Source organism: Nicotiana tabacum, chromosome 24 (genome assembly GCF_000715075.1).
Source record: "Nicotiana tabacum cultivar K326 chromosome 24, ASM71507v2, whole genome shotgun sequence".
NCBI lineage: Eukaryota > Viridiplantae > Streptophyta > Magnoliopsida > Solanales > Solanaceae > Nicotiana > Nicotiana tabacum.
Window position 1 is genome coordinate 83,993,313 of NC_134103.1, and position 72,089 is coordinate 84,065,401.

A 72,089-nucleotide genomic window follows, 5' to 3' on the forward strand; every position below is an offset into this window, starting at 1 on the left:
AGACTTCAGATGTCCAAGGAGACCGGAAGTGAGATTTCTTTTCAGGCGGCTGTTAATGTTGCAAGGAGGATCGAGATGGTTCTTGCACAGGAAAGAGGGCAGAGGTCCGATAAGAGGATTCGTCAGTTCGGTGGGTACAGTGGTGTCTCGTCTAGAGGCAGGGGTAATTTTGGTAGGGGTCATCCTCCCAGACCGTTTCATTCAGCACTTCATGTATCTCCCGGTGCTTCAGGAGTCACGGTCCTATTATGCCTTACTCTGGGCAGCCAGTATTCAGTACACATTCAGCTCCTATCAGTGCACCACCACTCCAGAGTTACTACAGTGGTTATCCGGCCCATCTAGGTCAGCTTCAACAGCCACGACATCAGGATGGGTGTTATGAGTGTGGGAACATTGGCCACATCAGGAGGTATTGCCCTAGATTGGCGAGTAGCAGATCTCGGCAAGATTCTCGTGCCATCATACCGGCACTGGTTGCTTCACCACCTGCTCAGCCAGCTAGAGGTAGAGGTCAGGCAGGTAGAGGTGGAGGTCAGGCCATTAGAGGTGGAGGTCAGGCCATTAGAGGTGGAGGTCAGACCGTTAGAGGTAGAGGCCAGCCAGTTAGAGGCCGTCCCAGAGACGCAGTTCAGAGTGATGGGGCCCAGCCCCGGTTTTATGCTTTTCCAGCTAGGCCTGAGGCCGAATCATCTGATGTTGTGATCACAGGTATTATTCCAGTTTGCCATAGAGATGCTTCGGTTCTATTTGATACATGATCTACTTATTCCTATGTGTCCTCCTATTTTGCTTCATATTTGGTTGTGCCTTGTGATTCTCTGAGTGCTTCTGTGTGTGTATCGACATCGGTGGGAGACTCTGTGGTAGTAGATCATGTCCACCGTTCGTGTGTGGTTACTATTGGTAATCTTGAAACTAGTGTAGATCTTCTACTTCTTGATATGGTAGATTTTGATGTCATCTTGGGTATGGATTGGCTGTCTCCTTATCATGCTATATTGGACTGTCATGCCAAGATAGTGACCCTAGCTATGCCGGGGTTACCTCGATTAGAGTAGAAAGGAACTCCTGGCCATTCTGCCAGCAGGGTTATTTCTTATATGAGAGCTCGGCGTATGGTAGAGAAAGGATGTCTAGCCTATTTGGCTTATATTCGCGATCCCGGTATGGATGTCCCTTCTATGGACTCAGTACCAGTTGTTCATGAATTTTCAGAAGTATTTCCTGCAGATCTGTCGAGGATGCCACCCGACAGAGATATTGACTTCTGTATTGATTTGGCTCCGGGCACTCAGCCCATTTTTATTCCACCATACCATATGGCCCCGCCAGAGTTGAAAGAATTGAAAGAACAGTTACAAGACTTGCTTGATCAGGGATTCATTAGACCCAGTGTCTCGCCCTGGGGTGCACCAGTATTATTTGTAAAGAAGAAAGATGGTTCGATGCGGATGTGTATAGACTATCAGCAAGGCCACTATCAAAAACAAATATCCGCTGCCAAAAATTGATGACTTATTTGATCAGCTTTAGGGTGCCAAGGTATTTTCGAAAATTGATTTGAGATATGGTTACCATCAGTTGAAGATTAGGGCATCTGATGTCCCTAAGATAGCTTTTTGGGCTCGGTATGGGCATTACGAGTTCCTAGTGATGTCATTTGGGTTGACAAATGTCCGGCATCATTTATGGATTTGATGAATCAGGTGTTCAAGCCTTATTTGGATTCTTTTGTGGTATTCATTGATGATATCTTGATTTACTCCAGCTGTCGAGAAGAGCATGAGCAGCATCTTCGAAGTGTGCTTCACACCTTGAAGAATAATCAGTTATATGCCAAATTTTCAAAATGTGAGTTATGGTTAGACTCAGTTGCCTTTTTGGGACATGTTGTATCGGGAGAAGGCATAAAGGTGGATCCTAAGAAGATTGAGGCTGTTCAGAATTGGCCTAGACCTACTTCGGTTATAGAGATCCGGAGTTTCCTGGGTTTGGCAGGTTATTATCGTCGGTTCGTGGAAGGGTTTTCATCTATATCAAGCATATTGACCAGACTAACCCAGAAGGATGTTCCATTTAGATGGTCAGACGAGTGTGAGTTGAGCTTTTAGAAGCTCAAGACCGCTTTGACTACGGCGCCAGTATTGGTATTACCCACAGGCTCAGGATCGTATACGGTATATTGTGACGCATCTCACATTGGGCTTGGTGCAGTATTAATGCAAGATGGCAAGGTAATTGCATATGCGTCACGACAGTTGAAAGTTCACGAGAAGAATTATCATGTTCATGACTTAGAATTGGCAGCCATTGTTCATGCGCTGAAGATTTGGAGGCATTACCTCTACGGTGTCTCGTGTGAGGTATTTACTGATCATCGTAGCCTTCAATATTTGTTCAAACAAAAAGAACTTAATTTGAGGCAGAGAAGATGGTTGGAGTTATTGAAAGACTATGATATCATCATTTTGTATCACCCCGGAAAGGCCAATGTGGTGGCTGATGCTTTGAGTAGAAAGGCTGTGAGTATGGGCAGTCTTGCGTATATTCCGGTTGGTTAGAGGCCATTAGCTGCAGACGTTCAAACTTTGGCTAATCAGTTCGTGAGGCTAGATGTTTCAGAACCCAGTCGGGTTCTAGCTTGTACAGTCGCTCGGTCTTCTTTATATGAGCGCATCAGAGAGAGGCAGTATGATGATCCTCATTTACTTGTCCTTAAGGACACGGTGCGGCACGGTGATGCCAAACAGGTTGCTATGGGGGAAGATGGGGTACTGCAAATATAGGGCCGTATTTGTGTGCCTAATGTGGATGGGCTTCGTGAATTAATTCTTGAAGAGGCATACAGTTCCAGGTATTCTATTCATCCAGGTACCGCTAAAATGTATCAAGATTTGCAGCAACATTATTGGTGGAGGAGAATAAAAAAGGATATAGTTGCACATGTAGCTCGGTGTCTGAATTGTCAGCAAGTTAAGTACGAGCATCAGAGACCTGGTGGTTTGCTTCAGAAGTTAGAAATTCCTGAGTGGAAGTGGGAGCGTATCACTATAGATTTTATTGTTGGGCTCCCACGGACTCAGAGAAAATTTGACGCAGTTTGGGTCATTGTGGATAGGTTGACTAAGTCAACCCATTTCATTCCAGTGGCAGTTACCTATTCTTCAGAGAGGTTAGCTGAAATTTACATTCGTGAGATTGTCCGCCTTCACGGTGTGCCCGTGTCTATTATTTTAGATCGAGGTTCGCAGTTTACCTCATATTTCTGGAGGGCTGTACAGCGTGAGTTAGGCACGCGGGTGAAGTTGAGTACAACATTTCATCCACAGACAGACTGATAGTCAGAGAGCACTATTCAGATATTGGAAGATATGCTTCGCGCTTGTGTTATAGATTTTGGAGGTTCTTGGGATTATTTCTTACCACTTGCGGAGTTTGCTTATAATAATAGCTACCAGTCGAGCATTCATATGGCTCCATATGAGGAATTATACGGAAGGCGATGCCGATCCCCAGTTGGTTGGTTTGAACCGGGAGAGGCTCGGTTGTTGGGTACTGATTTGGTACAGGATGCCTTGGATAAGGTCAAGATTATTTAGGATCGACTTCGCACAGCTCAGTCTAAGCAAAAGAGTTATGCCGACCGTAAAGTTTGTGATATTGCATTCATGGTTGGAGAACAAATATTGCTCCGGGTTTCACCTATGAAAGGTGTAATGAGGTTCAGAAAGAAGGGCAAGTTGAGCCCTAGGTATATCGGACCCTTTGAAATTTTTGAAAGGGTGGGTGAAGTAGCCTACAGGCTTGCATTACCACCTAGTTTATCAGCGGTTCATCCGGTGTTCCATGTTTCTATGCTCCGGAAATATCATTGTGATCCGTCCCATTTGTTAAATTTCAGCTCAGTCCAATTGGACAAAGATTTGACTTACGAGGAGGGGTCGGTGGCTATTCTAGCCCGGCAGGTCCGACAGTTGAGGTCTAAGAGTTATCCTTCAGTTCGGGCGCAATGGAGAGGTCATCCGGTAGAGGCATCAACCTGGGAGTCCGAGTCAGACATGCGGAGTAAATATCCACACCTTTTCTCCAGCTCAGGTACTTTTTCTAACTCCGTTCGAGGACGAACGTTTGTCTTAGAGGTGAAGAATGTGATGACCCAAAATGTCATCTTTAAATTTAATAAGTAATTCTTTGTTCTAAGACCTTGCAAAGCACCATTTATCATTCCTCGACTTGTGTGCGCACTCCGTACAATTTTCCGGAAAGTGTTTATGTGAAAAATGGATTAAAATGGGAAATAGAGCTTTAAAACTCAACTACATTGACTTTGGTCAATATTTTGAGCAAATGGACCCGGATCAGCGTTTTAAAAATTTTGGTAGGTCCGTATCGTGATTTGGGACTTGGGCGTATGTCCGGAATCGAATTCCGAGGTCCCTAGCTCGAGTTATGAAATTTTGATGAAAAATTAAAAGTTTGAAAGCTTAATGATTTCTAAGAAATTACTGATGTTGGATTTATTGACCTCGGGTCCGTATTTTGGTTTTGGAGCCTGGTATAGGTCCACTATAATATTTATGACTTGTCTGCCGAATTTGGTGAGAATCGGAGTTGATTTGACGTGATTCGGACGTCTGGTTGTAAAAATATAAGTTTTAAAGTTTTCTTGAAAACTTCCTTTGATTTGGTGTCTGATTCGTAGTTCTAGGTGTTATTTTGGCGATTCGATCACGCGAGCAAGTTCGTATGATGTTTTAGAACTTGTGTGCATGTTTGGTTTGGAGCCCCAAGGGCTCGGGTGAATTTCGAATAGGCTATGGGATGTTTTGGACTTTAAAAATCTGGTATTTTGTTGCAGCAGGTGTTCTGGGATGTTCTTCTTCGCGTTCTCGTAGGTACTCTCGCGAACGCGAAGAGTAAACTGGGCAGATGGATTTTTCTTGGTCGCGAACGCAAAACGAATGGGGCATTACCCTTCGCGAACACGACCATCTCCTTGCGAACGCGTAGTGTTAGGCACACCTGGGGGAGGGTCGATCATTCCTTCAACGCGAACGCTAGCTATGCCTCGCGAACGCGAAGGCCAGGGGGGGAAACCTTCGCGAACGCAAAGGAGGACTCGCGAACGCTAAAGCCACGGGCTGCTACTCATCGCGAACGCAACAGGCCCTTCGCGAACGGGAAGAAGGCCTGACCCCTGTGACTTAAAACAGAACCAAAAACGGGATTTTTCTCATTTTTCACAAACCCTCAATTATAACTCGGCTTAGGGGCGATTTCAAAGGAATTTTTCACGATTTCGGACTGGGTAAGTATTCTTTATCATATAGTGATTGTATTTCACAAATCCATGTCTATATTTATCATTTATTTCGGATTTAGATGGAAGAAATTGAATTTTTTGTAAAACTTTCCAAAAATAACAAATTAAGATTTGTAGGGCCATTTGATATCGGAATTGAATAAATTTGGTATGGTTGAACTCATATCGGAACGGGTGTTCGAATTTTGCGAGTTTTTTCGGGATTTGAGACGTGGGTCCCACTGCCGAATATTTTAATGAATTTTGGATTTTTATCCGAAAAATTTATAAATTCATATGAAATTAATTCCTATGATTAGTATTGAATATATTAAATTGTTTGTGAATAGATTTGAAGTTTTCGGAGGTAAATTTAAAAGGAAACGTTGTGGTTGAATAATTGATTGGAATTTGCAAAGCGAGGTAAGTGTCGGGGTTAACCTTTACTTGAGGGAATAGAACCCTTAAATTGTTTGTTATGTGAATTACATGTAAACGACGTATAGGTGAGGTGACGAGTGTCTATACGTCGTCAAATTAATTGTTTGCCTGCTTACTTGAAAAATCTTAAATTATTTTTAATCATAAATTAATTATTATAATAATTGTTTCTCTCTTATTCTTTGCAAATATAAATTCTTGAATTCCTGCATTAATTGTTACATGCTAATTGAATTATGTGCCTTAATTGTTATTTGACATTTAGCATAATAAATATTAAACTGCCTATTTGCTCCTTGATTTCCATAATAATTTGCTATTTATCATTGTTTGCTTCATAATTAAACCATAATTATTGTATGCTTGTTGTCTTGTAATTGTTTATTAATTGTTACATTTATTGGAAAAATTTCTTCTATAAGAATTGGTAAATAAAAATGTTGGAGGAGCAAGTTGCACGCCGCAACATGATTGATTATAATGAATATATTGGAGGATCGGGTTGCCCGCCGCAACAGACTTATTAAAAGTCTATATTGGAGGATCGGGTTGCACACCGCAACAGACATATTAAAAGTCAATATTGGAGGATCGGAAAGTCAATATTGGAGGATCGGGTTGCACGCCACAACAGACTTGTTAAAAAGTTAATATTGTAGGATCGGGTTGCACGCCGCAACAGACTTGATTAAAATGAATATGTTAGAGGAGCTGGTTGCACGCCGCAACAGAACTGAATGTGGATATATTGTGAGAGCGAGTTGCACGCTGTAACAAAAATAATGGAAATGATAATTGGTTATGACTGCTGAGTTGCCTTCAGTTATTATAAATGAATTACCTGATTTATTCCTATTATTGTTGTTGTTTCTAATATTGCGTACAGGTTAATGTAAGTGAACCGCCTTAGCCTCGTCACTACTTCGTCGAGGTTAGGCTCAGCACTTACCAGTACATGGGGTCGGTTGTACTGATACTACACTCTGCACTTCTTGTGCAGATTTTGGAGTTGGTCCCAACGGCGTACCATAGACTTGCTCGGATTTTAGCTATCAGAGGAGACTTGAGGTATAACTGCATGGCGTTCGCAGTTCTGAAGTCCTCGTCTATTGTACTTTAGCTGTGTGCTTATTTTCAGACAGCTTTATTTTATTCAGACCTTTATTTGTATTTATTCTAGAAGTTCGTGCACTTGTGACACCAATTCTGGGATGGTATTTAGACACCTTTATTATTATGGATTATTTCAAAATTGCTTCCGCATTTACTTCCTTGTTATTAATAAATTTAAAAATTATTTTAAAATGGATAATGTTATTATAACGTTGGCTTGCCTAGAAAATGAAATATTAGGCGTCATCACGGTCCGGAGGTAAAAATTTCGGATCGTAACAAAAGGGGGGTCCAAAAATAAAGACCATACATTTTCAAGTTCATTGGATGTAATTTCTTGTAATGCAAGACGCTAGAGCAGATGATTGTTGAAAGTATCTAAAAGCCTACCACAAGATGAGTGCTCTCTTATTTTGATTTTTTCAGAGCATCCAATAGCATAACTGAGACAGCAGTGGATTCTCTGCCTGTACCAAATATATCAAGATATTTAGTGTGATGCGTAAATTTATATATAAAAATATACTAAAAATATAATAAATAATATATATATATATATATATATATCAAAAATATAATAATTCAATACTAATAACTTCAAATCCTGGACCCATATATCTCAAATTCGGGATCGCCTTTGCACCGCTACCAGAGAAGTGGAAGGTGAAGGAGCTCACCGAGTGAGTCGGCTTAATTATTATAACCCTACGTAGGACTAACTTTGTAGTGGTTCGCGTTTGTTTCAGAAAAAAAGTATTTTAACTTTGAATGGAAATTTTTAAGAATAAAAATCTTTTTCAAGCCATGCATACACTATTAGTTGATTTTTTTTTAACTTTTTCAGTTTTTCGGGAAACTAATTAAAACTACCTTTAATAGCATTTAGTTAGGAAAAAAATCTGAAAAGGCAGACGGTCATAATTTAATTGGAACTGAAGCATAACAATTATCATTGTTGTTATTGTTATTTATTTTAGTTTTGTAAAAATTAAAAAAAAACTCGTACAAAAGGAAATTTATCTTTTGTCATGTTGAGAATTGGGCATAGCCATTTTTCTCCAAAGTGCAAAATGGATCATTCAATTTATTGGAGTAAAAATGGCTCTGGCTTGCCACTTTTTCATCATTTACCATTGTTTAGTGGCTATTAACTTTTTATAGCTGTCATATACATAATTACTTCTTATAGCTACCTTTTAGTTGTTATGATAATGTATTTGATGTATTCGCTTTGCTGTATTCATGAATACAGTAGCAAAAATCAGCTAAAAAATAGGACAGTCCAGCTGTATGTCACTGTATTCACATATATTCGCGCCATGTATTCATGAATACAGTAACGACAATCAACGTAAAAATAGGTCTCTCCAGCTATTTAATAACTGAAAGCGGATCAATAAACGTGATACACTCCTAATATAACTCAACAAAATCAATTATAACACGCAACATTATCAATCCAATTAATGAGAAGATTTATCAGACGCTAAATACCAAATATAGTTCGAGATTTTTTTTTCCTGATATAGTTTGAGGTTCTGCTCGGAATTAATACAAGTATCTACAAAAATATTTTGAAATTCGATTTTCTAGATGGCAAGTTTAACAGTGCTAATTCGTCATTCTAGCAAGTGGAACACGTCAAATTATTATGTCGATTATTTGATTGATGGGATATTGATAAAAGGAGTATGCGTCGTACAATGATTTGGTTGCTTCAATTTCGAAGCAACTTGGCATAGATTTGAGCTTCATTGTGTATAACTACATTGGATAAAGAAATTATAGATGGAGGAAGTTTAATTCAAAGAGACCTAATGCAACTTGACGCAACCGATGGGGTGAATAAATTTAATACAGCTGATACACTTACACTTGCACTTGCGTCTTTAAACTCAGGTGAACCAATTGAGGTTTTCGAACCGGAAAGGGATTTGAATAACTGCAAGCTCACTAGCGGTTGGTTGAATGTTGTTGTATTTCATCTGAAAATAGAAATACACTCGATGTAAATCACATTTGCCGTATGATTACTAATGTACTCTTTTTTATGTATATGGACAATTATGTATATACATATATTCACTTGTATTGTATAAAATATTTATAAAATTGACTTAAATGTGTAGCTGTAAAACTGTATTATGTATTATGTTGTATTCATGTTATTTATGAAAACATGGACATAGATGTATGATATATTCAATTGTATTTAGCATTGAATTTTAACACTGTTTTTAATAACAGAAACATATGTTGAATAAAATACAAGTCAATTAAATAATAATAAATTATCACGTTTCCCTGGTCGTTGAACATGTTGTTCATCAAGTAAGCTTAAGTTGGCTGGTTATCAGTGGATTTCCATTTGAGTATTCTGGGAATTCGGTTATCAACTCAGAGTACAATTTTGGGGTCGACCTTTGAACAACACTCGTACAACTATACTGGCAGAGCAAGAGGCATCCCAGCTATCCTATAATACTTTTTCTGGGAATCCATCTTCTTGCTAATATATTTGAGAAGGCATTGAATGCCTCCTTACCCCATGGGTAATTACAATATCTCCCGCTCTCGACCAAGTTAAAATGTAATCTTGGGATGATTGTGCAATTCTTCTCAATGGATAATATGAGTGTATGTATGAAATACAACACGGCTATTTTAATGGCATCTCCATCGTTGTCAAAACCCCAATTCTTGTCATCAAAGCATTTCAACAAATCTTTCTTCTTGACATTCTTTGCACCGCCAAAGTATGTATCCACAATCCTGTTAGACATCTTTGTGTTAAACTCAAAATTGCCAGCGTCACTAACACAATTGAGACCAGTAACTACCGCAAACTCCTATCACATCACTTGTTTCCTTAACCCTCTTTAAAATAGATAAAAGTGATTTTTAAGCTCAAAAGGATTTTCAAATCATGAAAGTGACAAAAGTTGTTGTTTCAAAGGGATTTTTCAGAGCCGCCACTTGACATATAATCCGGTGTACCAAATCACCATTTAAAAATTAATTTACCCTTAAAAACATATTTGAGTCTAAACCAGTTTGCATCAGATATTCTAAGTAAGGGGGTTCATTTGACTCGGGAAGAAGGTGTTAGGCATTCCCCAAGTGCCGTGAAAGTCACGATTGAATACATGATCTAGTTGGCTTTAAAGAATACTCATATTGAGGTAGAAACACACAAAAGCGAAAATAAACACAAAAGAGGCTCGAGGTCGCCCCCACCTAATAAATAAAATAAAATAAAAGAAAAGAACAAAAAATAAATCTAATTATCCTACTACGCCTCCTTGATGATGTTGCTTCGGCCTCCTTTTACATTCAATTTGGGGCATTCCCCTCATAAAAATATTTACAAAGTTTACGGGGGTATTCCCCTGGATATAAACTAAAGGGAACGACCTCTCACCACAAATAAATTAAAAGAAAAGACCTAAAGCTTGCCTAATCAAGTGTGGACGGCCTAAGCATACTCCTAACGGTCAAAATAAAAATATAAATTTAAAGTATAAATCAATTGAATAAAGTGATATGGTAAAAATAATAATCCGAAACTTAAACGACAAGCCACATCCGTGTAAAGCCAATAATGGCAGTCTAACATTTACTGTGATTTCAATTTTAGCCCAAACCACTATTTTTCTTGGAAATTTTACCTCCTATAGCAAAATTTTACACCTTATTTATTATAAATAAATATTCTTTTAAAATATTATTTTCTATAGCTACCTTTTAGGTTTTATAGCAAAATATGTATTTATGGTCACTTCCTACTGTTTAGCCATTAAATACGCTAAGTAATATTTTATCTCTCCTACTTTCTGTATACAACTTAACCACGATATCTCTCCACCATCTCTCTCTCTCAATGCCAGTCTCTTCTCCATGAATACAACCATGATTCTCCACTGATTCATCTCCATTGTCTCGCAAAATTTTCAATTTCTTTTGCTCCAAAAAGTTGTGGTAAGTGTTAAAGTTGATAGATTTTTGTTGGTATCGAAATTGACTGGAAAATACAAGACAAAACGAAACAGAAAAAGATAAAGGAGAAACAAAGATCTAGAGAAATACAAGTGAAAATCTTAAAATTTTCAAAGCAGAAATGAGAGATTCACTACCTGGTAAACCCAGAGGGCGCCTGTACCGGTGGCGACACCTCACATGGCGGTGGCCTGGATATCGGTGGATTGGGGACGGAGTTTGTGGTTGAGGAACTTGAAGAGTCCGTTACCTTTATTTTCATTGTATTCAATGTATCTCGCTGTATTTCATGTATTTCATTGTATTCACGAATTTAGTTTTTTTTACTTTTTCAATATATTCACTGTATTTAACTGTATTCAAGTTAATTATATAATTTCAAAGCTTCACTTTGTTTCACTGTTTTGTCCAGCAATATATATTCAGCAATATGTATTCAATGTATTGTAGAATGTATTCATATATTTTTTTAATTAATATAATTTATGTATTCATATGTATATATGTATACAAATGTATCTGCAGTATATATTCATATATTTTTGCACTATAGATAATCTGCTATAGTTCATGTATTCAATGTATTGTATGTATTTAACTGTATTCAATGTAATTATATAATTTCAATATATAAATCTATTTGTAAAAGATACACTAAAAAATATTTTAGTAAAGATACCACTAAAAAAAAAAAGAAATGATGGATTGAATCTCTGAAGATTGATCTGTTTTTAGGGTGCTTTTCGATTGAGAATCTTTTCTATAACTGAAAATACAAATTTTGCGTGCTATAATTGAGTTTGTTGAGTTATATTAGGAGTCTATTGCGTTAATTGATTCACTTACCGTTTTTAAACAGCTGAAGACCTTTTTTTCGCAGATTTCCATTACTGTATTCACGAATACAACTCGCGAATATATATGAGTACAGTTTATGTTTAGCTGGACTTCCTTGTTTTCCGTCGAATTTTGCTATTGTATTCATGAATACAGTAGCTTGAATACATCGAATACACTCTATAACAAGTGAAAACATAGTTATAGGAAGTAATTAAGTAAATGATAGCTATAGCAAGTTAATAGCCACTAAACAATAGTCATTTCTGAAAATTTTTCATTTTTCTTTAGTCCAATCCCGAAGATCAATTCCCCAAAATAACTCGTAAACCACAATTCCTTTTAGGCAGCCTATATCTCCATTCTAAACTTATCACATTAATATACTAATTTCAAATAACAACATTATAAGCACGAACATGAAAAATTAATCCAAAAATAATGACAAACTCATCAAGAACGCAAATTCATTAGAACCAAAAGCACTAAGGTAGAACACCAAAAACTTCTTGAATTAATTAAAGAAAAGAGATATAAATGGACCTTTGCATACGGACGAAATCGGGTTCGTACATTGTATGACCAGTCGAGACCGAAATATGACGGGTCGGGTTTTTAATGACCCGATCGGTCGTTTTGAACATTTGCACTTCGCTCGGTTGTTTGAGGGCATGCGTATCTCCGTATGATGTACTTTTATTTATGTGAATCGTTGGTTTCGAGTCGCAGGTATTTCAGAATCGAATTGGAAGAAGGAATTTCATTATTGAAGCTTTAAATTGGGAGAGTTGACCAAAATTTGACTCTTTAGCATTTGACCTCGGATTGGAATTTTGATGGTTCCGTTAGCTCTGATAGGTAATTTGGGACTTAGGAGTGCATCCGGAATGTGATTTGGAGGTCCGTGGTAGAATTAGGCTTGAATTGGCGAAATTGGAAATTTGGCGATTTCGATCGGCAGTGAAAAATTTGATATCAGGGTCGGAATAGAATTCTGAAAGTTGGAGTAGGTTCGTAGTGTCATTTGTGACGTGTGTGCAAAATTTGAGGTCATTCGGGCGTGGTTTGGTTGGTTTCGGCATCGGTTGCCGAATTTGGAAATTTAAAAGTTCTTAGGCTTGAATCCAAGGGTAATTTGGTGTTTGGATGTTGTTTTGAGGTGATTTGAGGATTCGCCTAAGTTCGTATGATGTTTTAGGACTTGTTGGTATATTTGGTTGGGGTCCCGAGGGCCTCGGATGAGTTTCGGATGGTTAACGGATCAAAAACTGAACTACAACAGTTGCTGCAATTTCCTTATGTTGGACATTTTTTCTGCGAGATTCGAGCCCAGAAATCGAGCCCAGAAGTGAGCCTAGATCGAGCACAGGGTCGAGGGCCACGATCAAAGCCATGATCGAGCCCAGAATCGAGGGCCACGATCGAAGGCATGATCGAGCCCAGGGTCGAGGGTCACGGTCGAAGGCCAGGTCGAAGTCAGAATCGAGGGCCAGGATCGAGGGCCAGGTTCGAGGGCCAGAATCGAGGACCAGGATCGAGAACCAGGATCGAGGTCCAGGATCAAGAACTAAGATCGAGGGCCAGGATCGAGGACCAGGATCGAGGACCTTGATCGAAGGTCAAGATCGAAGGCCAAGATCGAGGCAGAACCGAGGATGTCTGGGCAGAATTATAAAAATAGGGACTTCGTCCCATTTGCCATTTTTGACAAATTGGAGCTTGAGGAGAGGCAATTTTTGATATATTTTTCAAGGAAAACTTGAGGTAAGTCCCTTGTGATCATTTCTACTCCATAATATTGAATTATCATCGAATAATCCGACTAGATTACATGATTTTGAGGTGTAAATCGGAGATTGGAACTTAAAAATTTGAAAATAAGATTTGTAGATTTGAGGGTCGGGTTGAGGTCGAATTTTGGTAAAATTGGTATGGGTAGACTCGTGGTTGAATGGGATTTCGGATTTTGTAACTTTTGTAGGGTTCCGAGACGTAGGCCCCACAAGAGAATTTGAGCCAATTTCGGATTTGGTCTAATTTTGTAGTTTTTCTTGTGGAATTCATCCCATTAGCGCGTATTGATGGTATTATACTGATTGTCAATAGATTCGGAACATTTGGAGGCCGAGTCCAGAGGCAAGATCATTGTGGGTTAGAGATTTGACCGGTTTAAGGTAAGTAACGATTGTAAATCTAGTCTTGAGGGTATGAAACCCCGGATTTCATATCATTCTACTATTTTGAAGTGACGCACATGCTAGGTGACGGGCGTGTAGGCGTGCACTGTTGGGAATTTATGACTTGGTCCGTCCCGTAGCAACTGTAAAGTTCCATACTTTGTTGAAACCATTTGATACTTATATGTGTTAGAAAGAATTTCTATAAATTGGGCTAAATTCCATGTTTGGGCCTTGCGCCAATGCTATTTGGACCCTTAGGGCTGTTTCTTACCATCATCTCACTGTTTTCGATTGAAAATCAATACTCAGTCATGTTTATACTTATTTACCGCATAAATCAGTTTTATGACTCCATTTTGATGCATATAAATATTTTGGGCCGAATGCCTTGTTTTACTGAAATGCCCGAAGGCCTGATTTGTGAGGATGAGTGTGGATCGGGGCTGCCCGCCTGCAACATACTTTATTGCTGAGTGAGGCCGAGGGCCTGATTTGTGAGGATGAGTATGGATCGGGGTTGCCCGCCTGTAGCATACTTTATTATTATCGCACGTGAGTTGTCCGTGCAGATTATAGCGCTTGGGCTGAAGGAGCCCCTCCGGAGTCTGTACACACCCCCAGTGAGCGCAGGTACCTACTGAGTGCGAGTGTCGAGTGTCGAGTGCTGAGTGACGGGGAGGCATGAGTGATTGTGAGGTCTGCCCGAGTGGCAAGAGTGATTGTGAGGTATGCCCGAGTAGCACGAGTGACTGTGATGTTTGCCCGAGGGGCTGTATATGAGTGATGTTTTGCCCGAGGGGTTGTTTATGATTTCATCATCTTTTTTTGCGCACCTTTGCATTGAGCCTTTGTTTGAAAAAAAATGTTGGAAAATGTCTTTAAATGATTTTTACTGGAACTGGGTTTAAACGAGATGTTTGATTCAAATCATGAGTTTTAAGAGCATGTGGTATATTACTGAGATTTCCTGATATGAACGTTATATGCTTTATTTCTCGTCACTACTGCTCAGTATTTATTTATTGTTGTTACTTACTGAGTTGGCGTACTCACGTTACTCCCTGCACCTTGTGTGCCGATTCAGGTGTAGCTGGTCACGGTAGCGGTTATTGAGTGTTCTAGTTGCAGTTTTGTTTTCTTGGAGATAGCAAGGTAGTTGTTTGGCGATCGCAGCCCCTGCTCTTCTCCCTTTTATCTTCCTCTAGTTGTATTTAGCTATTTTCTGGGCTGAGTTAGCCTTGATATTGTTAGACAGATTGTAGTATATGCTCATGACTAGTGACACCCCGATGTCGAGTTTTGTTTTTCTTTTTTTTTCCGCACTTCTGTTTTTATTTGATTTGAACTCTTTAAATGGAGGTATTATGTTAAATAACCTTGGAATTATCTTTGAAATGAAAATATCAGTTTGTTTTGGAAATGAGTCGACTTGCCTAGTTCCACGATAGGCGCCATCACGACAGAGGTTAGTTTGGGTCGTGACAGATTGGTATCAGAGCCTAGGTTACATAGGTCTCACGAGTAATGAGCGGGTTTAGTTGAGTCTTGTGGATCGGTACGGAAATGTCTGTACTTATCTTCAAGAGGCTGCAGAACCCTTAGAAAAATTTCACTTTCTTGTATTCTATCGTGCAAAAATGATTCAGCTAGTGACATAACTCTTTAAATTCCTTCCACACATCTCGTATGCGCACATGAGCGATCGGTATCTGTTGTGCATCGCCGGTTTGTGATTCTATGAACGAGGTTCGAGATGTGTATTATGTGTTTTGGTGATGGGCTAGTCTGGAGGACTTGAGGCCAGGTTTAAACCGTAGTTTTGGCTCTGTAGCTTCAGTTGTAACCTATGCATTTGGACTCATATGTCTGATAATGTCCCTACGAGTTGAATTGTGGCTCGATGAGCAGTGGAATGGCTTTGTGTTGAGTATGACGCAATTACGGGAAGTGCTAAGACTATGTGAACGTGACGAGAAGTGTTTTCTTTAAATATAAAGAAAGGCCATTGGGTACTTGATTTTCGTTTTGATGCGACGTACCATCTCGAGTGTGAATGTTTTGAAGGATCTTTCACGTTGTTAAATTTTGGACAAATTAAATTCTCATGTCTGTCAATGAGTTTGAACTCAAGAAGAGTAAGTGGTTGTGTAGTAATGATGGTTGTGAATGGGTATTTTGATGTTGATGGCTCGGGAAAGATAATCTTTGAAGAGACTTAGAGTCGGTAATATTTTATTAGTTCAGGTGCGACAGAAATACATTTCGATTTGATGCAGCAGTTGGGTAGCAAAGTATGAGGGAAGACATGACGGGAAGTGTTTTGCGGTGGTTGAAGTACTAGCAGGTCAAGTAGAAAAAGTAGAGGTTGAGAAGTTTCTTAAAGGAGATGATTTAACCGAAGTAAGAGTGGCAGATTAGCATATGAATTCACTAGTAGGGTAGTCGTGCGCCTTGAGGAAGTGTAGAATGGTTTGGAATCGTGTTAATATGTGAATCAGCCTGCATACTCTATTTGGAGTGATGGTTAGTGTACAACAAAAAAGGGCAGAAAGGAGTGTGTTTGAAATGAATAGAGACGTGAAGATCTGATTATTGTGTCAGGTGCAATATGACTTGAGTTCGGAAGGTATTGTTGACGTACAGTTGATGTCAATAGGGAAAGTGCAGACTTATATAAATGGTGGGCGAGCATGAACTCAGAAGAATTTACGAATTTCGTGGTCGATGCACTCAGTGTAATGTCATTGGGAGATGTCGGTAAGGAATTCCACATATGGGTTATCTCCTGTGTGCAGCTAGCGGTGGCGTGATGTTGATGAAGCTTTTGTGAGGAATATTACTAGCTATTCGGTGGGAGGTCGCGTGTGTAATTTTGGCTGGAAATTCAGAATGTTCATGAAAGGATTAATAAAAGACTTCGAGAAGTCTGGCAGGTTAACGGTGCGAGACCTTGGTAATTGAGAAGGAGAAATCCTTATGGGTTCTAATTTTATATAATTGCAGCTTAAGGCTAAGTGGGGGAGTCTGCTATCGACGAGTTGATTGCACGGTTATGGGTCGTATTAGTTTTGGTTTGGGGTATACCCGTGAATCAGTTATGACTTGCAGAGGTCGAGATCGAGGATGACTCGGGTAAAGAAATTTCTGGACACAAGTTATATTACACCCTATGGTTATGGGAGGACCATAAAAATAATTGAGTGTTTATTCACAGAGAATGTAGTGTACATGGAGCGGGAATTTGCTCGGTTGCGTAGAAGTGAGGGCTACTCTTTATTCCCTTGGGTGTTGATGTGCTAATGGGGCACATGTCGTTTCGGTCCATTTGGTCGGTTAATTCGAGAATGGTTACAATGGATTCAAGATTTATAAATATGGCTAGAAAACTGGGAGTTACATTGAACCGTGTTGAGGCTCGTTGCATCTCATATCATTGTGAATTATGCATTTCAGTATCAAGAAGGTGAAGGAAACAGTTTTAGGTTCCTATAAAATCTCTTCAGAGTAAGCATGTTTGTTTGTGGAACCTTTGGAATACATAAAAAGGGTATTCGGCGGCTTATAAGCCTTAGGGCAGTGTGATTCTATGCTAGAGTTTGTGGGGCCAGTTTTAGTTAATGATAGAAGTGTTCTAATAAGGAAATAAAATAGCAATTTGAAGGCAATTTGGAAAGAACTTGGTGAAATAGGACAGTTTGGGAGTAGGTTGGGGTAGCACAGTAATGGGTATGATCGGTTATTTATGTACTTATGACGTGGCTAGTATCTACAGGTGCTTCGTGGCAATGCTCCCGGATTTGGCAACCTGTGTGGCTTGGTGAAGTTAGAGGAATTCGGTTCAGATAGCTTGATTATGTGCAAATGGATTTCAAAGTGTTCATGATGGGTTCTACCATGGTTTAAATCGGATAATTTCTACCGATGTACGGAGCGTGTTGTGTGTTATGATTTTCTCCTAGAAAGAAGCAAGAAAGAGGTTTCTGAATAATAAGGTATGTAATTTGCTAGTGACTCAGAGTTGATAATGGAATTCTATGTTTGTCACATGATGGCATAATAGATGTGGTGTGTTGTGCGGGAATAGGATTTATATGTACCAGGTCACAATTCAGTTTTGAAGGAGAGGACATAAATTCTTAGGCAGCATGAACGGTTTCCGATGACTAGGTAAATGATATTACTTTCTGGTATAGCTTGATGAGAGTGTACATTTCAGAAGGGGCAGTGTGTTTTGATTTATGGGTACTTCGCTAGGTATTGCGGCACTCTCCTAGTTGATCGACTGTTGATATTCAATTTTTTGCCAGGTGGCACGGAAGAAGTTTCAAAGTATTTCTCGTGGGAGGATTGAGTATGAGAGAGGTGTTAGGCATTCGGGCGGTGGAGGTGGAATCAAATAGGGTGATTCATGTGTTCTATGGAATTGAAGATTGGGAGTTCTCATGAGCAGATTGTTTCATGGGTGTGGACTATGAAGTTGTGTCCGGAGCTAGCCAGATGATAGAAGGTGTTATGATTCCGTCATTGTGGACTTTCGGAGGTTGTCTATCTATTGGTGGCTGACCATAGTTGATTCGGGGGCCATTGGTAGGCCCAATTAGGATGTGTATTCTACACCGAGCCAGATTGATTGGCTCCATACTTCTATTGTTGAAGGATGTGCCATTCGGTTGATGTGAAGCTTATTCGTGTTCTGGAATGATCTGTGAGTTACTCTTCTATGCTACGAAGAGTTGTGATTCATTGGTTATATGCACATATGGTGCGGTTCTATTATGGCCTTATAGCGGAATTTGAGCGAGAATAGTATTGAATATTGCTTGGTTGATGACGTATTGGTCATGTTCTTTCGGATTTTATGTGGCATGGTGTCGTTTGCTTCTCTGTGATTATAGTAATGCACTTTGGGTACTTGATGTCGAATTGCGCATGGTTATTGATTTTAGCAGGGTGGCTTGAGGTGTTTCATATGGACCAGTATTTGGATAGGGTCGCGTATTGCAGCAGAGTTATGTGGAAATATGATCCCTTGTGTAAGATTCGTATGTTATGGTTCTGCGGTGTGTGATGGGTTCTTAGCATTGCGTCGGGGTGGTACTCGTCAAGCTTGCGGAACGGTTCTCCTGTTTGGGTCATTATTACGATTGGGTACATTTGGAATGTTGCTATCTGGTGCACGGATTGCACGGGTTGTTGCTTTAAATTGTATTGATGTGTCATGTCACTAGAGTGGTCGTGTTGGAGGAGACGAGGTCATTGGGCCTAGAATGGATCCTATCAGATTTGATTGTGGTATAATTAGGAGGATAATATCGGAAGTCGGCTTTGAAATTGGCTATAGTTCTTGTAGAAGGAACGAGAGCTCCATGACCTGTTGGTCTAATGAATGGCTATGAATTTGGTATGTTTTTTTCATCATCGGCAGTGTACGAAGGTTTTGAAAATGAGGTTTTGTCTGATATGAGTTTATTACTGGCACTGGATTGATTTGAGTCGATATTGTGATTTGAAATCATTGCTTCGAGCATTCGAGATATGCGGTATTTGAATTTGAGTATTTTAGTTATGGTTACGGCTTTTGGTATAGATTGTTCAGATATATACGGTATGTAGATGCAAACTTCTCATCTTATAGGAAACTTCGGATGTTGGAAATTTGATTCGAAGGCTTGTGGGCTAGGTTGAATTGAGAAATTTCAGTTATGCTGTGCTATCGGACCTGTATGGGATAGGGTGATATGGGATCACCCCCGGGTATGTGCATGTGAAAGCTACACATCGATTTGATGGCTTTTGGAATAACTCTGGGCACGTTCGAGGACGAACGTATGTTTAAGTGGGGGAGGATGTAACGACCCGACCGGTCGTTTTGAATATTTACACTTCGCTCGGTTGTTTGAGGGCATGAGTAGCTCCGTATGATGTACTTTGACTTGTGTGAATCATTGGTTTCGGGTCGCAGGTATTTCAGAATCGAATTGGAAGAAGGAATATCATTGTTGAAGCTTTAAATTGGGAGAGTTGACCAAAATTTGACTCTTTAGCATTTGACCTCGGATTGTAATTTTGATGGTTCCGTTAGCTCCGATAGGTGATTTTGGACTTAGGAGTGCGTCCGGAATGTGATTTGGAGGTCCGTGATAGAATTAGGCTTGAATTGGCGAAATTGGAAATTTTGCGATTTCGATCGGCAGTCAAAAATTTGATATCGGGGTCGGAATGGAATTCCAGAAGTTGGAGTAGGTTCATAGTGTCATTTTTGACGTGTGTGCAAAATTTGAGGTCATTCGGACGTGGTTTGGTTGGTTTCGGCATCGGTTGCCGAATTTGGAAATTTAAAAGTTCTTAGACCTGAATCCGAGGGTAATTTGGTGTTTGGATGTTGTTTTGAGGTGATTTGAGGATTCGACTAAGTTCGTATGATGTTTTAGGACTTGTTGGTATATTTTGTTGGGGTCCCGAGGGCCTCCGGTGAGTTTCGGATGGTTAACGGATCAAAAATTGAACTACAACAGCTGCTGCAATTTCCTTATGTTGGAAATTTTTTCTGCCAGATTCGAGCCCAGATTGAGCCCAGTGTCGAGGGACACGATCGAATCCATGATCGAGCCCAGAGTCGAGGGCCATGATCGAAGGGATGATCGAGCCCAGGGTCGAGGGTCACTGTCGAAGGCCGGGTCGAAGTCATAATCGAGGGTCAGGATCGAGGGCCAGGATCGAGGGCCAGGATCGAGAACCAGGATCGAGGGCCAGGATCAAGAACTAGGATCGAGGGTCAGGATCGAGGACTAGGATCGAGGACCTTGATCGAGGACCTTGATCGAAGGCCAAGATCGAGGCAGAACCGAGGATGTCTGGGCAGAATTATAAAAACAGGGACTTCGTCCCATTTGCCATTTTTGACAAATTGGAGCTTGAGGAGAGGCGATTTTTGATATATTTTTCAAGGAAAACTTGAGGTAAGTCCCTTGTGATCATTTCTACTCCATAATATTGAATTATCATCAAATAATCCGACTAGATTACATGATTTTGAGGTGTAAATCGGAGATTGGAACTTAGAAATTTGGAAATAAGATTTGTAGATTTGAGGGTCGAGTTAAGGTCGGATTTTGGTAAAATTGGTATGTGAGACTCGTGGTTGAATGGGATTTCGGATTTTGTAACTTTTGTCGGGTTCCGAGACGTGGGCCCCGCAGGCGATTTTGAGCCAATTTCGGGTTTGGTCTAATTTTGTAGTTTTTTTATGTGGAATTCATTCCATTAGCGCGTATTGATAGTATTGTACTGATTGTGAATAGATTCGGAGCATTTGGAGGTCGAGTCCAGAGGCAAGATCATTACGGGTTAGAGATTTGACCGGTTTGAGGTAAGTAACGATTGTAAATCTAGTCTTGAGGGTATGAAACTCCGGATTTCATATCATTCTACTATTTTGAAGTGACGCACATGCTAGGTGACGGGCGTGTGGGCGTGTACTGTTGGGGATTTGTGACTTGGTCCGTCCCGTAGCAACTGTAAATTGCATACTTTGTTGAAACCATTTGATACTTATATGTTTTAGAAATAATTTCTATAAATTGGGCTGAATGCCATGTTTGGGCCTTGCGCCAATGCTGTTTGGACCCTTAAGGGCTGTTTCTTACCATCCTCTCAGTGTTTTCCATTGAAAATCAATACTCAGTCATGTTTATACTTATTTACCGTATAACTCAGTTTTATGACTCCATTTTGATGCATATAAAGGTTTTGGGCCGAATGCCCTATTTTACTCAAATGCCCGAGGGCCTGATTTGTGAGGATGAGTGTGGAACGGGGCTGCCCGCCTGCATCATACTTTATGACTGAGTGAGGCCGAGGGCCTGATTTGTGAGGATGAGTGTGGATCGGGGCTGCCCGCCTACAGCATACTTTATTATTATCGCACGTGAGTTGTCCGTGCAGATTATAGCACTTGGGCTGAAGGAGCCCCTCCGGAGTCTGTACACACCCCCAGTGAGCGCAGGTACCTACTGAGTGCGAGTACCGAGTGTCGAATGCCGAGTGCCGAGTGCTGAGTGACTATGAGGCATGAGTGATTGTGAGGTATGCTCGAGTGGAAAGAGTGATTGTGAGGTATGCCCGAGTGGCACGAGTGACTGTGATATTTGCCCGAGGGGCTGTATATAAGTGATGTTTTGCCCGAGGGGCTATTTATGATTTCATCATATATTTTTTTTGCTCACTTTTGCGTTGAACCTTTGTTTGAAAAAAACTGTTGGAAAAATGTCTTTAAATGATTTTTAATGGAACTGGGTTTAAACGAGATGTTTGATTCAAATCCTGATTTTTAAGAGCATGTGGTATTTTACTGAGATTTCCTGATATGAACGTTATATGCTTTATTGCTCGTCACTACTGCTCAGTCTTTATTTATTATTGTTACTTAATGAGTTGGCATAGTCACGTTACTCCCTGCACCTTGTGTGTAGATTCAGGTGTGGCTGGTCACGGTAGCGGTTATTGAGTGTTCTAGTTACAGGTTTGTTTTCTTGGAGATAGCAAGGTAGTTGTTTGGCGATCGTAGCCCCTGCTCTTCTCCCTCTTATCTTCCTCTAGTTGTATTTAGCTATTTTCCGGGCTGAGTTAGCCTTGATATTATTAGACAGATTGTAGTATATGCTCATAACTAGTGACACCCCGATGTCGGGCTTTTTCTTTCTTTTTTCCGCACTTCTGTTTTTCTTTGATTTGAACTCTTTAAATGGAGGTTTTATGTTAAATAACCTTGGAATTATCTTTGAAATGAAAATATCGGTTTGTTTTGAAAATGAGTCGGCTTGCCTAGTTCCACGATAGGTGCCATCACGACAGAGGTTAGTTTGGGTCATGACAGGGGTTCGACCCCGAATTATATCGAACCCAGGCGCGAAGTTGAATCGTTGAGCTCGTGACTCAGGGACCAAAGAAGATCGAGGGAACTTTGTCGAGCCAAATAACGGAAGACCGAAATATCCGCGATCAGTTGGAGATCAAGGAGAAAATCTCGGCACGTATCAAGGAGAGGCCGATTAATTAGCAAATCACAAAATTTTTACCTTTTATAGAATTATATCAAGAGTAGTGCTCCCCTAATATAAAAAGGGAGGTCTGATCATTTGTAAAGGACATTGTAACACGCATCAAAGAAGCAATATATTGATCATTTCAATTTCTTGTTATCTTCGTAACTTGTTCTGTTGTTGATTGAGGCATTTCCAAACTCGAGGGTGACCAATCTTCAAGGCTAAGACTGTTCAATTTCTGTGGTTTGTATTTATTTTCTCGTGATTAATTTCATTATTGATCTATTTTCTCAATTTGTATCAAGTTATATCACATATCCTTAAAACCGTGTATAAATTCAATTGTTATCCGATTTTAGAGTAAACAGTTTAGCGCCCACCGTGGGGCAGAGGATAATAGTGATTATTTGATACAAATCTCGATAGCACACACTGCTTTACACTTGCTCTTTGAAGTGTCTTTGATTCCAAGCTAAAATACAAAATGTAAAATTCCCTATCAGCACATTTGCACGTTGACAACGAGTCCGGTCACCAAGATGAAAATAATAACATAGCACCCGGTAACAAGATACCACCTGCTAATCCCTCTGGAATTTCGATCATAGATCCGATTGATGCTAATTAACATGTGGCTATCGATGCAAACTTGCCTACTGATCCCGAAAATAGCATTCGTGGTGGAGCCCGATCGGCAACTCGAAACACAGGAAATATGGGGACTTGGGTGAAGGGGACGAGGAGAGTACCATAAAAAATTATTTTTCTAAAAAATATTTTCTACTCTCTAACAAAACACTAAAAATTATTTTCCGGAAAAAGTCTTTCATTTACCAACCAAACAAGGAAAAATAAGTGATAAAACCATTCATTTTCCATGAAAATATTTTCTAGGAAAACGAACACACCCCTCCTATCGCTTCTTTTTACACGTGAGTCAATGCAATTTGCCTATATATTGTAAACAAATGCATAATTTAAAAGCATCGTTTTCATATAATATCCTTGGCTGAAAATTATTAAGGAACCAGAAAACTTCTTTATATCATATATATCAAGTGCAAGTTAATATGCAGTGTCTAGCATTAATCACCTCAAAACTACTGTATATCATTCATATAAAGCCGCTTTATTATTTGATATAAACATGGAACTCAAGTCTCAACGGCCATAATATGAAAATAAGTGCTTAATATTTTAGTTTTGTTTTTCCTACTTTAAGGGTTGTTCATAAACTTTGAATTTGTCCGACCTGACTCTCTCTCTCTCTCTCTCTCTCTCTCAGTGTTGGATAACATTTGGGATCGGGGTAGAAGGTGTCTAGCAATAATCATCCCAAATATGTGTGTGTGGGGTTTTGAAAAGTTTGTCGAAGAAAGCAAACTTAATTGTGATTGGATTATAGGAGATGTGTGATGGTCTGATGGAGAGTGGACAGTGTTGGATAACATTTGGGATCGGGGTAGAAGGTGTCTAGCAAAAATCATCCCAAATATGTGTGTGTGGGGTTTTGAAAAGTTTGTCGAAGAAAGCAAACTTAATTGTGATTGGATTATAGGAGATGTGTGATGGTCTGATGGAGAGTGGACAGTGTTGGATAACATTTGGGATCGGGGTAGAAGGTGTCTAGCAAAAATCATCCCAAATATGTGTGTGTGGGGTTTTGAAAAGTTTGTCGAAGAAAGCAAACTTAATTGTGATTGGATTATAGGAGATGTGTGATGGTCTGATGGAGAGTGGACAGTGTTGGATAACATTTGGGATCGGGGTAGAAGGTGTCTAGCAAAAATCATCCCAAATATGTGTGTGTGGGGTTTTGAAAAGTTTGTCGAAGAAAGCAAACTTAATTGTGATTGGATTATAGGAGATGTGTGATGGTCTGATGGAGAGTGGACAGTGTTGGATAACATTTGGGATCGGGGTAGAAGGTGTCTAGCAATAATCATCCCAAATATGTGTGTGTGGGGTTTTGAAAAGTTTGTCGAAGAAAGCAAACTTAATTGTGATTGGATTATAGGAGATGTGTGATGGTCTGATGGAGAGTGGACAGTGTTGGATAATATTTGGGATCGGGGTAGAAGGTGTCTAGCAATAATCATCCCAAAACTATACTGTATATTAAATTATGCTACTTTATTTCACGAAGACGTTGATCTCAAGTCTCGATTAGGGATGTTCGTCGCTCGGTACGGTACAATATTTAGATATTTCAGTTTAATATTTTTGATATTTGGTTTCTTAAAATGCTATACAAATACCGTACCTAATAAAATTCTGTATGGTTCAATTTATTTTCTTTCGATTTCAATTTATTCGGTTCGGTAATTTCGGTTTATTCGGTTTGAATACTAACTAGTGCATTGTAACGACGCGACTTGTCATTTTAAGAATTAACGCCACGTTCAGTGATTTAAGGTCTCGAGAAGTTTCGCAATATGTATTATGACCCGCGGGTGTGGTCGAGTTGAATTACTGAAGATTCGGAATTAAATTAAAAGAACAATCCTTATTTAGAAGCTTAAATGTAAAGAGTGGACCGGAGAGTTGACTTTTGAGCAAACTGCTCCGGATTGGAATTTTGATGATGTCAATAGCTCCGTATGGCGATTATGGACTTAGGAGCGTGTCCGAAAAATTATTTGAAGGTCTGTAGTGGAGTTAGGCTTGAAATGGCGAAAGATGAATTTTTGGAAAGTTTGACCGGGGGGTTGACTTTTTGATAACGGGGTCGGAATCCGATTCTGAAAATTGGAATAGCTTCGTTGTTCCATTTCTGACTTGTGTGCAAAATTTGAGGTTATTCGGAGGTAGTTTGGGAGGTTTCGACGTCATTTGTGGAATTCAGAAATTTCTAAGTTCATTAGGCTTGAATCCATGTGTAATTCGTATTTTTTGTGTTGCTGAATGTGATTTGAAGGTTCGACTAAGTTCGTATGATGTTATGGGACGCTTTGGTATGTTTGGTTGAGGTCCCAATGACCTCGGGTGTGTTTTGGATGAGTTTCGGATCATTTTGGGCTACTTTGGATGCTGATTTGCTGGTATCTGGTGTTGTTTTACGCGTTCGCGAGGAGCCTCTCGCGTTCGCGAATAAAGATTTGACTTCTGGGATTTTGTTCTTCGCGTTCGCGAAGAGACTCTCGCGTTTCCGAAGAAGGAAATCTCGGTTGCAATAGTCTAACTTTGGAGGCTCATATCTCGTAATCTATAAGGAATTTGGAGATGATCCAAATATGAAAGTTGTAGCTCTTTGTGTCTAGTTTGCAGAAAGGTAAACCAATAGTCATTTGGAGTTGTGTACCAAAAGTTATGGTAGTTACACTACAGGCTATCTGGGAAGAGTTTGAAAATCTCTGTTGCACACGGCTGAGTTAGGAAGCTTATATCTCGCAATATATGAGGAATGAGGAAATGTGAAACACATCAAAGTTATAGTCCTTTTAGTCTAGTTTCCAGAAAGTTAAACCATTTATAATTTTGAGGTGTGTACAAAATGTTATGACCATTACACTAGAGGCTGTCTGAGAAGAGTTTGAAAATGGTTGTTGGAGAATTTGTTCATCACGAATGCTCGGGAAGGGTCGCGAACGCGAAGAACAAATCCCTGGGCAGCAGAATAAAGTTCAAATTCGTCTCATTCTTCCATTTTTGGACCAAGGAAGCTCGGGTGAGGCGATTTTTCGAGAGTTTTTCAAGGAAAACATTGAGGTAAGAATTCCTAACTTGATTTTGGTTAAATTTGTTGTTTTTATCACTAAATTAGTGAATTGGGTTGAAAATGGTAGAAATCCTCTATACTTTAATTTAAGATTTGAAGGGCGATCCGTCATCGGAATTTGATAATTTTGGTATGGTTGAACTCGTACCGGAATAGGTGTTCGGATTTCGTAAAAGTTTTGTCGGGTTCCTAGGGGCGGGCCCTACGCTGACTTTTTAGAATAAAATTTTAAGTTGGTATTTTATTATCCGGAATTATTTCCGATAAATTTTAATAAAGTGGTACAATTAATTTGGATAGATTTGAGCTGTCTGGAGGACAATTCAAGCAAGAAGGCGATTTTGGAATATCGACATAACTTCAATAAGGTAAGTATCTTGCCTAACCTCGAGTGAGGGAATTACCCCTTAGGCATTGAGTCTTATGTGGAAATTGTGTGATTTGAAAGCCGTGTACGCGAGGTGACGAGTACGTACTAGGGCTTATATGTGCAAATTTTTTTGGTTTAAAGTTTTAAGCATTCTTATGTATTAAATTAGATAATTGTTGGCATTAGTAAATCCTTGAATTATCATGCCTCATTCCTTATTTGTCAAGTTTGTATTTTATATAATAACTTGGTGTTATTGTCATTTGAATTTTATGTGAATTACGTGTGTTTGTTGATTTGATATTTTTCTTGGAATTAAATTCATGATGGAATCCTTATTTGCAAATATTTATTAAATAAGTTTAAATTTAGGAGTTAATATAATTATCAAAAATTTGGATTGATGAAGGTGTTACCCTATACTGAGTATTTTTCACCTCTGTTGATTGTTTTGAGGTTTTATATACGTTTTGTGGAGCCTTGAGCTATTTGTTGAAGAATTTATTGATTCTGCTACATATTTGGAGTTTGGTTTTGGTCAGTGGCAAATTGTGATATGAATTGTTGTATTATGTTGTAATTTAAACACTCTCCTTGATATTATTTATGCTTCCTACCTTGCTTGTTAATGATATACATGTGCTTGGTAAAGAAGAGTGTAATGCACGAAGGGTGATGTCGTGCCATTTGAGAGTGTAAAGCACGAAGGGTGATGTCGTGCCATTTGAGAGTGTAAAGCACGAAGGGTGATGCTGTGCCATTTGAGAGTGTAAAGCGAAGGGTGATGCCGTGCCATTTGAGAGTGTAAAGCACGATGGGTGATGCCGTGCCATTTGAGAGTATAAAGCACGAAGGTTGATGCCGTGCTATTTCATTTATATTATCAGGTGAGGATGAGAGTAAAAGCACGAAAGGTGATGCCGTGCAATTATTTTTATATTATCATATATTCATGGCACGAAGGGTCTTTCCGTGCAGGCGAGGACGAGAGACATACATTATATTCTGATATCGTTTTGTTGTATATACATTCATGCCTTTATCTTGAGATGTTATTGTACACCTTTATTTTCTATGTGACTTGTAGTCGTTGTTGCTTCATGTGTGCCTCCACTTTATTTTTTTTATTGTTATTGGCATTTCTCCCACCTAGTTGGTACTGTTATATGTATGCACGGTGAGAAAGATATAAATGCACGAAGGGTGTTACCGTGCCAATTGATTTGATCTACATATATGTATTGGGTGAGAATGAGACAAGTGCACGAAGGTATTACCGTGCCATTTGATATGATACGTTGAATATATTTCTCACGCCAGGAAAGTTAAATGAGGTGTCACAAGGTGACTTTTATTTGAAAGAATTATATTTGAAGGATATTTACTTGAAAGAATTATATTTGAAGGATATTTATTTGAAAGAATTATATTTGAAGGATATTTACTTGAAAGAATTATATTTGAAGGATATTTATTTGAAAGAATTATATTTGAAGGATATTTACTTGAAAGAATTATATTTGAAGGATATTTACTTGATTGAAAGATATTTACTTGAAAGAATTATATTGGAAGGATATTTACTTGAACGAATTATATTCGAAAGATATTTATTTGAAAGAATTATAATGGAAGGATATTTATTTGAAGGAAGTATATTCGAAATATATTTATTGAAAAGGATTATATTCTAGAGACTTTTATTGAAAAACTTATAGATAAAAGATGTATATTGAAAGGACTTGATTAATTGGTTGTACCTATGTTTATTATTCGTTTGAGTAATATTTTACGATATTCTTGTTGCCTTGCTATTTAAATCACTAGTTGATTTGTGTTGCTATCACTGCTATTTGTTTTCTATTATTTTGTATATCATATTGCACAGGTTATTAGATTAGTGAGTGTCTTGACTGTACCTCATCTCTACTCCACTGAGGTGATACTTACTGGGTACCGACCGTAGTTTACTCATACTATACTTCTGTACATTTGTGTGCAGAGCCAGGTATTGGAGATATCAGACTCGAACAGAGTTAGAGTGGGATCGCAAGGATTCAAAGTAGAGCTGCTTGGTCATCGCAGTTCCTTGGAGTCTTTCGATTTTATTGTACTGTTATTTATTATTCAAACAGTATTGAGTATTCGATCCTTGCGATCATTTCATGTATTCAGTTAGAGTTTGTGACTCAGTACTACCAGTCTTGGGAGGTTTTTAAAATTATTTTCACTTTTGGTTTCGACACGTGTATTAAATTATATCTTTAAAGAAAATGGCTTGAATTATGATTATAATTAGCTTACTTAGTCTTAGAGACTAAGTGCCATCACGACGCTTGTGGTGAAATTTTTGGGTCGTGACATGCATAGAGCCATAAACTATAATATTTTTAATTAAAGTACTCAAAAGTATAAAAATAAAAATATTTGTTGATAAAAACTTTGTCCAAAACCAGCAAGTATTAAGTCATAGTGAGAAAACTGCACATAAAGGAATAAATTTGAGCATTAGAAATGTCTTGTTATATGCTTAGAGTTAATTGATGAACTTCGAGAATAAAGGAAAGTAAAATTTAGAATTTTTACATTTATGTTAAAATTAATAATATGTGTATTGTGTAATATAATATATATTTCGATACGGTATCGATATTTTGGTATTTTATTTTAAAATACCAAATATCATACCTAATACCAAATTTTTAAACTAAATATCATACCAAATACCAAAATACCGAATATCAAATATCAAAATTTTCGATTTCAATATGGTAATTCAGTATTTACTAAAATATGCACGGCGCAAGTCTCAACTACAATAATGTGAAAATAATTGCTTTATATTTTGGCTTTTTTCTACCTCTCTTTAAAGGTTGTTCATAAACTTTTTAAAATAAGTAAACGACAAGTGGCACATTTTCCAATATAATGATTTATGACTATTGGCTCTCTAAATCATTAAAATTTAAAATGCACACGTCACGAATGTTGTTTTATGTGAGAAATTTCAACTGCGTACTTTAATATGAAAGTGTCTAAAATTTAGCTTTTTTTAAAATCACGTTTTAAGGGTTTTCACGAACTCTTTCAAAGTATTCAATAAACTTATTAATATTTCTATCATCTCATGTCATGCCCCATTAGAAGAACGACAAGCGGGATATTTTTAAGGGAAAATATCAGTTATGTCTATTTATAAGTAGCTTATTATAAAAATTAGATAATTCATTAAATATTATTAATATTAGTCAAATATTATCAATACTTGCCAATTACTAGCTATTTGTAGCAAAAAAGGTTAAATGTTTTGCTTTCATTTGAGTAGGTGTTATTATAATAGATTGGGTATATCTTAAGGAGCTTGAATTTCAATTTTGGGATGATTTAATGGAGTTTTGAGGTGGTTTAAAATGAAAATTTGAAGTAGTAGATGAACATGAAAATAAATGATAGGTGTATCATATTGCGTATCACATATGTATCATATCTTTATCAAATGTGTATCACATGTATATCCATGTATACCTACGTGCGAGATACATGTTTGATACATGTTGTCACACCTTCTTTTTTCCGGGGGATAGGAAGTTTTTCCAATTAAAGTGACATTAATCGAAATGATGTTATTTATTTAATTTCAGAGTCGCCACTTAGAATAAGTTATGGTGTCCCAAGTCACCAATTTATTTTAAATCCCAAATCGAGGAAATTTGACTCTATTTTTGGTTTGCGAACACAGAAGACCGGGTAAGGAATTCTGTTAACCCGGGAGAAGGTGTGAGGCACTCTCGAGTTCTGTGATTTTAGCACGGTCGCTTAACTATTAATAATTAGCCTAATTATCTGATTTATTACATACTTAAAAACCTATTGTGCATTTTACCTTTTGACCATTTTTAATTATTTGCTTAACCGCTTTTAGTATTTATGGAATTTATTTGAACAGGCTACGATGTCGTACACTTGTCGTTTTGGTACACATTGCAAACCGCGCCATGTGAAACGCACCCGCGATTTACAACATGTTTATTTTTATTATTATTTGAAGTTATGGTCAAGTCGCGTGAAACGCGCACTTGAATTGGGGTTTACGTATCATGACTATGCCACAGGAACCGTACCCATAGTCACGATGATTTATTATTAACCACGCCTAAAGCAAGATACGATGTTCGAATATTATTTAATTACTAATTTTGAGATTATTGTAAGGTCATGAGGCATGGATATTGTTGTGGAGGAAATAAAGTAAATTAATTATGGAAAAGTTGGCTAGCTTGTGAATGTTTATTTATTTTTGGTCCTGTGCAACAATTAACCCATAAATACGCTAGGGAAGTTCAATTAAATTCTTACACCAATCATGGCCCAACCTAATCTTTTATAATTTTACTACTAACCAATATTTGAAACTAGACTAAATTTATGGTAGACAAGAGTGGATTGCTCTAGTGGTGAGCACCCTCCACTTCAACTAAAAGGTTGTGAGTTCGAGTCACCCCAAGAGTAAGGTGGGGAGTTCTTGGAGGGAGGGAGTCGAGGGTCTATCGGAAACAGCCTCTCTATCCCAGGGTAGGGGTAAGTTCTGCGTACAAATTATCCTTCCCAAACCCCACTAGTGGGATTATATTGGGTTGTTGTTGTAGACTAAATTTATGGTAGGAATAGATAGATACGGGCATAACCAATTTAGTCACTAAGATAGGAGATCAAAATGAAACTAAAGCATGATAAAATGAAAAGCCATTACTTCATTGAATAAACAAGAAAAGTAACAAATTAATACATATTCATCAATAAAATTTTATATATGAACTACCAAAAAGGAGAAAAAATTAATCTTAACAAATACTCAACATGAGAACAAATTAATCTTAGCACACTCAGATGCAAACTCGACCATATCATACTCAAAGTTAAATTAAAACAGAGTGACCCAGAACATTAATGAGAAAATAAAATAGAAAGAGAAGTGAACCTTTGTATTGATGATTGTTGATTTAAATTACAACCACTCAATGATCGGATAGCTCTCAACTGGACCCTTCGGACCACGGAAAAATTGAGCAAAAAATCTCAACTTGCAACCTCAATCGACCTTGCAAAACCGACGATTTAGTGGCTATTTTTGGAGCTTTTTTTGGGGTTAATGATGGATCAAAAGTGGTCAAGGGCTGGTGGCTTTGGGGTGGCGAAACTGCTGGTTTTTTTTCTAAAGAAAGACGAAGAAAAGAATGACACGAATAAAATTTTTCTTAGTGTAGAACAAGCAAAAATATTTCTCTCTGAATCCCCCCCCCCCCTTTTTTCCTTTCTTCTCTCCCTCTTTTTCTCCTCACATTTCTCTTCTATTTATAGAAAAACTTTCGGATTTTTTTTAGATTTTTATTATTATTTTATTATTTTTTAATTAAAAAGAATTCCCACTTCCTATTTTTCTTCTTTTTAAAAAAAAAATAATTCCCCACTTTCCTTTACTTTTATTTTTTAATTTCTCACTTTTTTACTTTTATTATATTTAAACTCTCACTTTTTTTAGTTTTCTTTTTTTTATTTTTCACTTTTTTTACTTTTCTTTTTTTAATTTCCACTCTCTTTTATTTTTTTTTTTAATTTTTCACTTTCTTTTACTTTTTATTAAATAATTTTCACCTACTTTTACTTTTACTTTTTAATTCCATACTTCTACTTTTCCAATTTTTTTATTCAAATCCAAAAAACTTTAAAAAATATTTAATGTTTTTCGGTTTTTAATTCATTTTATTTTAAAATAAAGATAAAAATAAAAATAAAAATAATACTAATAGTAATAATTGACCTTTTAAATTATTATTAATTTTTACCCTATACTAAAAAGATATAACAAAGCTAAAAAATATATATATTAAATTTTTGAAAATATTTACATAGTAGAAGGTGATAAAAATTCAAATATCGTCAAAAATTAGGTGCTGACACATGTGTCGCGGAAGAATTTTTTGAACTTGATTTTAACTATGAATTTTGATACCAAATCCGTCTAAATCACCTCCAATCTTCCTCAAATTTAGTATATTGACTCATCTATATGTTTTTCATGAATCTCAACCATAACCATTGAAAAAATTATTTTTTGCTTAGATTTTTTGAATCTTGTATATATATATATATATATATATATATATATATATATATATATATATATTTTGTATTTTATCACCTTATTTGCTACCTCATCCATGAAATTTCCTTCTATTTTGCACCTAGTGTTGCTAATCACGCTTAAAAATATGGAAGGAGATCTTTGAGTGTGATTTTTGGAGAGAAAGAACCTTATTTCTTTGGATTTTTAATTTTTATATGTGCTAAGCTAGTTTTGGTAAGTTTATGATTAATGGCTAGAGATTGGTAAGTTAAGACTTTTTTGGGACATTTATGTAAGATTCTCTATTTTTAAATAAAAACTGGCTCATAGAAACAAGTAAAATGCACGTGCGCCATGCCCCATTAGAAAATTGACAAACGAGATATTTTTAACAGAAAAGGGCCAACAATACTCCTAACGTATTGAAAATGGCTCAAAATTATCCTCTGTTAAACTTTTGGTCCGCAAATTCTCCTACCGTTTGTTTTTGGGCTCAAACTTACCCCTATATCTAACAGAACTAACCTGGTTAATTTTTTGACTTTAACTTCGACATGTGGTATTTTCTTAACCCGTCACGTGTATTATTTATATTAAATAAAACCCACATGTATCTTTTAAAATATCCAACGACCCTGACCCGCTCCTATATATTTGGACGGTCGGCTAAAAATAATTATCTTCGCTTTAAATATAAAAAAAAATATACATTGATTATATATAAAAATATGTATTATTATACATTAATATTTTAATATATATTTACATGATATTATTTTAGGAGAAATTATATGATGTAGTTTTCCCTATTAATTATGATCTATAACTCGAGTTTATTAAGCAAATCTGACAATGGAACGATAGTTTTTGCTAATATTTTAGCTCTATCGTTATATATTAAAACACTATTATTTTTCATTGAAAAGATCAAGTGAAGTCCATTAATGTGCTAAGCAGTTGGATATGTATATAATTAAAGATTTTAAATAATTTCCTTTCCATCTATTTCTTTGCTTCTCCTTTAAAATTATATAAATAGAACATTATCATTTTTATGTTGCAAATTAAAATTTATATTTGTTAAACTTGTTAAGATCTGCAAAATTTGAAGGAAAAACTACACCGTATAATTTCTCCTAAAAATAATATCATGTAAAATATATATTAAAATATTAATGTATAATATACATATTTTTATATATAATCAATGTATATTTTTTTATATATTTAACTAGCGAATGTAATTATTTTTAGCCGACCGTCCAAATATATAGGAGCGGGTCAGGGTCATTGCGTATTTTAAAAGATACAGGTGAGTTTATTTAATACATATAGTATACGTGGCGGATTAAGAAAATGTCACATGGCGAAATTAAAGCCAAAATATTGACCAGGTTAGTTCTGTTAGATATAGAGGTAAGTTTGAGTCCAAAAACAAATGCTAGGGGCATTTGCGGACCAAAAGATTAACAGAGGGTATTTTTGAGCTATTTTCAATACGTTAGGGGTATTGTTGGCCATTCTGTTAGATATAGGGGTAAGTTTCAGCCCAAAAACAAATGTTAGGGGCATTTGCGAACCAAAAAGTTAACGAAGGATATTTTTGAGCTATTTTCAACACGTTAGGAGTATTGTTGGCTCTTTTCCATATTTTTAACTAAGAATTGGCTCATAGAAACAAGTAAAATGCACACGCCAAAGATCTTTCTTAAACATGTTAAACAGGTGAAACATGTACTCCATCCGTCACAATAAGTGACCATTTTATCTTTGTCATACTCGTTAAGAAAATACGAACTCCTAGAAAAAAAGATATATTTACTAAATTAACATTAATTAATTGTTACCTTGACACATTGAAATATGTAAATAAGGGCAAATTTTAGAAAAATAAAATTAATTCCTTCTTGATTATATAAATGGACACTTATTTTGGACCAAAGTAAAAAGGTAAAATGGTCATTTATTGTAGACCGGAAGGAGTATATGACATATAGGTACATTTACGTGAATCTATCGTTCTCTGTTATTTCAATTAGTTCAAATTTTGATAGAGAACTCCTTTTTATGTATATACGGGTTATGAGCGTCCCATTGTTAAGGATATCAAACTACTGCACTGTTTGCTGTAGATGTTAAGGATATCAAACTACCACACTTATTTCGACAACAAGTGTGGTTGTTTCTTTGTTTATTATGCCTTATACCAAGTTGCATATTAATTGAAAAGGAATTTTCATAAATCACCGTTGTTTAGAGTTTAGTAACTATAGTTTACCTAATTACCATTCATAGCTACTATTTAATTGTTACTAACTTGTATTACTTGTATTCAAACACGCAACGAATACAGCATGTGTCAATCGTATTCGCTCGTGCAACGAATACAATGTGTATCAATTGTATTCGTTCGCATAATTGTATTAATTTGTGCAACGAATACAATATGTATTAATTGTATTCGCGCAACTGATACAACTCAACTCAGGCGAAATACAGAAATACAGTAAAATAAAATATTCTTGTTGAGAGTCGAACCCAAGACCTTCGCTAACTAAACGGACGCTCTAACCAATTGAGCTACGAGAGCTTGTTGCTCTATTGTTTCAGTTCATAACAATTAATCTCTTATCTATATTTGCTATAAAATTCAAATGTAGCTATGAATAATAAATATGCTGAAAGTATAGCTAACGAATGATAAATACAATATAAATATTTGATGTGTCCGGTAATATTTGCATTTTTTACTATCGTGTTATAACATTTAAAGTTTGTTAATACACGGTGTGTATATAGTATGGGTGTCTAACGGGCCGAGTTGACCCGTTACGGACCAGCCCGGACTAGTTTTAGACCGGACCAGTAGGTAGGGAGCCGGGCAGGGCTGGGTTGGGACGGGGAAAGAGTTGTGTCAGGTAGTATCGATGTACTGGTTAACTGGACCGGTCAAAACCGGTACTGTCAAGTCATAGTCGAACCGGTTAACCGAATCGGCCAGGACCGGCTCAACGGCAAAAAAAAAAAAAAAATATATATATATATATATATATATATATATATATATATATATATATATATATATATATATATATATATATATATATTTGATTAAGTTGACCGATGGCAACGGTCAGCTCCCATTTTGACCGTTGCCCAACGGCTATTTTGCAAGAATAGCTCTTTTTGGGCATTTTTTTCAAAAATAATACTTTTAGTATTTACTAATTTAGCCCTTTGAAAAACTATAAATATATACCCCCCCTCCCTCCCCCCCCCTCCTTTTTCATTTCTTCACTCATCTCTCAATTCTCAAACCCAAATTCTCAATTGTAGTTCTCTTATTCTTCACCTAAATTGCAATCAACTATTTGTGTAACACCCCGAAAAATTTCGAAGTACTTGAACGCTAGTAAGAAAGTTGATGTGCGCTCATTATATTATGTGTGCAGACAAAGACTATTAATATAATGTATATCAATTGGATATGATAATAAGTGCACGAGGCATATTATAAGTGATGTAGGGTCTAAGGAGAGCCCAAAGTCCAAGTAAAGTTGAAAATTTTATGATAGACTAAAGTTTCAAAAGGATACGCACAAAATAAAACTTTGAACGAGCATATCTACATATATAGAAGGATTTATGTGATGATCTACCAATCAAATGAAATATCTTTGAGTCTAGTTTCTAACACTTAAAACCGTTCGTCATTTGAACACTCCTACAAGAAGTTATGACTATATTACCAAAGGCTGGCAGAATGCGATTTTGCGGCCAATTCTGCGACCGCAGAACCATTATGCGATTGCAGAAGTTTTTATGCGACCGCAAAACTGGTCGCAGACCTGTCTAGTGAAGCTCATTTCTAGGCATCAGTTTTGCAATGCATTATGGGACCCGCATACCAATTGTGCGGTCCATTATGCGACCGCATACCTGATTTCGGAGGGTTAATTTTGTTATTTTCATTACCCGACCCCATTTTGATAAATAGCCTTTAGGGCTTATTTTGGGATATTTTTCTGAGGGCTTTAGAGAGAGGTAAGAGTATTTTAGAGAGAGAAGGAGAAAAACTAACATTCTAATCATCTAATCTTGCACCAATCTTCAAGAATCAAGGAAGGCAATCACAAGATCTTCATCTAAGAGGTAAGATTCAAACCCCTAGTCTTCAATTTCGAGTTTAGGGTAAAAGATGGGTGATTGGGAGTATGATTCTTGGGTGTAAGAGCATTATGTATAGATTCTTGTACCAATAAGGTTTGTGGGAAGACTGTTGAGCTCAAATAAGTAAAGATTGGGTTGTGGAATGAAGGAAATCTTGTAGAAGAACTTTGTAGCCAATTTTTCACACCTAGTATTTGATAAAATGCTCAAATAAGTTGAAACCATGAGTATCTTATTAATTTGTGTTCAATTTTGCTATGTCTCAAAATAGATTGGAATTGCTAGAATTTCTGAAACGTTGTAGTAATTTAAGGAAAGCTCAAAGAAAGGTATGTTGGCTAAACTACTCTCTTAGAATTGATTCCATGATATTCCCGTAAGTTTCAAGTATGGTTGTCCACAATAAATTTGATCCCGAATAAGCAAAGTGTCGAGAATTATGTATTCAAAATATTTTCCGAATGTTCCTATCACATTATGTTATCTCTTGGGAATGTGTTCAAAAATGATATGTGTATTAAACTGTTATGTCTTTGAGTTGTGTTTCAAATGAAGTTTATGATGCCAAATTGTGTAAGAAAACACAATATGCTTAAGACTCTTAACTGCTCATATGTGTACCAAAAGTCTTGATTGGAAATGTCTTATTATTGATAATCTATAAAGATGGTTGAAAGTGAAATAAGTGAATTGGGGATATAAAGTGTGGCCAACGTGCCAAGAGTGAAAGTTATACTTGTGGCCAATGATGCCAATGAAGTGAGATGATGTGATAAAGAATATGAAATGAGCCTCGACTCAACTGTTTTAAAAATAATTTTGAAACTATAATTGCCTAAAAGCTTTTGTACTAAATTCATGCCCATAAGTGGCTGCTTTAACTAATGCTTTGCTTTATAAATATATCCAGTGTGATTCGAGTTCTTACATACTCACGTGTTGAAATTGTACATTGTTATTTCTGGGAAAGATTATTGCAAGAATAAATGGTGTATTGATTGTTTATGATTTTGATGTGTATTTCTGTTGTTAGTTGGTATGCCCCATTCTTTGGGAAAAAACCATTTGTGTTTAAAGTTCCCATTACAAATGGATTTAAAGTATATGATTTCTGAAATATTCTATATGTTGATATTTGATAGTGATCTTTAAAATTTAAAGAGGTGAAAATGTGGAATATGAAATACGGCCATCGTGCCAGAAATAAAGAATCTTGTGAATGGCCAAACGAGCCAAGGAAATATTATTGTTGTGAGTGACTGAAAATACTAATGTGGATTTATACAAAGTGAAAGAGGTTGAGGTGAGTACAACTATATTTATATTACCTTTGTGTGCAAATCAAATAAAAAAATATTTTTAGGAGCATCATTAGCAAAACCGAGGAATGGTGGGTCATAAAGCCCACACCTGACACTACACGTGCCGGTGTAGGGGTGGATTGTGATTATTCCCCTTTTTTGGGATGAAATTGAAATATTGGTGAAATTGTGATATTATTTCCCTTAATTATGATAAAACTGGTAATAATTGTGGATTGAAAAAGTCAACCCACACGGCATATGTGGGAAGGCAGCCTAGCTGATCGGGTGGAGATCAGACGCCATGTTGCGCACATTGTGTTAATACTCTTGGTAACAACTTTCTTTCGCATCACATGTCAAACCACATTATTCGTGGGGAGATGGCCTAGCCGATCGGGCGTGATCGGACTCCGTACTAACAAAGACGGTGGTATATCGGTGCTAATGACCTCCCAACTAAACTTTGTATATGAAGTTCGTATTTTGAAAATTATTATGTTTTAACTGGACATTTGTATATTGTTGATTGTGGCTTACTGTTTCTATGTGTTACTTTTTCTTATATGGGCATTCTATTTTGAAAGAGGACTTTTATCTATACATACTAGTGCTATTCGACAGTGTTAACGTTTTTTTTGCCGGGGGCGCTGCATCTTTAATGGATTCAGGTGGTTCTACATCAGTTGGCATTGATCAGTGATAGCACTACACTCTTTTCAGATGATTTGGTGAGCCCCGCTTCATTTCGGGGTCATGTATCTTTTGTTTCTCATGTACTGTATTTTGAGGTATAGTCGGGGCCTTGTTGCCAGCATTTTTATATTACTCTTCTATTGTAGTTAGAGGCTCCGTAGACAGGTTGTGGGTTGTGGTTGATGTTGAGAATTGAACTAGAAATGTTGGTATTTGGAAATCATATTTTTCATTAATTCTATTAACTCATAATATTTTGGAAATTATGAATGAAGTTGCTAATGGGAATGAAATGGAAGTTATTAATGAAATCTTTTTAGTGTTTGATTAATGGAGTACATTTCCTCTTTATTCATGGATAAGTTTGGGTAGAAGGAAATCTAACAGGCTTGCTCGGCTGGGTTCTCTCGGTTGAGCGCCGGTCGCGCTCCCCGAGTTTGGGGCGTGACAAACTTGGTATCAGAACCTAAGGTTTTAAAGTGTCCTAGGATGTCTCGGAGCCATGTCTAGTAGAGTCCTTCTTATCGGTGTGTTGTCGACCACATCTATAATGAGAAGGCTACTTGGACATTTAGGAATTTCATACTTCTTTGATACTCCAGATCGTGTGATAGAGCTCAAGATAGGAAGCTAATTTCCTCGTCATGTCTCATTTTTTATATGAGTAATTCACGGGTTCGAGTCAGCGAGAAGGGAATGAAAGAACCAGTTGCTAAGGAAAGTGTCCTTGTCCCTATTAATGTTATCGTGCCACCAGATCATGTGGTAAGAGAACCTAAGAAACTAAAGAGGGTTGTTTGTACCAATAAGCTAGAATGTTTGATTTGTAAGAAACACCACTTGGGGGCGTGTTGAATGACTCTTGAAATAAGTTATGATTGTGGAGTCGAGGGGCATCAAGTAAGGTACTGCTCTATCAATCTAAAGTTACCAAGTAAGTCACTCCTTGCTATATCGTTATGAACACTGCATGATTTTTCCTTGTTGTATATGTGCACCCATATTGAATAACTCTCATAAACATGGCCTTTACAAGATGTTGAATCACAAACCATTGCATGTACCTACTCTTTGAACGAGACGCACTATTCGTGGATCCACTCTATCACAAATTCTCTTATTTACAACCTCTTGTGGAATTGAGCTATATAATTATGTCCTTGAATTAAATTATAACTCTAGGATAAATACTTCCCACTTGATTTCCTAAATTCTCAACAAGAGACTATACCTGATGACTTTCTTACAGAATATTTTGATTCAAATGGATAACATCTGCTCACTTGTGCCTATGCACGTACTACCATAATATTTACCTATGTGGTATCAAATCTAATGTAAAGCAGCCTAGTGTTAAAATCCTTCTTGAGCCACTCTTTTTCTCTCCGGTGTATGTCGCTCCTATGGTTTGAACAATCACTTTGTTCCTTTGTATATATTATCATGAATCCTTTTCACCGTCTAGTAACATGAGAGCATATTGATATGAAAGAAAAGTTTATCGTATCTCTAGTCCTCTCATATAGGATCAACTATTGGCAAAGGCTAAGCCGTCAGAATAATAATAGTCTCACAAGTGTTTTGTTCAACTTCTTTTTCAACCTCATCGGTTTGGGGCATAGATTTCTTGTGTCAACTATTATTAAGAGCTTAATGCAACTTCGTGTATCTTGAAACCCATCTCACATTCAGAGTATTAGAATATTCTCATTTCGACTTAAACTGATTTTTTTCCTTTATTCCAAGAGGCGACTAGTGTCACATACTTGGCTATCTCTCTTTGAGGCCTATTATTGCCGAACAAGGCACATATGAAATGAAACAATTGTTGTTGTCCTTTTCATGACTCATTTTTTTTAAATCTCAGAATCATCAACATGGTCCCTACATTATCAATGCCTACTAGGCAACTCTATGCCTCATTTGTCGAATCAATGATGTCATCACAATGATTAACCATGCCAGTGCTATTGGTAGTAACCTTCATGTCTCTTAGGATATAACCTCCTGAAATGTTGTGCTCAGCACATTGATGGATTCTTGAATAATTCCAGCCCATTCTTGAACCTCGTTGTTCCTATTTATAGTAAACCTATGGGGGTTAAAGGTTCAAACATATCAAAGAAGAAGCATCATCCCGTGATCAAATATATTGGATAGAAAAGTTTATGGTCATATTCATGCTACCACATCTTAGAGTAATTGTTGGAGGTCGCCAAAGGTTTAGTTTGGGTGTTTGGCGTAGTGATTTGGAGTTAAAGAAATTGAACGGGTTATTATCAAGATTTTCTCTATGAATATATTGGCTGAATTGTTAAGGAAGGTAAGGTATGTGTAGTCACATTAGGCCTTATGAAATCTTGAAGGAAATATGCTAAACTATGAGTATGATGTTTCCCTATTATTGTCCTCCATGTACCCGGAGTTTCATGTGTCTATGTCTAAGAAGGTAGTTGGAAATCCTTTGTTTATCGTTCCTGTGGAAGCTAGTGAAGGTGAAGTTAATGGATAATCAACTTATCAGGGGTATCTATTTGTCATCCTTGTTAGATAAGTTTGGGAGTTGAGATTGCCTCCGTTAATGTGTTATGGTGAATTCTGTGAGTCGAAAAGGTCACCTTGAAAGCCGAAAGTGTTGTGGAAAGAAAATATTTTTGCTTGATTGTATAGCAATTGGTTTTGATTTGAAAGGTACTTTCTAGGTGTTATGATTTAAAATTGTGCAGTTCATGTCCAGATATCACTATTAATAATATAATGCTTGTAATATTGAGATTAGTGTTATCGATATACATTGTGATGCTTTGTCGAGTTGTGTATGTGTTGATAGGGTGATTTTGGTGATTCTTTGGCAGGTGGATAGGCCCAGTTATAGGGAAAACTCTGTCGAAATTTTTAAGAATTTGTAAAGATAGCCAAATTTAAGGGCCATAAGTAAGTTGAGATTTTGAAAATGAGGTATGAGACTCATATAGTCATAAGTGCCTATGCATAATGATTGAAGGTAAAAGGATGGTAACTTTATTCTTAGAAGTGACTTGTAAAACATTCGACGACGAATGTTCTTAAGTAGGGGAGAATGTAACACCCCGGAAAATTTTGAAGTACTTGAGCACTAGTAAGAAAGTTGATGTACGCTCATTATATTATTTTGTGTGCAGACAAGAACTATTAATATAATGGATATCAATTGGATATGATAATAAGTGTACGAGGCATATTATAAGTGATGTGGGATATAAGGAGAGCCCTAAGTCCAAGTCAAGTTGAAAATTTTATGATAGACTAAATTTTCAAATGGGTACGCATAAGACCAAACTTTGAACGAGAATATCTACATATATATAAGGATTTATGTGATGATATATCTATAAAATAAAATATCTTCGAGTCTAGTTTCTAACGCTTAAAGTCGTTCGTCATTTGGACGCTCCTACAAGAAGTTATGACCAAATTACCAAAGACTGTCGGAACGTGATTCTGCGGCCAATTCTGCGAACGCAGAACCATTATGCGATCGCAGAAGTTTTTATGCGACCGCAAAACTAGTCGCAGACCTATCTAGTGAAGCCAATTTCTGGGCATCAGTTTTGCGATGCATTGTGCGACCTGCATACCAATTGTGCAGTCCATTATACGACCGCAGACCTGATTTCTGAGGGTTAATTTTGCTATTTTCATAACCCGACCCCATTTTGATAAATAGCCTTTGGGGCTTATTTTAGGGTGTTTTCTGAGGGTTTTAGAGAGAGGTAAGATCATTTTAGATATAGAAGGAGGAAACCTAGCATTCTAATCATCTAATATTGTACCAAACTTCAAGAATCAAGGAAGCCAATCACAAGATCTTCATCTAAGAGGTAAGATTCAAACTCCTAGTCTTCAATTTCGAGTTTGACGTAAAAGATGGGTGATTGGGAGTATGATTCTTGGGTGTAAGAGTATTATGTATATATGCTTATACCAATAAGGTTTGTGGGAAGATTGTTGAGCTCAAATAAGTAAAGATTGGGTTGTGAAATGAAGAAAATCTTGTAGAAGAACCTTATAGCCAAATTTGCACACCTAGTGTTTGATAAAATGCTCAAATGAGCTGAAACCATGAATATCTTCCTAATTTGTATTCAATTTTGCTATGTCTCAAAATAGATTGGGATTGCTAGAATTTCTGGAACGTTATAGTAATTTAAAGAAAGCTCAAAGCAAGGTATATTGGCTAAACTACTCTCTTAGAATTGAATTCCATGATGTTCCTGCAAGTTTCAAGTATAGTTGTGCCCAATACATTCGATCCCGAATAAGAAAAGTTATAAGAATTATGTATTCAAAACGTGTTCCGAATGTTCCTATCACATTATGTTATCTTTTGGGAATGTGTTCAAGAATGATATGTGTATTAAAATGTTATGTCTTTGAGTTGTGTTTCAAATAAAGGCTATGATGCCAAATTGTATGAGAAAACACAATATACTTAAGACTCTTAACTGCTCATATGTGTACCTAAAGTCTTGATTGGAAGTGAAATAAGTGAATTGGGGATATAAAGTGTGGCCAATATGCCAAGAGTTAAAGTTATACTTTTGGCCAATGGTGTCAATGAAGTGAGATGATTTGATAAAGAATATGAAGTGAGCCTCGACTCAACTGTTTTAAAAATGATTTCAAAAATAGAATTGCCTAAAAGTTTTTGTACTAAATGCATGCCCATAAGTGGCTACTTTAACTAATGCTTTGCTTTATAAATATATCCAGTGTGATTCGAGTTCTTACATACTCATGTGTTGAAATTGTACATTGTCATTTTTGGGGAACAGGATTGTAAGAATAAACAGTGTATTGATTGTTTATGATTTTGATGTGTATTTCTATTGTTGGTTGGTATGCCCCATTCTTTGAGAAGAAACCATTTGTGTTTAAAGTTCCCATTACAAATGGATTTGAAGTATATGATTTTTGAAATATTCTATATGTTGATATTTGATAGTGATCTTTGAAATTGAAAGAGGTAAAAGTGTGAAATATGAAATACGGTCATCGTGCCGGGAATAAAGAATCTTGTGAATGGGCAAATGAGCCAAGAAAATATTATTGTTGTGAGTGACTGGAAATACTTATGAGGATTTATACAAAGTGAAAGAGGTTGAGGTGAGTACAACTCTATTTATGTTACCTTTGTGTGCAATCAAATAAAAAAATATTTTTGGGAGAATCATTAGCAAAACCGAGGAAGGGTGGGTCATAAAACCCACACGTGAACTACACGTGCCGGTGTAGGGGTGGATTGTGATTATTCCTCTTTTTGGGATTAAATTGAAATATTGGTAAAATGGTGATATTATTTCCCTTAATTGTGATGAAACTGGTAATAATTGTGGATTGGAAAAGTCAACCCACACGGCATATATAGGAAGGCGGCCTAGCTGATCCGGTGGAGATCAGACGCCATGTTGCACACATGGTGGTACTTCTCTTGGTAACAACTTTCTTTCGCATCACATGTCAATCCATATTGTTCGTGGGGAGATGGCCTAGCCGATCGGGCGTGATCGGACTCCGTACTAACAAAGACGATGGTATATCGGTGCTAATGACCTCCCAACTAAAATTTGTATATGAAGTTCGTATTTTGAAAATTATTATGTTTTAACTGGACATTTGTATATTGTTGATTGTGACTTGTTGTTTCTATGTGTTACTTTTTCTTATATGGGCATTCTATTTTGAAAGAGGATTTTTAGCTATAACATACTAGTTCTATTTGACGGTACTAACGTCCCTTTTGCCGGGGGCGCTGCATCTTTAATGGATGCAGGTGGTTCTACAGCAGACGGCATTGATCAGTGACAACAGTACACTCTTTTTAGATGATTTGGTGAAACCCACTTCATTTCGGGGTCATGTATCTTTTGTTTCTCATGTACTGTGTTTTGAGGTATAGTCGAAGCCTTGTTGCCGGCATTTTCATATTACTCTTCTATTGTAGTTAGAGGCTCCGTAGACAGGTTGTGGGTTGTGGTTGATGTTGGGAATTGAACTAGAAATGTTGGTATTTGAAAATCATATTTTTCATTAATTCTATAAACTCGTAATATTTTGGAAATTATGAATGAAGCTGCTAATGGGAATGAAATGAAAGTTATTAATGAAATCCTTTCAGTGTTTGATTAATGGAGTACATCTTCTCTTTATTCATGGATGGGTTTGGGTAGAAGAAAATCTAACAGGCTTACTCGGCCGGGTTCTCTCGGTTGAGCGCCGGTCGCGCTCCCCGAGTTTGTGGCGTGACAATTTTCCTCTTACTTTTTTGAAATTTTATTTATGATATTATTTGAACTTTAAAGTTTGAACTTTGAACAATTGACGTTTCTTCGTGGTAATATCGGAGTTGCAAAATTCAATTTCAAGACTTCAAAAATCATCAAGTGTTCAATTTATTGCGGAATTCGGTGCACTCGCTCCAACTCTTTCTCTTATTTACTATTTTATTTGCATATTTAATTTTTATTAGTAGTTAAATTTTCACAATATGTTTAATGATGCAAAAAGTGTTTGTAATAAGGTTAGTAATCAGGGTAATCGGAAAAATAGAAAAAGAGGTATTACTTCAACTTCTAGTAGTAATTTAAATGACTATACACATGTTTCTAAAACATCTCCTGGTAATAATATAGATTATGAACAATTATATGAGGATTTCGGTATAGAGATAATGAATTAGAAATTGAAGATGAGATACCACTTACACCTAGTAGTGTTGGAGTTGGTAGTAGGGGTGGTGGTCGTGATGCTAGTAGTAGACCACATGTGGCCTCGACTAGTAATCGAAGAAGGAGAAGTAAAGTTTGGAAATATTTTGAGGAAATAGAGAATTTTGATAGAGTTAGATGCAAAATTTGTAAAGATGATTTTAAACATAAGACTGGAAGATGTTTAGGGGGGTCTAGGACACTTAGTAGACATATGAGAATTACTCATCCTATAGAATAAGGCTCTGATTTAGATGAAAATCAAGGAACTCTAAACCCTAGTACTGGAGGACTTATGAAATATGATAAAATGAAGGATCGTGAGGAGTTAGCAAAAATGATTGCTTTGGGTTGTCTACCTTTTTCTTTTGCTTCTTCATCATATCTTATTATGTATATTCAAAGGATTTATAATCCTTTATTTAAAGTTATCCCTAGAAGTACTTGCAGATCTGATATCTTTAGACTTCATGAACAATATCAGACATACATACGTTATTTGTTTGACCACCTTCCTTGTAGAGTTTCTCTAACTTCTGATATTGGCCATGCTGTTAATGGAAATGATTATTTGACAATTACATATTATTGGATAGATAATAATTATTGTATGCAAAAATGTATTATTGCTTTTAAATATGATGAAGATCAAAGTCATATTACTATTTTTATAAGTACTACTATTTGCGAAATTGTTGAATTTTATAATCTTAATAAAAAAGTATTGTGTATGTCTTTTGATAATGCTTCTAACAATAATGCCGATATTTCAATATTAAAACTGCATTTGAAACCACCACTTAACGAAATTTTTCATGTTATGTGTGCATGTCATATTTATAATTTAATTGAAAAAAATGGCCTTGATTTATTTTCAACTGAGATTACTCATGTTAGAAGAGCAGTTGGTGTTATTCAAGGAAATAATAGACAATTTAGAATTAGGGAATTTAAGACTAAGTGTACCGAGTATAACCTTAGCCCCAGATTCATGCCAGATGAAATTGTTACTAGATGAAATTATACATACTTATTTTTAAAATGTTGCTATAAATATAAATTGCCGATAACTGAAGTTGCTAATGCGCATTGTACTGATCCAAACCGTATGTTAACAACTAATACTTGGGAGGCCATTAATGATGTTGTTAAATTTTTACATAAATTTTATACAGCTACTGTTGAGTTTTCAGGAGTATATTACCCTACTGTTACTATGGTTTTAGTATATATAGTTAAAATTTCTTTTCTACTCTCTGAATTTAAGAAGAAAGAAAAATATAAGGATGCTGTTAAAAAATGCAAGCAAAATTCAAAACACATTTCTTTCCAATTCCTCCGATTTACTTAATTGGTGTTGTTTTAAATCCTTCTAATAAGATGTCTAATTGTCACCAATTAATCAATTCTTAATATACTTATATGGAGATTGGACCAACTGAAACCCCAGATATATATTGTTTTATGAATAAGCTGAATGATTATTTATAACAATTATATAATTATTATGCAAATATAATTGATGATGCTGCTATTAATGTAGGCAATATCAATCCCACTATGCATTGTACTGCTTCTACTGCATCTACTACTATGGGTGAAGATGAAGGCCTTGATGGTTATAATTTGGTCTACATTTTCTTCTACTCAAACTAGTAGCAGGAATATTGATGAACTTCAATTCTACTTGCAAAAGCAAACAGAGCCTCGCACAAAGAAATTTTCACCGTTGGGATGGAGGCATGAGAATGAAAAGCAATTTCCTGTTCTTTTTGCTATGGCTCGGGACATGCTGAATGTGCCAATTTCAACTGTTGCATCAGAGAGTATATTTAGTCAAGCACGGCAACAACTAGGAGACACCCGTCACTCATTGGGAAGCAATGCTTTGGAAGTTTTAGTATGTTCGGAGATTGGATTAGATCAGAAAGAAGAAATTAGGGACGTGAAGATGTTGATAAACCAGAAGATGGGAAACTTGGAGATATATTAACACATGGTAACCAATCTGAATTTAACATTGCAGAAGATGGTCAAGAAGTTCATATTAATTATGAAGAACTTACTAAGGCAATGCAAAACCTTTGAAGTTCTTGATTTATATTTAATAATTAAACTTTTAATTTACTCTTTTTTCTTTAATTTAGTTGTTGTAAAATATAAACTTTAATTTGCAAGTTTGAATTAAAAAAAGAACTTGCAAATTATAAGTTCAATTTTTTTTCATCTTCATTGCATTCTATTATCTTAAATTCTTAATGAAATATTTAAATATAAGGATTTTAAAGCCTTTGAAATTTATTCAAACGCTCTTTTTATAAGATTGTTTTTATGTTTTATATTTTTATTTTATCTTAATATAAATTATGGTAGTTATATAAAATACAAAAAAAAAAAACGGCCCGGCCCCTTAAGCCCGGAACCATTCCGTTTCAATAATTCACCAGAGGGGCAAGGAACCGGTAAAATCGGTACTAAAAAATCGGTAACCGGCCCGCGCGATCCGGAGACCGGCCGATCTCCTTTTCCAATAGACCGGACCGGCCCTTGACACCTTTAAATTATATAGACTCTTTCTCTGTACAGCAATCTTAGTCAATCCAAATGTTGTATAGAAGCTTCAGTGTTTTCCACATGGACATGTTAAAGATGTGATTTAACATTGCTTGTCGAATGTTTGAATTATCCATAGTAGAGGTTGTGACTTTAGGTGCAATACAGTGAGTTGCTTCTCCCCTTTTTTTGACTTCTGCGTTTAGATAAAGCTGTATGTCATCTTTTCTGACTGTGGCAATTTCATGGGTGGTAACTGAGAAAATTGTGAAATAATTTTGTAGGTGATACTTAAAAATTTAATGGGGTCAATATTAAAAGAAAGCTGCTATTTTCCGACTGAAAAATTCCAACCGAAATGAAGTCTAAATTTCCGACCATTTCGGTCCGAAATATAATTAAAATTATATTTTCATTATAATGGCAATGAAGAAGCACGTCTCAGTCACTTTCAAACGAAGAAAAATAAAGGCAAAAAAGTCTTTCTAACTAAGAGTGACTATTTTTTAATTACATTTAAACAATGGCTAAACATAAAAAAAAAATTATCTTCTGTATCAAAGCTTTACACCTTATTTATTATTAATAAAAATCCTTTTAAAATATTATTTTCTATAGCTATATTTTATTTTTTATAACAAAATATGTATTTATGGTATACACTACCGTTAAGGCATTGAATACGCTGTCTAATATTTTTCTCTCTCATTCTTTCAGTTATTCTCTCCCAAAATCACCGCACAACATACCTTATCTCTCTTTCTCCACTATCTCTCTCTCTCACATCAAATTTGTCTTCCCCATTGTTGAACTACGATTCTCTCACATCGCCATTGTCTCTCTCAATTTTTAACTTTTTTGCTCCAAAAAATTATGGTAAGTGTTAAAGTTTTTTGTGGCCGGTTAAAGCTTCTTCTTTTTCTCTTCACTTATTTTTTTTAAATATTCACCATTGTTAGGTTTTCAGCAGAAAACTTAAAATTTCCTCTTCAATGGCTGATTTAACAACTCCGAAGAGGGTTACCCGAGGTATACCCACTAAAGCACTCAATTTCGATGGTCCATCTTTCGATTTGTAAATCACTCAAGAGGAACCTATATTTGCACGTTCATCAGCAATCATTGAAGCCTAAAGGAGAACAAAAATACACAATGACCCTATGAAACAAGGTCAAGATGCGAAATCTTCGAAAAAATCAACATTTCTTGGTGTGGAAAAGAGAAGAAAACTTATGGATGATGCTTCTGGGAGCAAGGGAAGAGAGGTCGCTAAAGGAAGTAGTTCGGAAATACATAACGACAAGGTAATTGTAGATGTATTTATATGTATTCGAGTCCGCATACATTAATTTTTAGTTTGTATAGTGATTTTTTCTTCTTGTATTTAGATGTATTTATATGTATTCGATATGGCATACATTGATTTTTATTTTGTACAGTGATTTTTGACTGTTGTATTTAGATGTATTTATATGTATTTGAGTTCATACAACAATATTTTTAAATACATTATTAGTTCTATTATTTTGATGTTATTCATCAATTAGTTATGTATTCAATCATAACTGTATTCATCTGTATTTTTAACCTAATTGTATTCATTTGTATTTAAAATAACAGTTATTGCCATAACTCACAGTTTTTATTGTAATTATCAGTGTATTATGTTGTATTCATGAATGAGTTGTATATTCAACCTAACTGCATTCATCTGTATTTTCAACCCTATATTTTATCTTTTTAGTTATTTTTTGTATGCAGGAAATAAAACTCTTTGTTAAACACCCGCCTATTTTATCGTCGCATATCAGTTCCTACACTAACACCAACATAATCTCCGACCTCAAAGAAAAGCTTACTCCAGATCAGTACAAACTATTTAGTACTACTTGTTTTGGAGGATTCCTCGATATGAAGCATTGTGAGGTTCAACATAAATTGTTCAGGTGCTTCATGGTTCTGCACCTGGAAGAAAGTCCTATTGATTCATTTTTAATACATGCGAATGATACAACATTATGCTTTTCAATTAGGAAGTTGTAGACATGTAATTTTTGACCTCCCCGAGATTTTTACACCTTTTAGTTCTTAAATATGTATTTTTAGTTCTAATATTGTTACTTTGCCTATTTTTGACCTTTTGCTTTATTTTCTCTTAAAATGAAAACTACAAAAACTATTTTTCTTTATTTTAGCTAATTAGTATTTCCCTAGCAATTTTTAGTGTATCCTACTTTGGATAAAATTGAAAAATCACAAAAAGGGTCACAATTTTAGATATTAGATGTGTTTCATTTGCAAAAGAAAATTCACAAAAAAATATTTTTCTTCCAATTTGTAACACTAGTTCTTAGTAGATTATTATATTTTTCTAGTTTTAAAATATTAGTGTAGTATTTTTTAATTTTAGTTTATCTTATAAAGAAAATCAAAACTACTCTTCGGGATTTGGGTAAGGTTTACGTATACACTATCCTCCCTAGACCCGTGGGATTATATTGGGTGATTGTTATTGTTAATAAAAAGAAAATCAAAAAGAAAAAGAAAGCTAATGAAGAAGGAACCACTAAAAATCCACTCACGCACAAAGTCACGCACAAAGTCACAATTCAGCAAAAAGAATACACACACGGAATAGAGAGGGGAGTTCGAGAGAAATTGGGGGAGGACCGCAAAAAATATTCCTTGGGGACCACAGGTTATCTTCCTCCCCAAACACTCACTTTGCACACTATATAGCTGTACATAATGAAGAGGAGGGAACGGACATGAGATAGAAAAAACAGAGTGAGGGACGGACGGGGAAGGCACGAACAGAGAGCACAAATAGAGACGGCGGCACCACTACTGGTCTAGCCAAAATTCCTATACCAACAGTGATTTTCCGGATATTCCTTCATACTGCTTTCAATCTTCTTCACATCATCTCCTCTCCACCATTAAAATACCATGTAAACCTCCATTAAATAAGCTTCAAAAACCAGCCAATACCTCCATTAACACCACATCCAAACACCTGTAATGTAAAATCCGGCCACCGACAAACTCACTTTTAAGTTTTCACTGCTGCGGGTTTTCGAGTTTTCCGTTTGAGATCGTTGTTCATTGTTTCCGATTTGAGGTCCGTCAGGCGTCCGTGGTTCAGGTTTCGGTCCTCGTCGCTTGCCGTAGCAATTTTGCATCCAAACTGAAATTGTAAAGTTGGAGACTCTCGTTATTTGGCGACACTCGTTTGAGGTTGTTTATCCTAAAATGTAATAACAATTGAATTTATATACGGTTTTAAGGATACGTGATATAACTTGATATAAATTGAGAAAATAGATCAATACTAAATTAATCAGGAAAAAATAATTGCAAACCACAAAAATTGAACAGTCTTAGCTTTGAAGATTGGTCACCCTCTAGTTTGGAAATGCCTCGATCAACAACAGAACAAGTTAACACGAACTAGAAATGATCAATATATTGCTTCTTTGATGCGTGTTACAATGTCCTTAACAAATGATTAGACCTCCTTTTTTATAGTAGGGGAGCCATACTCTTGATATAATTCTGTAAAAGTTAAAAATCTCATGATTTGCTAATTAATCGGCTTCTCCTTGATACGTGCCGAGATTTTCGTCGTGATCTCCAACTGATCGCAGATATTTTAACCTTCCGTTAATTGGCTCGACAAAGTTCCCTCGATCTTGTTTGGTCCCGGAGTCACGAGCTCAACGATTCAACTTCGCGTCTGGGGTCGAGCCCCGACCCGTCATGTTTCGGTCTCGACTGGTCATACAATGTACGAACCCAATTTCGACCGTATATAAATAGTCCCCTCATTTTTCGAAGAGAAGATGACGGGAAACGATATGAACTTCCGAGCCTTGCTTCGTTGAACCATGACGTAAGCGACAAAAGGTTACTGAAACGTCCCGTCAGTCTAATCTTCAAGGCATTAAATGTGTGTTAGTTGTTGGTCGACCACTACGGGTTTTGAACCGCCGTTTTGCAAACTATAAATACTTTACCCTTCCATCCATTAGAACTTTTACATTCAAACGCTTGTTCTTTTGTCCTTAAGAAAAATTTCATCACCTTCATCTTCTTATTTTCCAACTTAATTTCAAAATTTCTTCCTTTATAGTTTTCTGCAAATTTTTATAAACTATCCGCCAATTACACCTTCTCTTTCATTAGTACCATCTTTTCACCCTTACTCAGAAGCAATGGCAAAGACTTCTAAATCTGTCCCTCAAAAGGAAAATCCCTCTTCCTCGAGACCGTCTGAAGAAGAAAAAGCTTCGTCTACTGTTGTCGAGGAAAAGACACCGGAACCTCCCTCAACTATGTTCGTTCCTATGGGGTGCCCAACTGGGGACGACTTCAAGATCGAGAAAACCCCTTCCGTACCGGGTCGATGCGAGCCGGTCTAGAGGTAAATATGCTCCATCACTGATGATATCCTCCCTAAAGTCAAGGAAGAATGTAATTGGGCCGGTAAATATGTGGTGGTGCCTATGCCTGAGGAATCAATCACTACCCACGTGGAGGGTTTTCTAAGTGTTTACACTTATCCCTTCATGTTGGGCCCTCTAGACCCAGTTATCATTGCCTTCTGCAAAACGTATGAAGTGACGCTCAGTCAGATTCATCCTTCATTTTGGAGGATTGTTATCCTGCTTCGTTTCTTCGTGAGCAAGCTCGACAAGTGCCCCTTCACTATCGACCATCTCATGCGTTTGTACAGTCCCCGACTCTACCGAGGGGGATTGATAAAATTTTCCCGTCGAGCTACTAAGGCCCCATTCTCGAGCATAGATGGGGACCGAGACTGAGGCTGGTTGGGCCGGTTCGTCAGAGTGAAGACCTCAGATCTAATACTGGCCGAGGAATGCCATTTTCTGAGAAATGGAACATGAAACATACGTATAACTTCACTTTTAAGATTTTGCTTACTGCTTTTCCCTTTTCTCTCATCTAATCGGTGTTTCGTGGTGTAGCTGTCGCTCAGATGCCGGATGCAGTTCCTCGACTCAAGGAGTGGGTTGAGGGAATCGTATCACAAAAACCCTATTTCGAGCGAGCATGGCGCGAAATTTTAAAGGGTCGCTGGGAGGCCCGTTCTCACGGTAAACTTCTTTCCTAGAACTGGCATCATTTGGGTTTCTTTCCAAGTTCACTCATCTCTTTTTTCTTTGTAGGCCTCGGGAAGGATTCTGCGATGAGGCCCCCATCTGCATATGAAATCATTATCCCTCAATCTCCTACTCCGATGCAGGATAAAGAGAAGAAAAGAAAAGGGGCTCCGAGTTCCCTGAACTTGGAGAAGCAGAAACCAAAAAAGAAGCAGGCGCGCAAGCCCAAATAGAACATCGGCGCCATCCCATCGGACTTAGTCCGCCAATTAAGGGATGAGTCGGAAGAAGAAGAAGATTTCGAGCTAGTGGCTCGAGTGCGAGCCCGCGTTGTATTGCCCCAAGCTAGGGAGGCTGCTAATAGGGCAGTGACCGAGGTCCCTCAATAGGAGAAGGCGAGGCCGCTATGCCCCAAGCTAGGGAGGTCGAAGAGGAAGCCGGGGCCGATATTCCTCGAGCAGGAGAGAGTGCCCCGAAAGATGCTCTTGGGGTGATTAATCTCATCGGGTCTCCTCTATTCTCCGACTTCATGATTAACAAGGCCGGTATACTAAAGGATCGTTCTCACGAGGGGCCTTAGGGGAAGGCAAATCTAAATAACTTCTTTGACGGCCTAGAGTCTACCACCTCAGAGGATGTGACCGGGTTTGGTGATTTACCCGTGCCAAAGAAAGAACTATCTTCGAGAGCTAGTGGGCCTTCTTCGAGCTCGAAGTTAGTGGATCAATTCCCGGCTCCAAGTGTTGATCCCAACCGAAAGCGGTCAATATTTATCTTTATCCCGGACAATGCCCGGGTTCTGTAGACCAAGATGGACGAGGTGGAAGCGTCCTGCATGTTCAATGAGGCTCAACAAGTGTTGAATCGGGTAACTTCGAGTGCCTCTTTACTTAGTACTTTAGATTTTAAGTTATAAATAATCATAACATTCTTCCTTATGCTCGTAGGCCTCAGTACTCCACCATGAAACTTTCCTCCGATATCGGGAGGAGTTATCCCAACACGAGGCCGAAGTTTGAAAGCTAATTGAGAAGAGGGGCACCTATAAGATTCTCAGTGACAAACTTCAGGCCGGACTAAAAGCAGCTCTGAAGGAACATACCGATCTGGTCGAGCAGGTAAGACGAATATTCAAACTTAGTGATGACGATTCAGACACAATGGCTAACGACCCGAACCCGCAGGTCCAGAAGAGACTTCACCAGATCGAGCAACTCCAGGTGGAGGTGGACACGGTGAAGGTTGAGGCCGAGGAATGGAAGAAGAATATGGACCACCTGGCCTCGGAAAAGGAGACCGCCCGAGAACAACTGGCTTTGGTTGAGGTCCATCTCCGGGCTGCAAAAGGAGAAACCTTGGTGCAAGCCAAGAAGATTGAGGAGCTCCAATCCCAGCTGAAATCGGCTGTTTCTGGTTAAGAGAATCTGGCCAAGGAGCTCGAGGCTGCCAAGTCGGAGGTGGTTGTGGCTAAGACCAAGGCTGATGATAAAGTGGCCTAGTTCAAGGTTGATGTTGAGTCCATTCAGGTGCAGGCTAAAAACATGGTGAAGCATGCAAGGTGGCAAGCTCGAAGGGAAGCTCTCTAGGGAGTCCATGCTCAGAACTTCAACATACTCGCTGAAATCGAGAATGCCAAGATATGTGAAGCCAGGGCCCGGAAGCTGGCTTATTCCGAAGAAGATTCTGAGAGCTTAAGTGAGTCCGAAGGATGGGAAGATCCCGAAGGTGAAGATGTTGCCTCCGATGGGGACCAGGACACTTAGGCCTTTAGATGTTTTTTTTTTTTGCATTTTTGTTGAGGCCGTTAGGCCTTTGTAAAAACAATTTATCGGGCTGTTTGGCCCTTGTAAAAAGAATTTTGTTATGAATATATATATATGACTTTCTTTCCCTTTCTCGGCTTTTGGTTTTTTCCCTTTGCTTTGTTATTTGCATTCACAAAGATCAAAATGTCTTAGCACGAAATAATCAGGTTATGTTCGAAAGTTCAAACAAAACTTTAACTTTACTTAAGGCATTCTTCGGGGGTTCGATGTTATCGGAAACTTCCTCCCAAAGTAAGCAGCTGAGATTATAGTTCACCGAGGGAAGCCTTTAGAACCGGTTATGAAAAACTTTCTTTTTTTTGAAGGCCTAGTTTTTGTTACGGGTCTCGGACATCTCCGAGCCGTGTTAATGTGGTCGTAGCCGTTTAGTTCGGGAGCCGCCCATTGGACTTGCTTTCCCGAGTTATCCGGGCTTGCCCAAGATAACAGTCCCTGATCGGGGGTGGCCGTGGCCTTTAAAATTCGGGGGTTGCCCAATAGGTCTTATGCAATAATCACTCTCTCACCCGAATTTAAACTTATAATTAGTGTAGTTAAAATAAACGCCAATAACCCCCGAGGCCTAGTGGCTTTATTTTCCGATCCCCTAAAGGTAATGAGCCTTTGTTGCATATCAGAATCTGATACTTGGCTCCCCGACTTCGACCGATATTAGAGCTTCGGCACCGTAAACCAATGAGAACGGAGTGGCCCCGGTGCTGTACTTCGAGGTCATACGATATGCCCAAAGGACTTCGGGCAGGATCTCCTTATATTTTCCTTTTCCATCGGTTAGCCTTTTCTTAAGGTTTTGGAGTATGGTCTTGTTGGTTGATTCGGCTTGTCCATTCCCACTAGGGTGATAAAGTGTCGATAAGATTCTTTTGATCTTGTGGTCTTCGAGAAACTTGGTTACTTTGCTGCCGATAAATTGTTTCCCGTTTTCACATACAATTTCGGATATCATTCCAAACTGACATATGATGTGGTCCCAAATAAAGTCGATGACTTCCTTCTCCCTGACCTTCTCGTATGCCTGTGCTTCAACCCACTCAGAAAAATAGTCAGTCATAAACAAGATGAATTGAGCCTTACCCGGTGCCTATAGAAGGGGGACAACGATGTCCATTCCCCACTTCATGAATGGCCATGGCAATAAAACCAAATATAGCAGTTCCCCGAGTTGGTGTATCATCGGAGCATGTCGTTGGCATTCGTCACATTTTCGTACGAATTCCTTCGCATCTTTTTCCATGTCGATCCAGTAATAGTTGGCTTTGATTACCTTTCGAAATAATGATTCAACGCCTGAATGATTTCGCAGGTGCCTTCGTGGACTTCCCTCAGAATGTACTCGTTATCTATCAGTCCCAGACATATTACTAGTGGGCCATCAAACATTCTTCTGAACAAGGTTCCGTCCTTGTATAAGCTGAATCGGGCTGCTTTCGTGTGTAGGGATCTGGATTCTTTTGGATCTGAGGGCATTTTCCCGGTCTTCAAATACTCTATGTAGTTATTTCTCCAATCCCAAGTTAGGCTTGTTGAGTTTATTTCGGCGTGACCTTATTCTACTACCGATCTCATGAGTTATACCACTACCCCCGAGTTGAGCTCGTCGTCTTCGACCGACGACCCTAAGTTTGCAAGGGCATCGACCTCGCTATTTTGATCTCGAGGTACGTGCTGCAAAGTCCACTCTTTGAACCAATGTAATGTTACTTGCAACTTATCTAGGTACCTTTGCATTCTTTCTTCTCTGACTTCGAACGTTCCATTGACTTGGTTCACCACTATGAGGGAGTCACATTTGGCTTAGATCACCTCCGCCCCCAAACTTTTGGCCAGTTAGAGACCTGCAATCATGGCCTCATATTCGACCTTGTTGTTAGTCAATTTCACAGCTCTAATAGATTGTCTAACTATATTGCTGTGGGTGGCTTCAGTACGATGCCAAATTCGGACCCCTTTGCATTCTAGGCACCGTCCGTAAAAAGGGTCCAGATTCCCGAAGACGTCCCTGAGTTTACCAGCAACTCCCTTTCGACCTCGGGTATTAGGGTCGGCATGAAGTCGGCCACGAAATCATCCCAAATTTGAGACTTAATGGTTGTCAAGGGTCGATACTCAATATCGTACCCGCTGATTTCTACGGCCCATTTGGCCAATCGTCCCGAGAGTTCGGGTTTATGCATTATATTTTATAATGGGTAAGTTGTCACAACACATATAGGATGGCACTGAAAATATGGTTTCAATTTTCTAGAGGAGCTTAGCAGAGCGAGCGCCAATTTTTCTAGGTGAGGATATCTAGTTTCAGCCTCACCTAAGGTCCTCCTAACATAATAAATTGGAAATTGCATACCTTGTTCCTCACGAACCAGGACTCCACTTAACGCTATTTTTGACACTGTCAAATACAAGTACAATTGTTCACCAGCCCTCAGTGTGTGAAGTAGTGCTGGGCTCGATAGGTATCACTTAAGTTCTTCCAAGGCCTGTTGGCATTCCGGTGTCCATGTGAAGTTGTTTTTCTTCTTCAGTAACGAGAAAAATCGGTTTCTCTTATAGTAGGACCTTGAGATGAATCGTCCCAGGGCAGTAATACGCCCAGTTAGCCTTTGCACGACCATCACATTGTCCACTACCGTGATATATTTGATAGCTTTGATCTTGTCGGGGTTGATCTCGATTCCTCGATTGGATACCGTGAACCCGAGAAATTTACCTGATCCAACTTCGAACGCACATTTTTCCGGATTCAGCTTCATGTTGTACTTCTTCAATATGCTGAAGGTTTCCAGCAAATTCTTTAAATGGTCCTCTGCTCGCAGGGACTTAACTAACATATCGTCAATGTAAACTTCCATGGATTTTCCTATTTGTTCTTTGAACATTCGGTTTACTAGGCATTCGTAAGTGACACCGTCATTTTTTAACCCAAACGGCATCACGTTATAGCAGTGTGTTCCATACTTAGTGATGAAAGAGGTATTTTCTTGATCATCCGGGTTCATTCGTATTTGGTTGTACCCGGAGTAGGCATCGAGAAAACTGAGTATCTCGTGGCCGGCTGTGGCATCGATCATGCGATCGATGTTAGGCAAAGGGAAAGAGTTTTTGGGGCATGCCTTTTTTAAATCTTTATAATCTACACACATTCTAAGTTTGTTCCCTCTTTTAGGTACTAATACTACGTTCTCTAACCATTCTGGGTATTTGACTTCTCGGATGAACCCTATTTTAAGGAGTTTAGTTACCTCGTACTTGATGAAAGCATGTTTGACCTCGGACTGGGGTCTCTTTTTCTGCTTGACCGGATGGAATTTTGGGTCCAGGCTCAGTTTGTGAGTAGTGATCTCCGGTGGGATCCCTGTCATATCGAGATAGGACCAAGCAAAACAATCCATGTTAGCTATAAGAAATTGAATGAGTTTTTTCCTGAGCTCGGGAGGTAACCTCGTGCCCAGGTATACCTTCCGATCGGGCAGATGTTCGATCAGTATGACCTGCTCCAGCTCTTCGATAGTAGATTTGGTAGAGTCAGAGTCATCAGGGACTATAAAGAATCGAGGAACCCCGTAATCATCATCTTCGTCAGTCCCCTGCTTGTCCGGTTGGATCGAGGCTGGCACCAGTGATTGCTATTTGGTCCCTTGTTTTGCTTCTGACCTTGGCTCCTTTGATACTGCAAGTGTTGATATCGAAATTACTTCATCGACTACAAACATATCTTTTGCGGCTGGTTGTTCCCCGTATATCGTCTTAATCCCTTCTAGCGTCGGGAATTTTAACGCGTGATGAAGGGTCGAAGGCACTGCCCTCATGTTGTGGATCCATGGCCTCCCGAATAGGGCATTGTATCTCATGTCACCCTCGATCACATAAAACTTGGCTTCCCGGATGGTACCAGCGGCATTGACTGGTAATGTTATGGTCCCTTTAGTGGTTTTGCATGCCATGTTGAATCCATTCAGGACACGGACTACGAGTACGACTTAGTCTTGTAGACTGAGCTACTCCACGACTCTTGATCGAATGATGTTGGCCGAGCGACCTGGATCAATTAACATACATTTAACCCAAATTTTATTCACGAGTACAAATATTACCAATGGATCATTATGGGGATGTAGGATCCCTTCTGCATCCTCGTCGTTGAAAGATAGAGTTCCTTCCAGCACATAGTCTCGAGTCCGTTTTTCCCTAGTGATGGATACCTTGGTGCATTTCAACATCGGCCCCTATGGAATATCAACCCCGCCGATGATCATGTTGATGACGTGTTGAGGTTCTTCTTGTTCTGCCTGTTTGTTTGAATCCCTGGTCCTGAAGTGATTCTTGGCTCGGTCGCTCAAGAATTCTCAGAGGTGCTTATTGTTGAATAAACGAGCTACTTCCTCTCTTAGTTGTCAACAATCTTCGGTTCTGTGACCGTGGGTGCCATGATACTTGCATATCTGGTCAGGATCCCTTTGGGTTGGATCAGTTTGTAGAGGTTGGGGCCATTTGGTATCTTTGATTCGTTCGATAGCTGATACAATGGCAGCAACATCAACATTAAAGTTGTATTCTGATAGCCTTGATGTCTCTTTGGGCCCGATGGACCTGTCGAAGCCGTTTTTGTTCATATGTCCCCTCATGTTCTGACCTCGATCATTTCTCCTTTCGTTTCTTATGGAATTTCTCCCGGACCCGTTACCTCTCCGATCCCCATTATATGGATGATACCGATCTCTATTCGACCTTGGTTCCAGGTCAATATCTCTCTTGATTTTGTCGACGGGCCTGATGGAATAAACGAACCCGGAAGGATCCCCAAGTCGATCGTCTTCGACCCTGATTTTTGATTGGTACCTATTGTGCACATCGGTCCAAGTTACAGCTGGGTACTCTATCAGATTTTGTTTCAACTGTTGTGAAGCCACCGAGCTTCGAACGTTGAGCCCTTGGGTAAAGGCTTGAACGACCCAATCATCAGCGACCAGTAGTAGGTCTATCCGTTATATTTGGAATCGAGATACAAATTCTCTAAGCATTTCATTGTCCTTCTGCCTTACCTTGAAAAGGTTCGACTTCCTGGTTTCGACCCTGATGGCTCCGGCATGTGCCTTTACGAAAGAATCTGCAAGCATGAAAAAAGAGTCAATATAATTAGGTGATAAATTGTGATACCATATCATGGCTCTCTTTGACAGGGTCTCTCCGAATTTCTTTAATAAGACGGATTCGATTTCATCATCCTCTAGATCATTCCCTTTGATGTCATACGTGTAAGAGATGTCATGTTCGTCCGAATCGGTCGTTCCATTGTACTTAGGAATCTCGGGCATGCGGAACTTCTTGGGGATCGGTTTTGGAGCCACGCTCAGGGGAAAGGGTTTTTGCACGAACTTCTTGGAACTAGGCCTTTCAATATCAGTGGTGCTCCTGGTATTTGATCCACTCTGGAATTGTAAGTCTCTACCTTTTTATCGTTGGCCTCGATCTTCTTCTCCCCTGATTCTATCCGCTTCGTCAATTTCTCGAGCTTCTTTATAATCTCGGGGTTTGCCCCCGATTCATTTTCGTTCGATCTTTCTGTGACCGGTTGATCCCTGCGGGTGACTCCCCGGGGAAGATCGGGCTCAACCCTGCTTGGTGCACGGTTTTGGTAATGAAATACAAAAAATATATATACAAGATTCAAAAAATATAAGCAAAAAAAGATTCTTTTTCAATGGGTATGGTTGAGATTCATGGAAAACATATAGATGAGTCAATATACTAAATTTGAGGAAGATTGGAGGTGATTTAGACTGATTTGGTATCAAAATTCGTAGTTAAAAGCGAGTTCAAAAAATTCTTCCGCGACACATGTATCCCACAAGCAGGTATACATGGATATACATGTGATACACATTTGATAAAGATATGATACATATGTGATACACCTATCATTTTTTTCATGTTCATATTCTACTTCAAATTTTCATTTCAAACCACCTCAAAACTCCACCAAATCATCCCAAAACTGAAATTCAAGCTCCTTAAGACGTACCCAATCTATTGTAATAACACCTACTCAAAAGAATGCAAAATATTTAACCTTTTTTTTTTGCTACAAATAGCTAGTAATTAGCAAGTATTGATAATATTTGACTAATATTAATAATATTTAATGAATTATCTAATTTTTATAATAAGCTATTTATAAATAGATATAACCGATATTTTTCCTTAAACATATCCCGCTTGTCGTTTTCCTAATGGGGCATGAAATGAGATGATAGAAATATTAATAAGTTTATTGAATACTTTGAAAGAGTTCTTGAAAACCCTTAAAACGTGATTTTTTAAAAAAAGCTAAATTTTAGACACTTACTTTCATATTAAAGTACGTAGTTGAAATTTTCTCACATAAAACAACATTCGTGACGGGTGCATTTTAAATTTTAATGATTTAGAGAGTCAATAGTCATTAATCATTATATTGGAAAATGTGCCACTTGTCGTTTACTTATTTTAAAAAGTTTATGAACAACCCTCAAAGAGAGGTAGAAAAAAGCTAAAATATAAAAGCAATTATTTTCACATTGTGGTAGTTGAGACTAGGGCCGTGCATATTTTATTAAATACTGAATTATCATATTAAAATTAAAAATTTTGGTATTTGATTAGGTACGAAAGAAAAAAATCGAATCATATCGAATTTAATTAGGTACGATATTTATATAGCATTTTAAGAAATCAAATATAAAAAATATCGAACTAAAATATCTAAATACCGTACCGTACCGACCCTAGTTGAGACTTGAGATCAGTGCCTTCGTGAAATAAAGCGGCATTAATTAATATACAGTATAGTTTTGGGATGATTATTGCTAGACACCTTCTACCCCGATCCCAAATGTTATCCAACACTGTCCACTCTCCATCAGACCATCACACATCTCCTATAATCCAATCACAATTAAGTTTGCTTTCTTCGACAAACTTTTCAAAACCCCACACACACATATTTGGGATGATTATTGCGAGAGAGAGAGAGAGAGAGTCAGGTCGGACAAATTCAAAGTTTATGAACAACCCTTAAAGTAGGAAAAACAAAACTAAAATATTAAGCACTTATTTTCATATTATGGCTGTTGAGACTTGAGTTCCATGTTTATATCAAATAATAAAGTGGCTTTATATGAATGATATACAGTAGTTTTGAGGTGATTAATGCTAGACACTGCATATTAACTTGCACTTGATATATATGATATAAAGAAGTTTTCTGGTTCCTTAATAATAATCTTCAGCCAAGAATATTATATGAAAACGATGCCTTTTAAATTATGCATTTGTTTACAATATATAGGCAAATTGCATTGACTCACGTGTAAAACGAAGCGATAAGAGGAGTGTGTTTGCTTTCCTAGAAAATATTTGTGTATACGGTTAAAATCGGGCCCATCCGATTTTACTACTTGACCGAGACCGGGAGGTTGCATCGAAGGATGGTCTCGTAACAAAACATGCTAAATCACGAGGATAAGGTACCGAGTTCAGAATCGAGGTACCTGTCGAGATCGAAGCTAGTAGCGATCGAAGCCAAATGAGACAGTCATCGAGCACACAATAACAGAAAGGCGAGATATCCGTGACTGGTCGAGGATCATGGCGTAAATCTCGGAACGGATCAAATCAGGAACGGTTAATTAGCTAATCATGGGATTTTCTTCTATAATTGGAATTATACCATAAATGGAATTCCTCTACTATTTAAAGGAGGATTCTAATCACTTGTAAATGACATTGTTCAGAGATATCAAAGCTATATAATTCTCTTTCTCGTTTATACTATTGTTCATCAGTTTGTTATATTTTGATTGTTCTTACATCAACCAGTTCGAGGGTATCCAAACTGGAGGGTTGAGTTCCATTCTAACACTGGTTTGCTTTACTTTATAGTTTATTTCTGTTATTAATCTTCATATTTATTAATTAGTATTAAGTGAAATCACGTGTCCTTAGAACCACATTATAAATTTAATTGTTATCCAATTTTAAGGGTAAACAGTTTGGCGCCCACTGTGGGCCCAAGGATAATAGTGATTGCTTAATATAGATTCCGATAACATACACTGCTTTACATTTGTTCTCGTAAGAATCTTTGTTTACAGGATAAACATGTCAAACTCACAAGCAGCGCCTACAGATAGTGACAACGGCCTCAGATTTCACGGGAAAAATGACAATATAGCCGCCCCAGGGTTCGAGGTGCCTCAGGCTAACCTTGAGGGGGTACCAATTGCAAATCCTGTCGATGTCAGTTCACATGTCGCCCTAAATACAAATTTGGGCGTTGATCCCGAAGGTAGCGTACGTAGGGAAGTTCGATCAGGTGGTCGAGGTACGCAGGGCGGAAAAGATGGTGGAGTTATCCTTCAATTGATATTCGAAATATTACAAGCTCAACAAGCCGCTATAGCACAACTACAAAATCAGCACTGAACACCGAGTAGAATCAAACCAGAAGTCGTCCACAGGATCGAGCCTGTGCCGGAAAGGTCGAACGCCAATGAATCGAGGACTGACCTTGCCATTATGAAAATGCTCGAGGAGCTCACTAAACGAATTGAATCGGGAGAAAAGAAAATCGAGGCAAATGACAAGAAAGTAGAGACATATAACTCACGGGTTGACCAAATACCTGGGACACCGCCGATTCTAAAGGGTATGGATTCAAATAAATTCATATAGAAGCCTTTCCCTCCAAGTGCGTCTCCGAAACCCATTCCAAAGAAATTCCGAATGCCAGAAATTCCTAAGTACAATGGGACCACCGACCTTAATGAGCATGTCACTTCTTATACATGCGCAATAAAAGGGAATGACTTGGAAGATGATGAGATTGAATTTGTTTTACTGAAGAAATTTGGAGAAACCTTGTCGAAAGGAGCAGTGATATGGTACCACAATTTGCCGCCTAATTCCATCGATTCCTTCGCCATGCTTGCAGACTCCTTCGTAAAGGCACATGCCGGAGCAATAAAGGTTGTGACTAGGAAGTCAGACCTCTTCAAGGTGAAACAAAAAGACAACGAAATATTGAGGGAATTTGTATCTCGGTTCCAGATGGAACATATGGAACTACCATCGGTCACAGACGATTAGGCTATTTAAGCCTTTACTCAAGGTTTGAACGAACGAAGTTCGGTGGCATCACGACAGCTAAAGCAGAATTTAAATGAATATCCAGTGGTAACTTGGGCCGATGTACATAATCGGTACCAGTCAAAAATCAGGATCGAGGATGATCAATTGGGGACCCCTTCCGGTTCCGTTTATCCAAACAGTCCCGTCGGCAGAACTCAAAGGGATATTGACAGAGAACCCCAGTCGAACAGAGATCGGTATCAACCATACAACACAGATCGTAGAAACAGCGGCCCAGGATGAAATCCCACCTCAAATGATCGAAGGAACGATCGAGGACAGAGCTCTCGGGGGCTCATGAGCAAAAGTAGCTTCGATAAACATGTTGATCCCACAGAAGCACCACGATTATCAGAATACAACTTCAGCATTGACACATCAGGTATTGTGTCAGCCATTGGGAGAATCAAAGATACTAGATGGCCCAGACCCCTACAAACCAATCCATCCCAAAGAAACCCCAATCAAATATGCAAATACCATGGTACACATGGTCATAAAACCGAAGACTGCAGACAACTAAGGGAGGAGGTGGCCTGTCTATTCAACGAGGGTCACCTTCGAGAATTCTTGAGTGACCGAGCTAAGAACCATTTCAAAGACAAGTATGCAACCAGCAAAAACGAGCAGGAAGAACCATAACACGTAATTCACATGATCGTTAGTGGGGTCGATATTCCACAACGGCTCGCGTTCAAACACACTAAAGTATCAATCCCCAGGGAAAAACGAACTCGAGACCATGTGCTAGAAGGCACTTTATCATTCAATGATGAGGAAGTAGAAGGGATCTCACAACCCCACAATGATGCTCTGGTAATCTTTATCCTTATGAATAAAATTCAGGTTAAACGTGTTTTAATTGATCGAGGAAGCTCGGCCAATATTATTCGATCGAGGGTCGTGGAGCAACTCAGCCAACAAGATTAGATCGTACCCACAACTCGGATTCTCAATGTCTTCAACATGGCGAGTGAAACAACTAAAGGTGAAATCATCCTACCAGTAAATGTAGCCGAAACTATTCAAGAAACAAAGTTCCATGTGATCAAGGGCGATATAAGATACAACACACTGCTCGGAAGACCCTGGATTCATAACATGAGGGCGGTCCCCTCAACCCTTCACCAAATACTGAAGTTCCCAACACCGGATAGAGTAAAAATGGTGTATGGGTAACAACAAGCTGCAAAAGAGATGTTCGCGGTCGATGAAGTAATACCGGTATCGGAGCTTTCGTCAACAAAAGGATCGGAGCCCAAAGGAAAACAGGAAGCTAAATATCAACCACAACCACCAGCCTCGACTTAGTCGGAGAAGCAGGGAACGGACGAGGACGATGACTACTGGACCCCTCGATCCTTCATAATCCCCGAGGAATTCGACGCCACCAAATCGACAATCGAAGAGCTGGAGCATGTCATACTGATCGAGCATCTACTCGATCGAAAGGTATAATTGGGTACGGGGTTAACCCCCGAGCTCAAGGAAAAACTCATTAAATTTTTTATCAATAATATGGATTGTTTTGCTTGGTCCCACCTAGATATGACAGGGGTTCCGCCGGAGATCACTACACATCGACTGAGCTTGGACCCGAAGTTCCGCCAGGTAAAATAAAAGAGAAGGCCCCAATCCGAGGTAAAACATGCATTCATCAAAGACGAGGTAGCCAAACTTCTCAAAATAGGATCCATTCAGGAAGTAAAATATCCCGAATGGTTAGCAAACATAGTCGTAGTCCCTAAAAAGGGAAATAAACTTAGAATGTGGGTAGACTATAAAGATTTAAACAAAGTATGTCCTAAAGACTCTTTTCCTCTTTCGAATATCGATCGCATGATCGATGCCACGGCCGGCCACGAGATCCTTAGTTTTCTCGATGCATACTCCGGGTACAATCAAATACAAATGAACCGGGAGGATCAGGAGAAGACTTCGTTCATCACTAAGTACGTCACCTATTGTTATAATGTAATGACATTTGGACTAAAAATGTTGGTGCCACTTATCAACGCTTCGTAAATCAAATGTTCGAAGAACAAATAGGTAAATCAATGGAGGTTTATATTGATGATATGCTAGTTAAGTCCCTGCGAGCAAAGGACCATTTGACACATTTGTAGGAGACCTTCGATATACTAAGAAAATACTACATGAAACTCAACCCGGAGAAATGTGCATTCAGGGTCGGCTCGGGCAAGTTCCCCGCCTTTATGGTATCAAATCGGGGGATCGAAATCAACCCAGATAAAATCAAGGCAATCGAAGACATCATAGTCGTGGACAATGTTAAGGCCATACAAAGATTAACAGGGTGCATAGCCGCCCTAGGCTGATTCATCTCGAGGTCTTCAGATAGAAGTCATAGGTTTTTCTCACTACTCAAAAAGAAGAACAACTTTGCACGGACCTCGGAATGCCAACAAGCATTGGAAGAATTAAAGCAGTACCTCTCAAGCCCGCCACTGCTTCATACTTCAAAAACGGATGAGAAACTCTACTTGTACTTAGCAGTCTCAGAAATCGCGGTAAGTGGGGTCCTAGTTCGAGAAGAGCAAGGTACGCAATTTCCTGTTTACTATGTTAGTCGAACTTTAGGTGAGGCCGAGATCCAGTACCCACACTTAGAAATATTAGTGCTTACCCTAATAAGCGCCTCTAGGAAATTAAAACCATATTTTCAGTGTCATCCGATCTGTATGGTGACTACTTATCCCCTTCGCAATATTTTGCATAAACCCAAACTTTTGGGCCGATTGGCCAAATGGGCCGTCGAGATTAGTGTATACGATATCGAATATCGACCCCGAACGACCATCAAGTCTCAAATCATAGCGGACTTCGTGGCCGACTTTACGCTAGCCCTCGTACCCGAGGTCGAAAAGGATCTATTATTAAAGTCGGGTACATCATCGGGGGGTGGACCCTCTTCACAGACAGCGCCTCGAACGCGAAGGGGTCTGGGCTAGGCATCATTTTGAAGCCGCCTACGGGTAATACAATTAGACAAGCTATCAAAACTTCCAAGTTAACTAACAATGAGGCCGAGTATGAGGCCATAATTGCTGGTCTCGAGCTAGCGAAAGGTTTGGGAGCAGACGTCATCGAGGCCAAATGTGACTCCCTGCTTGTGGTAAACCAAGTCAACAGAACCTTCGAGGTTCGAGAAGATTGAATGCAGAGGTACTTGGATAAACTACAGGTGACTCTAGATCAGTTTAAAGAATGGACCCTTACAGCAGTGCCTTGAGAACAAAACAGCATGGCCGATGCCCTTGCAAATTTGGGATCATCAGTCGAAGACAACGAAATTAGCTCGGGGACTGTCGTACAATTTTCAAGGTCGATAATCGAAGTAGGCCATGCCGAAATCAACTCCACAAGTCGGACTTGGGATTGGAGGAACAAATATATCGAGTACCTAAAGAACGGGAAGCTTCCATCGGATCCTAAGGAATCAAGGACTCTACGTACGAAGGTCGCACGATTCACAGTGGTCAAAGATGGAACACTATATAGAAGGATGTTCGATGGACCATTGGAAATATGTTTGGGACTAGGAGATACCGACTACATCCTACGAGAAATCTACGAGGGCACCTGCGGAAATAATTCCGGTGCCGAATCATTGATTCACAAAGTCATCAGAGCAGGATACTATTGGGCTGATATAGAAAAGGATACAAAAGAGCTTTTTTGAAGGTGCGATAAATGTCAAAGATATGCGCTGATGATTCAGCAACCCGGAGAGCAACTTCACTTAGTCTTATCTCCATGGCCATCCATAAAATGGGGAATGGATATCGTCGGCCCTCTACCATTGGCCCCAGGTAAAGCTAAATTTATTTTGTTTATGACTAACTATTTCTCTAAGTGGGTTGAAGCACAAGATTTCGAGAAACGTAGAGAGAAAGAAGTCATAAACTTCATCTGGGACCACATTATTTGCCGATTCAGGATACCTGCCGAGATCGTATGTGACAATGGAAAGCAATTCGTCAGCAGCAAAGTGACAAAGTTTCTCGAAGATCACAAAATAAAAAGGATCTTGTCAACGCCATATCATCCTAGTGGGAACGGACAGGCCGAATCGACAAACAAGACCATCATTCAAAATCTAAAGAAAAGATTGAATGACGCTAAGTGAAAATGGAGAGAAATATTGCCTGAAGTCCTTTGGGCTTATCGAACAACGTCAAAATAAAGTACGGGGGCAACACCGTTCTATTTAGTATATGGCGTCGAAGCTCTGATCCCGGTTAAAGTTGGGGAACTTAGCATCAGGTTTCGATATGCAACGGAAGAGTCAAATCACGAGGCTATAAATACAAGCCTCAGATTACTAGATGAAAAACAGGAATCCACCCTCGTTCGAATATCCACATAGAAACAGCGGATCGAAAGGTACTATAATCGAAAAGTCAATCTTCGACACTTTAAAATCGGGGACTTGGTTCTGAGGAAGGTCACCCTCAATACTCGAGATCCAAACGAAGGAAAACTTGGCCGGAACTGGGAGGGACGGTATCAGGTCCTCGATATCATCGGAAAGGGATCCTATAAACTTGGCACGATGAACAGCGAATAATTACCAAATAATTGGAACATATCACTCCTCAAACGATATTACTTCTAAGGTACGACCTTCTCCATTTTTGTTTATATTTTATACTAACCATTTGCAGGTGTTTAATCGAAGACACCAAAGGATTCTTCAAACACAAAGTCCTTAGGTCTAAAAGCACGCGTTGCATTCTTTTTCTCTTACACCGGTTTTTGTCCCAAATAGGTTTTTCCAGTGAGGTTTTTAACGAGGCAACCATTGTCCGTGCTAACTTAGAGAAATTCAACAGTATCCGAGGCTCCTTTATAATAAACCTCGAATACTGGGGGCATCACCCTCGGATAGTTACAAAGAAAATACTTTGTGTCAACAGGGTCTCGATAGGTAAAGGACTAAATGGTCAAATGAACCGTGTCTATGTATATTACTCGAGCCCTAATGGCAAAAAATGCACACATGTATAATCTATTGAAAGAAGTATTTTTCCTTACCAGATGTTCCATGCCTTAAAGAAATTTATACTTATGTTCTATTGTGAAACTGGCTTAAGGGTCGATCACAACAGAAGTTCAAACAATTTACCCTATACTATCACAACAGAAGTTCAAACAATTTAACCTATACTCGGGGATTGCCATCCAAAAAATCGACATGATCGAATTACTAAACCTCGAAATCGTAAGACCTTAAAAAGGCAATCCTCGATTTTATAGGCCACGACCACCCCACTCGGGGACTGACATTTCGAATGAGTTTGAAGTATAGTAGGGAAACAAGCATAAGGGGAAAATCCCAAACCAAAGGCTACAACCAAATTAACACGGTTCAGAGACGTCCGAATTTCGTTATAAAACATGCCTTCAAATATTCTCATAACCCGGTTAAAAAAGGAAACCCTCGGATGAATTACTAAGGGACTCGTTAATATCGACCCTCGAAAAACCCTAAGGGGTATCGAATTGTTCGAACTCTCGGACAATTTTGTGCTAAGGCATAACAAAGCAAAGGATTTCGATAACACCAATCCTCGAAAAACCTAATGGGCACAAATTTATCTCATGCTAAGGCATGTAAACTTTTTATGATTAATTTTTCAAGCTGAAAAAGGGGGAAAACCATTTTTTTGAGGCCATATCAGCCTAATTCAAGAGCCTAAGGTCCATTTTATTTTTTGAGTTCGAGAAATCGTCCTTACTCAACTAAAACCTAAGGGTCACTCTACTTCGCGTTCGAGCAAGTACTCACTCGATTTTAAAGACTACAGTGGTCCGATTTCGGTCTAGTTGCCTAAAGTCCCAAACTTATGAGCAAAATCTCCATAAGACATAAAGGCATAAATGAAATAGATTTTTCACGAGGCAGGAAATAGAATAAAGACAAGTCGAAAAGAAAAAAGATCTTTTATATATATACGAAGATATTTACAAGGACCAATCAGGGTCCCGCATAAAAAATCATAAATGAAAAAGCCCAAGATTCCTAATTTTCCTTAGGGGCAGCTTCTTCTCCATCGAAGTCCTCCCCATTCTCGGACCCGCTCTTGCTGCCATCATCATCATCATCATCGGAAGAGGCCAACGCTTCAGCATCGGCTTCATGCTCTCTAGCCTTTATTATCTCGTTGGTAAGATCGAAACCTCGAGCGTAGATCTCCTCGAGGGTTTCCCTCTGAGATTGGCATTTGGCGAGTTCAACAATCCAATGTGCTCGAGTTTGAGCGGTCTCGGCTGCCTCTCTCTCTTGGACTTGAGCGGCTTCAGCATCGGCCCGGTAGACGGCCATGATCGCCTTGGCCTTTGCCTTTTCGGCTTCAGATTTGGCCTTTGCAAGTTCGGAAGCCAACCGAGCCTCGAGCTCCTCTATTTTCTTTGCCTGAGATGAGCTCTTCTCCTTCATGACTCGAAGCTGACTTTCGACCGACGACTATTGGGCTCGAGCAGCCTCTTTTTCAGCAGCAAAGCGGTCCATACTTTCTTTCCACCCCAAGGTCTCCGCCTTCATCACGTCAACCTTCTCGCGGAATTTCTCGATCCTCTCGATCTTTTGCTGCAGTTGTGAGATTAAAATGTTAGCCATCGTTCCCGAATTGAATCCATGAGCTTTTAAGATTTTCATTACCTGCTCGATCAGGTCGGTCTGATCTTGGTGAGCCTCGGCCAACTCGGCTCGGAGGTCCTTGATCTCCTCTTCTTTTTGCCCACTGAGAAGTTTAAGGGCATTTCTCTCCTCCGTGAGCCCTCGGAGGTCGGCCTCATATCGGCTCAGCTCTGTTCGGGAATTTGAAAATGCCTCCTGATGGAGCGCCAAAGCCTATACGGAAAAGATAAAGGAAATTAGACAGGAAGAGAAGAAATAAACTAAGTATGATATCGACAAAGGGAGTTGAGACTCACCGGATTCAAGGCTTGTTGAGCCTCATCGAAGAGACTCGATGTTTCATCAGGTCGGTAGCATCCTCGACCCCAATAAAGTAACCACATAAGGGATCCTCCTCTCCATGAGCCCCGTCTACTTCGGGAGTCCTTATAGTTGGGCCTCCCAAATTGCCTCCTCGAAAAACGCAGGGAGAATTGGCGAGTCTTCAATCTCTATTGCCCCAAGTGAGCTACTTAGGCGTTCTCCTCGGTGCAAAGGGCCTCGGAGCCGGCCCCTTCAGACATACCCGCCTTTTGCTCATCTCGGCGGGAGGCATCTTCGATCTTCGATGACTCGGGGACTTTGCCCGAGTCCTTTTCCAAGACCCCCGCGGCTCGAGGCGGAATCTCCTCAAACACCACCGACTCAGCAGCCTTTGGGGCCTCGATGGTTTTTTTT